The 70516-nt window shown below is 32.8% G+C and overlaps 8 protein-coding genes and 1 non-coding gene across 15 annotated transcripts in view; 4 read left to right on the forward strand and 5 right to left on the reverse strand.

Moving 5' to 3' along the window:
- Positions 1 to 11707: 11707 nt before the first annotated feature.
- On the reverse strand, positions 11708 to 16855 carry LOC7485299 (sister chromatid cohesion protein PDS5 homolog C). Of its 4 annotated transcripts, XR_008059594.1 has the most exons (12): positions 16644 to 16848; positions 15632 to 15835; positions 15258 to 15439; positions 14566 to 14692; positions 14319 to 14462; positions 14065 to 14241; positions 13790 to 13987; positions 13366 to 13605; positions 12464 to 13207; positions 12240 to 12383; positions 11841 to 12059; positions 11708 to 11800 (listed from the first exon to the last, which is right to left on the reverse strand). XR_008059594.1 is itself a non-coding variant. In XM_024604356.2 (11 exons), exons 1-11 carry the CDS (start codon positions 16743 to 16745, stop codon positions 11931 to 11933), a joined length of 2391 nt encoding a protein of 796 aa, XP_024460124.1. In that variant the 5' UTR covers positions 16746 to 16848; the 3' UTR covers positions 11708 to 11930. The 4 variants fall into 4 exon arrangements, 2 of the variants coding, with proteins under 2 accessions (XP_024460124.1, XP_024460128.1); XM_024604356.2 differs by having other exon boundaries at positions 11708 to 12059; XR_008059595.1 differs by lacking the exon at positions 11708 to 11800 and having other exon boundaries at positions 11910 to 12059; positions 12514 to 13207; positions 16644 to 16855.
- A 7336-nt stretch (positions 16856 to 24191) lies between these two features.
- LOC7485231 (NADP-dependent glyceraldehyde-3-phosphate dehydrogenase) lies at positions 24192 to 28985 on the reverse strand. 2 transcript variants are annotated; one of them, XM_002308355.4, is made up of 9 exons: positions 28707 to 28985; positions 28064 to 28257; positions 27834 to 27962; positions 26620 to 26739; positions 26190 to 26326; positions 25929 to 26084; positions 24969 to 25347; positions 24735 to 24851; positions 24192 to 24632 (listed from the first exon to the last, which is right to left on the reverse strand). In XM_002308355.4, exons 1-9 carry the CDS (start codon positions 28849 to 28851, stop codon positions 24519 to 24521), a joined length of 1491 nt encoding a protein of 496 aa, XP_002308391.4. In that variant the 5' UTR covers positions 28852 to 28985; the 3' UTR covers positions 24192 to 24518. The 2 variants fall into 2 exon arrangements, with proteins under 2 accessions (XP_002308391.4, XP_024458376.2); XM_024602608.2 differs by having other exon boundaries at positions 28064 to 28246; positions 28707 to 28849.
- Positions 28986 to 29723: 738 nt separating this feature from the next.
- Positions 29724 to 32182, reverse strand: LOC112327993 (uncharacterized). Its single transcript, XM_052453753.1, has 5 exons — positions 32008 to 32182; positions 31307 to 31569; positions 30909 to 31161; positions 30435 to 30825; positions 29724 to 30351 (listed from the first exon to the last, which is right to left on the reverse strand). Exons 1-5 carry the CDS (start codon positions 32180 to 32182, stop codon positions 29724 to 29726), a joined length of 1710 nt encoding a protein of 569 aa, XP_052309713.1.
- Positions 32183 to 38041: 5859 nt separating this feature from the next.
- LOC7485230 (uncharacterized) lies at positions 38042 to 40433 on the forward strand. Of its 2 annotated transcripts, none has more exons than XM_024604442.2 (2): positions 38042 to 39307; positions 39936 to 40433. In XM_024604442.2, exon 1 carries the CDS (start codon positions 38140 to 38142, stop codon positions 39265 to 39267), a length of 1128 nt encoding a protein of 375 aa, XP_024460210.2. In that variant the 5' UTR covers positions 38042 to 38139; the 3' UTR covers positions 39268 to 39307; positions 39936 to 40433. The 2 variants fall into 2 exon arrangements, with proteins under 2 accessions (XP_024460210.2, XP_024460209.2); XM_024604441.2 differs by having other exon boundaries at positions 39960 to 40433.
- Positions 40434 to 41409: 976 nt separating this feature from the next.
- Positions 41410 to 46935, forward strand: LOC7485229 (uncharacterized). The gene is made up of 3 exons (XM_024603395.2): positions 41410 to 41474; positions 43735 to 43756; positions 43888 to 46935. Exons 1-3 carry the CDS (start codon positions 41410 to 41412, stop codon positions 46933 to 46935), a joined length of 3135 nt encoding a protein of 1044 aa, XP_024459163.2.
- Positions 42965 to 43038, reverse strand: TRNAT-AGU (transfer RNA threonine (anticodon AGU)). Its single transcript has one exon. It is a non-coding gene; the product is annotated as a tRNA-Thr (tRNA).
- Positions 46936 to 52881: 5946 nt separating the features above from the next.
- On the forward strand, positions 52882 to 54155 carry LOC7455670 (probable CCR4-associated factor 1 homolog 7). The gene is made up of 2 exons (XM_002309295.4): positions 52882 to 53090; positions 53260 to 54155. Exon 2 carries the CDS (start codon positions 53267 to 53269, stop codon positions 54092 to 54094), a length of 828 nt encoding a protein of 275 aa, XP_002309331.2. The 5' UTR covers positions 52882 to 53090; positions 53260 to 53266; the 3' UTR covers positions 54095 to 54155.
- A 2494-nt stretch (positions 54156 to 56649) lies between these two features.
- Positions 56650 to 60488, reverse strand: LOC7485227 (uncharacterized). The gene is made up of 8 exons (XM_002308354.4): positions 60220 to 60488; positions 60016 to 60104; positions 59612 to 59675; positions 58413 to 58490; positions 58072 to 58148; positions 57890 to 57956; positions 57702 to 57809; positions 56650 to 56939 (listed from the first exon to the last, which is right to left on the reverse strand). The coding sequence occupies exons 1-8, from the start codon at positions 60289 to 60291 to the stop codon at positions 56910 to 56912; spliced, it is 585 nt and encodes a 194-aa protein (XP_002308390.1). The 5' UTR covers positions 60292 to 60488; the 3' UTR covers positions 56650 to 56909.
- Positions 60489 to 62997: 2509 nt separating this feature from the next.
- Positions 62998 to 70516, forward strand: part of LOC7485226 (FIP1[V]-like protein) — an 11661-nt gene continuing 4142 nt past the window's right edge. Inside the window, exons 1-7 of one of the 2 annotated variants that reach the window (XM_024604786.2) lie at positions 62998 to 63925; positions 65960 to 66201; positions 68068 to 68194; positions 68268 to 68336; positions 68464 to 68601; positions 69079 to 69180; positions 69290 to 69624. In XM_024604786.2, the coding sequence (XP_024460554.2) occupies positions 63152 to 63925; positions 65960 to 66201; positions 68068 to 68194; positions 68268 to 68336; positions 68464 to 68601; positions 69079 to 69180; positions 69290 to 69624 (1787 nt within the window). In that variant the 5' untranslated portion in view covers positions 62998 to 63151. Of the gene's footprint in view, positions 63926 to 64582; positions 64910 to 65959; positions 66202 to 68067; positions 68195 to 68267; positions 68337 to 68463; positions 68602 to 69078; positions 69181 to 69289; positions 69625 to 70516 lie in introns of those variants that run through there. The other variant, XM_024604787.2, reaches the window with a different exon arrangement.

Raw genomic sequence — 70516 nt, forward strand, 5'->3', positions numbered from 1 at the left:
CAGTTGTTGTGGGGCTAAAGATCATCTCAATCTTATATAATATTCCACATAATCATATATATATATATATCAGAGAATAAAACACTCGGAAAGTAAAAGATAAAGTTAAGAATATCATCGGACGGTTGGGAAATGATTAAACAAAATATATTATTATATAATATAATGAAATGAATTATACTAACTCGAGGGGACCTTCAGAGAAAGGAGCTTTGGATTCAAATGGACGGGTAATTAATAAGAAAATCATCTACAAACTTTGCTTTGGGCTCCACAAATTTGACTTGCGATAAACAATGAGCTCCTTCTGTGCAAGTTGCAACCAAGGAGTTAAAAAAGTGTTAAAAGATAATGTAATTTTAAAAAAAGTTGGGATCTGACAAGTTTTCGATAATTTTTTTAAAATAATAAGGGTTAGATAAATTGGGTACTTTAATAGTTGAAAACGAACCCATTTAATGATATGATAATACTGTAAATATATATGGAGTCACAATATTTTTAGCAGTGGAACCGCACCATGCCGGTGAATTTTATTTTTTGAGTTAAAAATAATATTTAGGTAAAACAAATATGTTTTTTTATTAAAAAAAATTGTGATTCAAGTTACAGGAACAACTGAGTTAAATAAGTTGATTTTATTTTAATCGGATAATAAAAAAAAATAATAGCAAATGTATTACATTAAAAAATGAAAATGGAAACGATAACGTGAGAAAAAAATATTTTTGTAAAAGGGAACAAACAATGTAGCTTGATTCTCAACCCATTAAATATGAAGGACAAAATCGGATAAATAAAAGGACAAAAAAAATCGGTGTAGGTCAATCCGAGCTAGCGTGACAAACCTGTAACTCGAGGAATAAGAGGTGACCCAACATCGATTAACTCGCAATTCAGGTCATGAGATCATGATAACCCAATAAAAAAGAAATCGTACAAAATCACAAAGCTGAAAAAGAAATTAAGTTAAACAAACGATATCAACCAGCGTTAATTTTTCAAATTCGTGACCCGGGGCATTAGACCAGAAGCACTCTATCTGAAAAAACCACGAAATTTAATTCTCAATCAATTAAATATTGAAGGATTAACTTGGAAAAAGAATATTAATTACACAAAAGGATCCCAAAAAAAAATAGCAATGAAAAGAATAGGATTCAAAATTGAAATGCAAAATAAATTTTATTTTTTATTGGATGGTGAAATTGAAAAGAAAAATTAATTGAACAAACGGACAAAAAAAACAATCAAACCACTGAGAATCAAAATTAAAATAAAAAATAAAAACAATTTTTTGTTAGAAGGGTGGAATTGAAAAGAACAATCAATTTAACAAAAAGTCAAAAAAAACAATAAAAAAAAATAAAGACTAAATTGGACAAAATAACATATCACAAATTAGAGTTGAACCATGTAATTGAAAATAATTTAAAATTTTACTAAAGAACCAAGATAAAACATTAGGAATCAAAAGAATAAGGATAAAAGTTAACATCCTCATAAATCGGAGGATAATTATGGATTCTTTCATGGGAAACATAATTTTTAAGATGAGGAGAGAGAAAAGTGGGAGGATAATAAAAAAAGACCATTGACATCACTTCGCTAACCCAACACCACCTCGCACTGCCTCAATAGAAAAAGGACGATGTGATGCTTCCAATAACATGACAAAAGTTGGTTTTTATTCACCCAATAGAAAAGTGGGAGGTATCACACTTGCCACCTGAAGAGTGTGGGTGCCTCTCACTTGCAATACATGCGCTAATCACTTTAATTTTTTAATATATTTTATATTTATTCAAAGACAGAATCTTACCCAATATGATTATTAAAAAAAAAAACTGTGAAAAGTGAAAGTATCTTTAGACTCCATCTTTAAAAATTTTGCATCTAAGGGTATTTTATTCCTTTCACTATAATTCTAAAACACAAAATGATCAACTTACCCCTAAACAATACGATAATGATCAAATAAGTCTTGTGCAATGACTGTTATTTCCTCAATAGCTAATTCAAGTTTTTTTAAAAAAAAATGATAGAAATTCATTAATCCATTGTTTAAATAAACAATAATTATAAGCAAGCATGAACAATATTTTTCCAACCCTATTAGTTTTTTTTATCTTTTTTCTTCTGTAAATAAGGAGAGCAAAAGGAATGGGTTTGGTTTAGACGAATTTGAACAAAATAAGCAGAGCATGATGGGCTTCAGAGTAGTAGGCTGGCTTGAATTTATAATATCGATCTCTAGCTAGGGGTCTGAATTAATGTTGCTTTCACAGGAAACTTTTATGGTTTTTAAACTCTACTTATCAATATTTATTTAAAATAAATATACACAAGCTAGTAAAATGAAAATCACATCTTATCCTTGTGAGATCACTTTTTTCAGAAATTATCTGAGGAAGGGATGGTCAAGATTGTCAGAAATCATGGTTAAATTAAATTAAATTTGAAAAATAGAAAACCCTAAAAACAGTTATAACTAAATTAACATTTATTAAACTAATAACTAATTATTAGTTCCCTTTTTTATAATCCATGTACGTGAACAAGGAAAAAAATGAATTTACTTTTCTATAGTTTTCAAAAAAGATAAACATAATACAATAGATATTTCTCTTGCCACCACAAACCCTACAATTTATTAGAGAGGAAAGGAAAGAAAATTTAAAAATTGGTTTAAAAAAGGATTTTTCTTTTTACTATAAAAAAGTTTGATGTGTGTTGAGTAACAAAAAATAAATTTTCTTTTTTTCTATATTTTTACTTTTTCAAAAAATAAATTTCCAATAAAAAATTGAAAAATGTGTTCATTTGTTGAAAAAAAAAACAAATATTTTTATCGGAAAAACTAAGAAATAAATTATGATTATAATTATTTTTCATAAAAAAAAAAAACCATAGTTTATAGTAGTCATCTTAGTATTTTAAATTTGTGATAATCTAATTGTAGAATATTAATTTTATTTCATTCAAATTAAAAATTATCATGAAAAGTTATATTTTTAACTAAAAAAAGGTCTTTATGTTAGATTTATAATAAAAATTATTTTGTAGATTGTGTCAATGATATTTGTTTCAAGTTGTTTCATATGATGAAAATGCAACTTGCTCGAACAAATATCTCTAAAAAATGACTAATTTTTATCAATACATCACATATCTTTTTTTTGGAATAAATCTTTATAGGCAATTGGAATAAGTATTTGCATAAATACATGAAAATTATGACCCTTCGTTTTTTACAATCTACATTCTCATAAATTCATTAATCTAGCTATGTTTGAAGTATACATCAAGAAATTGCAAACTTTTAAGCCATTTATAGACAAGAAACTTTGCATCCTTGTCTAAGGCAAAGACGACTTTAGGCTTTGTGACATTTAACTCATCATTAAGCAATTCTATATTTTAACAATCACAGTACAAAACTAGATTCATTCTAGTTTTCATGTTGTCCTTAGTTTTCCATTTTCAATCCATGATCGTGTTAAAAGTATTGTCAAAGACATTTTTCTCAATATGCATGACATTTAATAAAACAAATCTCAAAATATATTATGTTTTACCTAATTGTGGGTCACACCAAAATTAGAAAACTTTTACTTACCAAAAGTTCAATTGTGAAACTACTTTATACAATTCTTCACCCAACAGTATTGACGGTGCAATATTCCTTTCAAACCTTTCAAAAAGCTCTTTCCATTGTTTTTCTATCAATGACAAATTGGCAAGAACATCTAGAAGCAAAAAAAAAAAAAGCTTTATCACCATTAATTAAGGTAAAAGCCTTATTATTTTCCATATAGTATAGACAAGCTAATTTTCTATATGTGCTCCAACCCAAAACCATCTCATACAAGGGAAAATCATTTATAGCCCACATCAATGATGTCCATCTAAAATTTTTGATTCCTTGAGACATCATATGTCAAAGCTCTGACTTACTATAATTAATTCAACTCATTAATCAACGATTGAAGACAAACATTTATATTCCTACCTGGATTGTAAAGACCAAGAATAACCTTAGAAAATAAATGAATCCTGGCTCCATACATATCCCTGGGTAAGTTATAAAGTATTTATATGACCAGCCAATAAGAATATGGTACCACAAATTATCCAAATGGATTAAATTTATTTGTACACAAGCTAAGACATATATTTTACGGTTCCATTAAAAAATAAGGATGCACACTATTAAACTACTTCCAAGCTTCACCATCAGAAGGGTGCATCATGACTTCATTCATCATATCATTTAAATGATGTCATGTTATGTATTCAGCAATCTTTAGAGACATAACATTTGCATTCTAGGAGTGATTGGAAAGTATCTCAGTTTTTTATATGTGACTAATGTTTTTCCTTTACCACTATTGAATTTATACCGAGCATGCTAATATATTTTACACTTGGTAAAATTTGCATATTCTCATAGTACAACATGAAAAAGTTTAGACATATATCATTTTTTTGGTTTCTTAGACTAAGAGATTTCATCATACATTTTACAATATAAAAGTTATGTTTCACCTCATTTTTTTCCAGGTAACATGGTTTTAGCTCATTCAATAATGTTATCATAATCTACTTCATTAAGCCTATAATCTAACTTAATGGTAAACACTAATACAATGGACGATAACTTATTATGAGTTATGCAACCATCTCATAATGATTTATCAAAATATTTTTAAAGTTCAAAAAAACTAGTTGTATTATATTTGGTTCTTCATATAAAGGAATAAACCTTCACCTGATTAACCCTAATTCATTCTCATTGTATCTATAACTATACTCCTATAAAGATTATTATCATTATCAACAAACCTATATATGTTGATAGAACTAAAAGTTAAGTCAATCATCTTTTATAACATTGTTTAATGAGGAACATAGGGTTCATAACACCCCCTTTGTATAATTTTTATGCGGGCACATATGATAACCAATAGTAAAACACATAAGAATCATGAAAAATGTTTTTATCACAACATCGGGTGTACTTATACCCACTCAATAGCACTATCTATAATCATCCACATATATTTCCAAACCAAACAGTCATAGATACAATATTATAATAGAAGGACTTGAAATAGTAAAACATCACACTATTATATTTATAATGAAAAAAAAATGAATCCATCATCATTATTACAACTTCACCATAATAAAATAATAATCCTTAATAATTCAACAATTATATTTATCACATTCTCTCGAGAACTAACATGAATATCATAAAATATGGGAATCCTACAACTAAATGGAAATTGGTAAAAGTCCTTCAGCTAAATAGTTTATCATGTCAATTTAGTTTCGAGGAGCACATGAAAAACCTATCAAACTAAGCATACTAAGAATTCAGAATAAAAAATTATATCATCACATTACGACATTAACAAAACAAGCATATGTTAAATTAACTTTCACAATTTCCATAGACTTCATTTCTTTATATCCTTTATCATAAACATTTCCTCTATCAACAATTAGTAGTAGTATTGCACAAATCAGAACCTTTTTATTTCAACATCTAACACATAAGCCCATAATCTCTAAGCTAACTCATTCATATAAAATTAGACTCAAAATGATGATTTCCACACAAGAATACCAAAAGGTAAACTTAACAATAAAGTTCATCATTTCTAACCTTTCATGATCTTTCTTTATAAGTTCATTAATATAAACAACAATTAGTCATTTGTTTCACTTAGCTTCCATGCCAAAGATGAATGTCCAACACCTTCCTTATCTCGCTCAGGCAACTGACTAACAATAAAGTTCATCATTTCTAACCTTTCATGATCCTTCTTTATAAGTTCATTAAGATAAACAACAATTAGTCATTTGTTTCACTTAGCTTCCATGCTAAAGATGAATGTCCAACACCTTCCTTATCTCGATCAGGCAACTGACTATAAATTACCCATTACCCCTACGCATGTGGCTCGTACATTAATTTTATGATCAAGTTCTCATTTCTTCATGGCTGACTTGATGTTAACAATTTAAAGTGACCGACTCCTATGCATAAAAAAATGCATCCAACATGCCCTCCAAGGGACCTTGACCCTAGACCCACACATGTGGTTGGCTATCATGCACACAAACCATATGTACTTGTTTTCCCAATTCGACATTCTCAAGCTAAGTCCCACTAATATGGTTAGCTTTTCATACAACAATTTAAACATCATATAAATAACAACTTATTAATCAAAGCTCCACTCATGTGGTCAGTTTCATGCACATGACACTTGTCTAAAAATAATCACCACATCGAGACTTCATTAATCCTTATACAATGTACAAATCATTATCTTAATACTAAAAATAAAAAATTACATAAATTGTTTTAAATTAAAAGGGATGATTGACAAGCACCTACCTGTTTCTCTGTAACAACCCTAATTTTCTTGAACTGATATTAATTATAAGGACCTGAATTTTTTTTTATATTATTATTATTATTTCTATTAAAAATTCAGCAGAGTTTCCTCTATATTTTCAATATCAAGTTATCGACCCAACATATTTACAATTTGCTAGTAGTCTAAATATCATTTATCCCACCATCTGAGACTCCTATAATTTAATTATCACACCAACATTTATTTTCTTCAACATTCATTCAATAAAATTAAGTATTAACAAATTTTAAATTATAACTAAAAGTGAATCTAAAATTTAAATGGATTAACCTTCAAAATTATCACAATTTATATAATGCATACAAAAGACAAATTTCTTAATTACAACATTCATAATTAAATTCAATAGGTAAAAACGATTTGATTACAAAATTATATTACAACAAAATATAGTATTCTCAAGTTACATCGGTTTAATTTCTAATAAATCTACTTCTTTATTCGATGCTAGGAAGAACATGAAAATTAGTTATAATGACCGTTATCAGCTTTTTAATCAATAATCTCTTAGATAATGAAGATTAGTATCCAAGTGAATGGGCAATTAGGAATCACAATTTGGATATTGATGATGGAGAGAGAAAAAAAAAGGGGGGGTAGGCTAAAAGTAAACATAGTACGTTCACATAGTGTTGGGCATAAGGTTGTCATGTCGTAAAATAAGAGAATAATAGTAAATGATTTATTAATGAACTAAAATATATATATATATATATATATATATATATATATATATATATAATCACATTAGATATGGAAAGTAATGATAAATAATTATTGATTAAAAAGCTGATAACGGTCATTATAACTAATTTTCATGTTCTTCCTAACATCGAATAAAGAAGTAGATTTATTAGTATGCATATATTAGTTTCTTCAATTGCCCATTATAACCAGGTCATCAATCACATTCTCAAGGGAAGTAAATTTTCTTAATCGTCCACTAACTAGGGTACTAATCTCATTAACCAAAGAGTTAGTTTTTTTAAATCGCCCATTAAATAAGGCACTAATCCTATTACCAGGGAGTTATTTTTCTCAAATTGCCCATTAAATAGGGCAATAATCTCATTAACTAGAGAGTTAGTTTTCAAAATTTCTTTTTCTTTCCATTCACAACTCTAGACAAAGATTCAATAGAATAAAACCATTATTTAGAAACTAACTAATTTTTTCCTACAAGGTGTCGAACACCTACCTAATGTCTGTACACGTGAGCTGGTCCCCGCTGCTGATTAGGTCCCACAGCCTCTCTTGTACTAATAAAATCAACATATCATTGGATATTCATCCATCATATCACTCAATTCCTTTTTTTCATATAAATCTTGAATTCTTATTTACGTCGTACCAAGTATTCACATTATAGTCATATACGATGTACATTTCCTTTCTTTTAATCATTTCCATTTTTTTCTTCATCAAGTTAACCGGTTTCCTTTTCTATAATCAAAATAATTTTTCCTCTTGTTTCTTAATGACCAATATTTTTTAATTTTTTCTCTCTTTTCCTATTCATCAATATTCACCTAACCTAAAATCTTCATCAATCTTAATTAATTTTATAAAAATTTCCAATCACCTAATTTTTTTTCTCCCTTGGCGAAACTAAGCCAATATAAGGGGCATTTATCCTTTCAATTTATTTATTTATTTACATTAAACCATTACCTATTCTTAATTCATGCCAATAATCATTAACTAATCTCAATAACATTCATTCATTACATAATCAATACAATTTCATCCTCACAAAAGCATAACATTCACAATTTATTAACAAAAACTCAAATCCAATGCAATTAATCTATTTAAAGATATTTCTTGCCTTAAATGGATGATTTTTCAAGTGTTGGAAGCTTAGGAAATCAAGCCCCCTTCAATGCCCTTTTTTCCCTCTCTTTTTTTTCGAAACCCCAGCCCTTAATTTACTCTCCAAAGCTCACCCAAAACCCTTAATCTCCCCTTTTTAATTCCTTAGATGAGCTTTAAACACCCTAATATCTCTTCTTTTGGTTGAGTTTTGCAAGAATTTGGAAGAAAATATCATAATCCCCCCCTTTTCTCATGTAAATTGTCGGCTAGGTGGAGAAAGAATGGGTACTTATACCCTAATTTTCCATTAATTACACATTGACCCCTCATTTATATTTAATTCTTTTTTGTTCCACCTCATTTAACTCTAATTACTTTATGCTTTGTGACTTTTTCTTTTATCCAATTTTGCCTCTTCAATTATCTAATTTTATTTCATCTAACTTAATCCAATTTATTTCTCAACTAAAAATAAACTTATTTTATTTTTTTTTAGAAAAGATTTAGCCAGGTTTTCACATCCTCTTACTAGTCTTGACCCGCTAGTCTAGGGTCGCACAGCTGATGCCTCACATAAGGTCTTATATCAAATTTAGTCCTTAAATATTAGCAATTTACTTCTTAATATTTTAACAATTTGAATACTTATTACTCATTAATACTTATGCCCTTACATTATCACATATTAAGCTCTAGATTTCCAATACTTAACTTTTCAACATAAGAAATATTATCATGTAGGCTAATTTCATGCACACATATATTATGTTTTTTTCTTCACATAAAAATCACTCATCTTTTCCAAGATAATTAAGTTTTGGGATGCCTAAAATAACCCCCCTTGCCTCCTGTAATAGGGCTATCACAATAGCCCTATATTAGATTTTTTTTTTACCATTAAAAAGTTTTTAAAGTCTTTCTCAATCAAAGTTGCTTCTTAAGCCCTTGTTTTTAATAACTTAGGGTGCCAAGACAGCCATTAATTGATAAAATTTAAGCTATTATAACAGTCCTTATTAGGCTATATGTGTATACATTACTTCAGATTAAGTGTTTCAGTCATCATCATTAAGCACACTTATTATATTAAATTAAATCAAATAATTTTCATCTCCTTTAAACAAATCTAAATGAACAAAACAAAACAAAACAAAACACAAAACCAACTAAAATTAGACAATAACCAAAACGGTCTAGCCGTTTCTCAAAATGGCTAGTCCATTTCCAGAAGATTTTTTCTTCTTTCTTTCTCTAGCTAAAACCTTCATCCTTAAAATTCTTGAGTTTTCCTTTCAAAATCATTTCTTACTCATTCAAGTTACATACTTAACACACCAAATGATGAATTCTTAAAGGACATACACTCAAATACTACAAATCCCTCTTTCCCTTGCAAAACTCATTGTGGCCAAAACCCTTCATCTTCCTCCCTAAAGGTTTCTTCTCAATTCTTCCACAAGATTACCCTTAATTTTATTCCATAATCATAAAATTTTATTGTTTCTTATAGAAACATGAGTTTCTCCAATATTATTCAAAACCTTAGAATTAAAGAATTCAACTATTTTTCCATCTAGTTTTCATGCCTAAACTTAAGTTTATCACATCCTTGATGTTTGTACCACAATAATCATGCATAAATTCAAGCAAAGATTACACATAAAGTTTTCCCTAATGAGCCAAACCTAATTAGGGTTTCTACCCTTGAATTTTTCTTTAATTTGTTGTTTATTTCTTCTAAATACTTCTTATTACAATTTTATTTCATGAAATCTTTACCAAATCACTAAGGTTTTTTCAATTTACATGAACCCTAATTTTTTTAAAACAAATTGGGGCTTTTCTCTTTTTCTTCAAGTTTAAGAAAAATAAGAGAATAAGGATATCAAGACACCTTACCAATGAATCTTAAATATAAAGGATCACTTTCTTTATTTATTTCCCTTCTTCTCCAATTCTTCCTACTTTTCTTTAATTTCCTTGAATTCCTGCTTAAGTAATGTTTTTACTACTAATCTCTTTCTATGTTTCTCTCAATTTCCTTTTCTGATTTGTTCGCTCTTAGAATTAAAAAGTCACAAAAAGTTCTCCCTTCCCCTTCTCCCTTTTATTTAAGGTGACCGTTTCTCTCTTTACAAGAGAGGTCATTACTTTTTGTTATTCTATTATTATTATTTTAATTTTGTCTCTTATTTTTCTTAAATTCATTTTACTCCCCCATTTTAATTTCCATCTCTAACATTCGGCCCTAATCCTCTTTTCTTTAACCATTTCAGTCTTTCTTTCTTTTTTATTTTAGACCTTCTAAAAAAATACTATTTATATTGTATTATACTTCTTACAATAAAAGCATAGGGTTTTACAGAGTTCTTTGTGTGCAAATCAGCATAAGTATTTCTTGACAAACCCTTTTTAAATAGATGCATCATTACAATATCTTTATGGTGGAATTTATTGTTCTCATACTTCACACATGGACATCTAATTTCATTTGCACTAATATTCTTCATATTAAAAAGTACAAAATTAATAAAACTCGCAACTCTTTGAAGATAATCTTGCGTATACAACCATTCAAGTAAATCTCGATACATCTAAAAATAATTATTTATTCCTTATGAAATGTATATAGAATAATATTGATTTTATCAATTTCATAAAAAAATCAATTTTCCCAAAATTTCTAACTTAATAATATTTATAAAATGTTTTTGGTGCCCATTAAAATAACCCATTATATTTTTAATTATAACACATCTAAGTTACAAAATCAAATTCAATTTCATCAAATGAAATCAAAATCAGTTTCTTGTTATTATTAAAATGTGGACAACAAAACATTTTTTTTTCTTTTCCTTTTTCAGTGACCTTTTATCTTATCTCTCAATATACAAGGATCAAAGCACAAATAAAATACAATTTAGGACCTAAACATAAAAAATTTAAACAATAAAGATAAAATATAAATGTGAAATTTTAAAACATCAAGGATCAAAACTATAGTTTTCCGCATCTCTTCAACAGTAAAAATAAAACTTCTATTTTTTTAATTTTTATCCTTGTTCTTTTAATTTTTTTCTCAGCAATGAATTAATTTTATTTTATATAAAATTGGTCTTCAATTAACTGATAGAACACTCCTAAGAACCTCGAACACTCCTAAGAACCTCGCTTTTACAATAGAATGCAAATAAAAGCAGATAATAATATATAAATCGATACAAACATCAAGCAAGTGCAAGGATGAAATAGCAAAAAATACAAAAAGTAATGACAAAAAAAACACTGTAGTGCATAAAGTGTCATCTGGGTTCTGTTTTAGGTTTTTTTTTTTTTTTTGTAATTGTAATTTTAATGTAATGCTAATTTTGGCTAATGCCAAATGGTCTTCCAAAAAAGAAAAAAACGAATGGTAAAATGTTCGTATCTTTCAGACATAAAAAAGAAAAAAGAGATATATTAATATATGACAATAATAAATAAAAGTGAGTTTAAATAATAAGGCCCATGTTATCTCTCCCTACCAACACAGTACAGTTAGACACTATTTCATTTTGCTGCAGATCATGAAGTACAGTTAGACACTATTTCATTTTGCTGCAGATCATGAAGTACAGTTAGACACTATTTAATTTTGCTGCAGATCATGAACTGCAAGAGCTATATCGTAATTACCAACCCATCCTCCTCTTCATTTTGAGTTTTCTGCCTTTTTGTGCTCTTCACATTGGCTCCTCCTTGCAACCGAGTACTGTTCTTGACACCTTCACAATCCTTGCATTTCTTGATCTATATATCTCAGCAAGAAACAATTAAAACTTTGATTTTCTTTACATGGTAAATTGAAAAGAGAATGCAAGACGTAACTATAGTGACATTATTTTGAGCAATTATATAAAAGAGTTGTGGTTGGAATTGAATATTATGACTAGTTTTGACAAATCATTATTGCTTTTGCTGCCATATTACCTCATCAGGTTGCAGCTTGGCCAACACCTTTTGGATTGTATCGAATGACCTACTCTCATTCTTAGTATAATTGAGCACAGATGGATTTAGGTTTGTTGGAGGAGCTAGGACTTGCAACTTGCTGATCCGTTCCGTTGCCAGTGTCTAAGAAAAATTCAAAAGAAACATGTGAAATCCAAAAAATAACAATTACGCCTAACTTTTAGTCAATAATACCATTATACCTGCAACAATGGAACACATGCATTCAAGGACACGTAGAATTTGTTCTGACATGCCAACTTGCTTGCTGCTTTTTCTAGAGATATATGTAAATAGTCATATGCAGCCCGTCCCCAAGCATATGAGCCAAAATCATGTAGATTTTCCAGGAATTTGAGCGGCCACCAATATATATATTTGGAAGCGGATGGAAAGAAATATATATTGAACATGTATATAATGGATAGACGAAGGAAGTCCTCAGCTTCCCCTTTTCCATCGACACTCATCAGGTTTAGTTTTTGCAGAAGCAAACTTTCAGGTATCAAAAAGGAACTTTTGAGTTCTCCATCATCCTTTTCGTTACTGGCATCTGTTGACTTCTCTTTGATTCTTGCATTTCCATTCACTATTTCAAAGTACTTCCATATAATTTGAGTATCAATATGCCCTCCCAAAATATTCATGTCCACCCTTTTCCCTTCAAAGCTGAGTCCAATGCATTTCTCAATTTCTTTGCCACAGAACTTGAGTGACTGGCCTGCTACAATAAATGCATCCTTTTCAGAATCATAGCATTCAATAAGAGCTGCTGCCAGATTGCGATTAATGGGGCATCTAGGAATATCAAGGAAGGCAGAGAAGATTGAATTTTCAATTATGCTTCTCTTCTTCCCCTTTAAGTTTGAAAGAAACTCATGCATTTTCCGCTGACTGCACTTAGTGTCCATGGCTTGTTTTCCCTCAAACTTAAGTTCTCGTTTACCCTGCAAAAAGAAAAGGAAAAACTTTATTAAACAAGAATATCAGCAACAAAGAACTGCTCCAGTAAATCATGAGGCAAGAGAAATCACATTACAAAATACAATCAAGAGGCGAAGAAGGCAACATCAATTGGAATACTAAGCATCTGGTCTTTTCTTACCCTTTCTCTACTTCTCACACGCTCCCTTAGGAAATGTACACCTTCCTTTTGACTTTTCTTCTCTTTGAAAACCTTCTTTTTGGCCTTCTTGCCTTCCTCACTATGGTCCTCTTGAAAACCCTGCTCTTTACAACCTTCTTCTCTATTGATTTTCTCCTTTCTGTCTTCCTTGCTATTCTCCTCTCCAAAAACCTGCTTTTCGCTGCCTTCTTCTCCATCATTCTTCTCCTTCACAACTGGCTGTGAAGTAAATGCATTGTAAATCCAACTGGACTGTAAAACTCAAATGCCTTGCTTCACACTTATAAAGTAATTTAACAGAAAAATCACGCAGCCAGAAAAACTCTTCCCAGCAACTATGACAATGGTCACGTTACAAAATTTAGATTTCTAAGAAGCAAGGAAAAAATTGTGGAACGCTAACCTTCTGCTTCGTTTTGACCCCTTTTCTACTTCTCTTCTGTTTCATAAACTCCCTTAGGAAAATCTCACCTTCCTCTTTAAGTGTCTTCTCTTTGAAATCCTTTTCTTTGATCTTTCTGCTTTCCTCTCTATTCCCCTCTTTTTCAAAAACCTGATATCCACAGCCTTCTCCTCTATCACTGTTATCCTTCACAACTAGCTGCAAGGAGAATGTATGGTGAATCCTACTGATTAAAGTGATCCTATTTTCATGTGAAATGAGATAAATACAACAACCTCAGTATGACTTCCTGAATCCTGCAGCTTGCCCCTAATATGTGTCTGGCCACAATAATTTGCCTGAGGCACGTAGGGAGCATTTTCTTTGATCTTTCTGCTTTCCTCTCTATTCCCCTCTTCAAAAACCTGATATCCACAGCCTTCTCCTCTATCACTGTTATCCTTCACAACTAGCTGCAAGGAGAATGTATTGTGAATCCTACTGATTAAAGTGATCCTATTTTCATGTGAAATGAGATAAATACAACAACCTCAGTATGACTTCCTGAATCCTGCAGCTTGCCCCTAATATGTGTCTGGCCACAATAATTTGCCTGAGGCATGTAGGGAGCAAGCTTTGATCCACAATTTTCAAATATTCTCTCTCCAAGCTTTTGTGCAATAGGCAAAACATCCTGGTGAAAAAAGAAAAGAAAAAAATACCTAATCATTTAATAATAAAGCATCTATACGAGTTTGACAGGAAAAAAGAAAAAAAAAAGTTGATTATATATTCACCTGGTTTCTGTTTCTTATACAGTCCAAAAGGAGGTTGACAATCTCCAATGGGATCTCTTTAATTTCGTCCAAGATTATAATCATAATTAGCCCCATAGATGAATATACAATGTCAGGATGGTGTTCCCTAAAAAATGTGCACATTCAGTTCAACAATTATAATCCATGCTATGAAAAAGAAATGCATTATACACTTGTGAGTTACAATCTTTTCCATGAAACACTCAGATTTATTGGCATACTATCATACTTAAATAAAATCAAGCACATGCAACTGATACATTATTTCCCATGAAGGGGGAAAAACTCATTGATACTTTTGGAAATCTGCATATCTGCCTTTTTTGGTTCAGCAAGCATAGTACAACCGAAAGACGGACCAGAAGGTTTATAATAAAGGATACAATTCTTAAGTAACAGAAGCATGAAGAGTGACAAAAAAAAGCATTGCAATATGAATCATTGCCAACAAGCTATGCTTCATGAGTGGATTACTTAGTGTGTTCCAAAAACAGATGGAAAACAAAATAGCATTCAAGTCCTAATTATTTAAAACCAACTATATGTGACAAAATATAAAAGATCGAAGACCACCTGAACAAAAGCTGAAAAAGTAACAAAACTAATTTACTCGAGAATTAGCTGAGACAAGTTGACTGAAAAAGAAAAAATTTGCACTCGGTCAATCTCACCTTATATTTGTCAAAAAATGTTTAAACATCTCTATGATCAAGGAATAACATTGAAGATCCACCATCAAAACGCATGATCTGACATTTGCAAACTTTTCTAGAATCAAAACCCTTTTATGGTATGAAGGGCTTGAGGTGTCAGATATATTTTCAAATGAAGCTACAATCAGCTGTAAAATTTCCTGTAAAACAATCCAATGTTAGATAAAACACGTAAAAGCAAAGTACACATACACAAGACTATGAAAATTGAAAACACAGTCAGTTTAAAGTATCTTGGCGTATGCACAAGACTATGCAATTACAATCATGCACCAAATAAATTCTTAGTCCCTTTGGAAATAGAAACATGAGACACGTAAAGGGGTAGGTACCTTCATTTGTTCATCATCATATGAAAAAGTTTGTGCCGTTATTATTAAAATATGATTGAAGCATGATGCAACAGAAACTTTCACATCCACATCCGAATGATTCAAAAGTTCTTTGGCCATAAGTGCCTTCATTGCAAGCTCTACTGCCCTTTGCATTGATTTGGAAGGAGACTGATTCACTCTCTTTAAACAATCCTCAAGTTTCTAAGAAAAAGGAAAAGAAAACAAAAGGAAAATGAATGAGACAATGCATTTGCATCTGCATTTAAACAGAGAGAGACAAGAAGAATTGAGCTTAACAGATAGTAAATAGAGGGTAATAGATAAAACACTCCAACCGACATCTTCACCTCGGAGGTTGAGACATTTAACTTTTAAGTATTGTGTGACATTTCCCAGTACAAGTCGGATAATCAACAAGATTACTAGGAACCTCAGGTTGATCAAAATTATTGACAGTCAAATAACCAAAAGAAGTCCAAAACGTATTCTAGATTGCATTCAAACTGAATATTGGCATAACCACAGCAGGACAAACTTCAACCAATTCCATTTCAAGAACTTTATTTTACTTCAAGTTGGACTCAAAACCCAAAATTAAAGTGTACATGCAACATCAACCTCAGAACACCCTTGTAACTTTAAAAGAAATGCAGTGCAAAATTGGAAAAGAAAAGTTTATAATATCAACCAAACCAAAGCTTACAAGAAGATGCACCCGCACATTGAAGTCGAACCAAATTAATCTGATATAGTCACACCTAAGTTTCATTAAACAAACTAAAAAAAAAACACCTCCTAAAAAAGAGCAGACTCTAGCCGATTCAAGATAGTTGTAATTTATTTCCCACCCACATAACAAAATGTTGGCAGAAACAGAAAATTTAATTTAATAAAAAAGCTCAATTACTTAGAAAACAGAAACCCTAAAACACACCCTTTATTACTCCAAAAAAAAAATTACAGGAGAGAAAGAGTAAAGTGGAGAGATGATAAAAGGAAAAAAAATTACCTCAAGCAAAAGAAGGAGTTGTGAAACGGAAGATGGAGATGAAAGAAGTGCATATCCAGCCAACTTGATTTCATCTTCCAGCTCTTTTTCCTCTCTTTCCATTTCTCCTATCGCCTTTTCTGATTGCCTAGAAAAGGGTTACTAAAAGAAAACAAGAGAAGAAAGATAAAGAAACAGTGCCTGTAATAATAAAGCTTCTTTATAGTTTAAAAAAAACGTTGTACGGTGGCTTGTTAAGCGGATTATTTATAAAAAAAAATTGTTCGCGAAGAAGCACGTTGTGTTGTTGGAAAATCCATAACCCCCAACTCAATAACTCCGAACCCAATTCCATAATCTCTAACAATCCTAAATTTTAAAACCCTAAATTTTTACATTCAAACTTCGATTTCATAACCTCTAAACTTAAATCCATGAGTGTAATCCAAAACTCAAAATCAATATTTCAACATGGTGGTGAAAAAAGCAAAGGAAATAGGAGAAAGTCCAATAAAAAATCTAATTAATAATGTTGTTTTTATTTGTTAATTATAATTGTGATATTTTAACATTGATTTTTTTTTTTGTACTTATAAAGGTAATTTGTATAATATTTTTTTATTTATTAATTATAAAAATAATTAATTTTGTGGATAATAGAATAGAACAATGTGTCTTTTTTAACATATAAATATCTTATTTGAAATTATAAAAAACATGTTTGTGATTTTCACATGTTCATCTATAAATTAAAAAATTTTAATTCTGTTTATCCAAAAATAAATATGAAAATTCATAAAATATAAGATAGTATTAAAATCAACCTAATAATTGGCCAAAATAACTTTACAAAAGTAATAAAAAAAACTTCATAACTAAAGAAAATAACACAATATAAATGTTCTCTCAATATATGAGTCTATCTATATTTGTGATGACGAGTGGTTGGTCAGTTTTATCAAAAGCATGGCTTCCATTTGTCTGTATGGTCTTATCCTTTGAGACAACATCATCAAGATTTAATATCTTTCTTAACAACTCAAGTATAATGTGACATGTCTTGAGCCAAAAAGATACATAATAATAAGAAAGTTCATCATCATCTTCAAGATCATGAAGATCAACCATGATATGTTTCATATAACAACAAACCAATCTAATACTAAGCAAATACATTTATTAATTCATAAGTAAAACATTTTGGTTATCACATATTACATATAAAAAGTAACAAATACTTACAATATTTTGAATCCAACATACATGTGACTTATACTCTATCTTCTCGTGTGGAGGAATATAAGCTAAGTTTGGTGGAATGACTAAACGTGTTATATCCAAGTACTAATCTATATATTCCTCCTTGAAAATTACAAAATACACCCCTCTGAAGATTACATCTCTTTATACTTTCTACATTGATATGTACTGTAAATGGTGGATCATCCAATTATAATCAATGTGCCTACCTGAATGACTAATGACATGCAATTTATCACTGATATCTATGTCATATGGAATGTATTGCTAGAAGTTGAATTGTCCTATCATACAATTCGAACAATAAATCTCAACAAGCAAAAAATATGAGGGGGACCACTATTATTCATAAGTCATTGGTCATTATACATATAACATGAGCAACTAACATATCATCTTCTAAATAAGGATTCCACACAACTTATTTCAACATCAACAATGTAATTTATCCAAACATTATCCATCATAAAAAAAAATGCAATTAGTTCCTGAAATTTCTCAACATCAACAATGCAACTAATAGATAATCTTCTGGATAAGAATTCCACACAACACATTTCAACATTAACAATGCAATTTATTGTCATATTTTTAAATAATGCAATTTATCAATAATGCAATTTATCCTAACATTTTTAAATATAAACAATGCAATTCTCAATATTTTCCAACATCAATAATGCAATTTATCAATAATGCAATTTATCCTAATATTTTTAAATATAAACAATGCAGTTCTTAATATTTTCCAACATCAATAATGCAATTTATCCCAAACAATTTCCAACATCAACTAATTTTAACATCAACATTGCAATTTACTATAACATACTTGGTTAGACTAATATTTATATAACTCATTATGATAAAATAACAAAACATGTGTTGGATTATTTTCAAAGTACCTACTATCACACCATTTGTTAATAAAAAAACCAATGAACTTATTAAATAATGTTAAAATAAAAATTATTCTTAGTTTGAAGATTACATTAACAACATATTACTTGTATGCTAATGGAAGTCGCAACTCTACCTCCAAAACATGAACAAACATATCAGGTTTCGACTTAATTCGGGGACACCCCAAGTGGAGATGCTCCTATGACCATAGTTATATGGGGGGAAACAATGATTAGTAATCAACTCAACTATTGCTCGAAAAATACAAATACAAAAAACCTTGTACATCGTTTAACTTGTAAAAATAGCAAACATCATCCAACTTGCTTTGTTTTTTCCAAGCTTACTTGACGCAGGTGCATATACAAATATAAAAGGATATCTAAGCCCCAACTATACAAGTGGAATGAAGTCGAAGTCATTCAACAATGGTAGGTATAATAATGGCACACACATTCCGTTGAGATCCGTGAAGAGTTTGTTATTAAATATATGAAGTATGTATACTCTAGCATACCTGTACAACAAAAAAAATAACTTAAAATCCATATTAGATCAATTAATATATTAATTGCACTATTAGTCCGTATTAAAATACCATCATAGGATCTTGTCATCAACATGAGCAAGTAATTTAGAGAAATTATCCTAAAGTCATCTCATACATAAAGTATTCCCCTTAAACATCTTAGGAGGGGGTGCTCATCTGAATGCACACTCGTATAAAGCAACCTTATTTTAAATACCCATAACAGTAAGTTCTCGACCATCTATAGGCAAGCCAGGTAGAAAAACAACATCCTATAATATAAGTGTCCTCTTACCTACTCGAAGATGGAATGTATGAGTCTCTCATCTCCATCTCTTAATAAATGCATTGAGCAAGTCATAATCCTTATTGATACGCTCTAAATGGGTAATGCAATAAAAACTCACTTGCATAATGAGTGGGATCACAAGATCTAGAAACGATATCAACTTATGGAATTAAAAATACATCTTACCTAAATCCTGCGAAACCAAAAAAATTATTAAATGTATTAACATGATTTATAGGATATATGGTGAATATTTTATTATAATTAGCATAATATTTTTATTTTTTTATGATATAAAAACAACTAATATTCTCATTCTATATGGCTTTTGATTGATGCAACTCCTATAATCTAGAAGGGTCAACCAAACCGAGATCCATGTATTGAGAAACTTTACATCTACATGCATATGAAAAAGCAACTCATGTACGTGGCATCCTAACCAAGTGACCAATAAAACAAATATTTTTTAACATCACCATAATAAAATACAAAATAAGATATGATACATAACATCACATTTGAAACAATAATAAATAAAAAAAGTAACATGATAACTTTGTAATAATTAGATGTATATGTTGTCTATATTCATATGTTATTTTATTATGCCCTGTTTGACTGCATATTCCATATCTATATTGGGAATGCCTTTTTTTTTTTTCATTTAGTTATACAACCCGATTGATTTTTCATCTAGAAGGGTCTAGGTAAACTCGATAACCAATATATTCACTCCAATTTAATTTGTAGGGTAAAGGATGGGATAAAGTCTTATATGTGTTTTTTTACATCTGAACATTATAATGCAAGTCAGCATACTAGGTAACAGTAAAATGATTTTCTACACAATATGCAAGAATGTGTAAATAAGGTCTATGAGAACTCTATTATTTACCACATGTGCATATTTCTTGAGCCAATTTAAATATTCATCATACTTTTTTTTTTGGACACCTGATTTATGAGAGGTGTGAACTTGAAAAATATCATTATCAATATTGAACAATACTATAATATGATTTAAATATCTAGGTATGTTGGCATCTAATTTCAGTTGAACAATTAAAGGCCATAATATCCCACGTATAATATAGTCATATGCATTCACTTTTCATGTAACAAAATACGCATTTGTCCAAAATAATGTCAATTAGACTAAAGCAAAAACAATAAAATTATATGCACCTTTCAAAACATGATTGAAAGATTCAGAAAGATTTGTTGTCATATTGTCATATCGATGACCCCTATTATAAGATAGTGTCTATCTTTCTTTTAGTTCATACTCCAATCATTCTTTCTATTTTAGATTATTACTGTCCATATTATCAAACCATGCATCAACATTATGCTTGGAAGCTTCATAATTGACCTGCAAAACTTGAACCCCTCAATTATCAAGTTGTTTATTATGAAGTCACTCAATAATTGTTCTAGGATTTAATTCTTGTATTGCCAACAACAATCTAGGTAACATTTCAAATGAGTCCTCATGTGTACCAAACATTTGCTCAAGAATCTTTTATTTTGCAACTCATGTCTTATAGTAAGAAATTTTAAACTTATAGTGCAATTTAATTTCTTTTTATATGCTCGCAACAATATAAGTACCTTTTATGATATCCCTCATACAAATACCATTGACATCCAAGTGCTTGAACACATTATAATTGAATAAATGATGAGTTTAAATGTTAAACTCGATATTAAGTAAATGTACAATGAGTGACTTAACAACATTTATTAAATCATCTTTAGTGTTGAAAGGTTGTCCAACTACCAAATCATCATTACCAATTGAATTTCTATGTTAAAGAGACCAATCATTGCAAACTATGTTATCAATTTCAGTATCATAATCAAATTCCAGAACAATAGACTCATTATCTCATCATTGTCATCTAATATTTTAATTAAACCTATAACACCCTCATCTTTATTATCATTAGGTTCAGAGGAATCATACCCATATTGATCATTGTATGCATTGTTAATCTGAAACCGATTTTACCCTTATCTTCATTCAAATTTTGATAGGTTGGCATGATTTTTTAGGAGATGAGAGAAAAAAGAGAGTGGAAGAAAGAAAAGGTTGTAAAGGCCTTACCTTCAATTCTCCTCTATCACACGCTAGATAATTGGAAAGATCTTGGTAAGCCATTTCAAATCAATCATGGATGGTTGTGTTATGCCATCAAAAGAGGTTGCACACGCTGTTAGATCATGACAACCTCTTACCACATGCTAGTGTGTGCATTGCACGCACCAACAAAGTTGTCATGCCTTTTTTTTCAACCCTTATATTTTTTGTTTCAATTTTGATACCTTAAATCTTAATTGTTATAGATCAATTTTGCAATAAAAATTTTGGTTTTATTGCTTATAAAAAATGAAAAATATAAGGACCAAAATTGATAATGAGACAAATTTGCAAAAAAAAATTTAATTTGTTCATCATACGCCTTTTTAAAAAAAACTTTCCTCTATAAATTTTTTGTTTTCATTTGTTGTTCCCTCAGTTTGAACTTTTATTTTTTTTTTCTTGAGAGATTAGAAAGAGAATCATTGAAAAATAATGAAGGAGAGAGAAATTGGTTAGTGACCTTAAATTTCATGAGAAAAAAAGTTAAATTTGGTGTTAATATATTTCTCTTGACAAGATAAGTGTTAATGAGCTTCCATATTTCCAAAAAAATTAGATTAAGGATGAGAAAGATTTTTTTAGTTTGATTTTGTGTTTTTTTTTTACTGATTTAGTTGTGTTTTGAGTTGAAAAATTAGTTTATTGAGATTCTAATGGTGTTTATTATATTTTTTATGTGAAAAATAGGTAGTTATCAACTAATTATATTATAACAAATGTGAAATTTATAAAGCTATATAAGTCCTTTATGTCATTTGTTCTTATAAAAAAAATAAAAAGTTAATCATTAATGAGATTTAAGGAGATAAGAAATTAGAGAAAAAAATTTAAATTGAAAATTTCAAATCAAGATTTCTTAAAATATTTTTTTTATTTAAATTAATTAAAAGCTCATGATGTAAGCTTTAATTTATAAGGTATATTGAATATATTTTTTTGAAGAAGTAAAACTAAAAAAAAAAAGAAATTATTTCGATGTTAGATCAATACTTATCAATAAAGCCTTTAAATTATTGAAAGTTTATGATAATATAATAGTATAATTATGTGTTTTTTATACACCCTTAATTCATTTCAATCAATATCAATTAACTAATAGGTATCAACTTACATTAAAGTCCTTCATTATCATTAAAATTTTTTTATCAAAGTCCTTTAAATATTATGATGATATATGGTTTGAATTATGTATCAGTTATATTTTCATTAGTTTTAATTGAGTCATTATTTAAAAAAATAACGAAATCAAGTGATATATTTTATATTATTGCTTCCAAAAATTAATCGTAATTTAAAATTTTAAATTGGATGTGCATCTAGAATTTTCATATTTATTTTAGAATATTGTTATTGAAGATTATTCAATAAGCTATTGTATAAATATTTAATTATGTTGAATAGATGTGTTTAGGTGGATAGATGAATGAAAATGTTTATGAATATATTTTTACTCGCATGTTTAATTAGATTCATCAATTTATGCAACAAATAATGATATAATTTATCTTATTATTTTTAAAAGTTGAGATCAATTCAAATTTAAATGGAATACGCATTGAGAATTTATATTTTCTTTTAATTACATTTATTTAATAAATCATTTGAATTAAAAAATAATCATGTTGAATCGGTATTTTAGATGGATAAATATGTGAAAATGTTTGCAACCAATATAATTACATTCAAGTATGAACAATATTATAAAAAGAAATCATAATAGAAACTAAATAAAAAGATCACACAAGCAAGTGCCTCCAACAAGTTATTTAATGAGATTTTTTGTATAATCGATCAATCCTAGTATTCCAAGGAATTGCAGAAATCTTTACCGGAAGAGAACCATTCAAGAAATAAGGGTTGTGCTTGCTGTTGTTAGATTGGCATCCCATGCATGTATGCATAGCGTGATTTTTTCTTGTGATTTTAACGATCAAGTAATATTCTCGAACCAGTTTATATCCACTCCATCTTTCTGGTTCGATCGAAGGCTTAGGCTAATCCTCAAGGTTGTAATGTGGCATTAAACAATGAGGAACAAGCTGGGAATCGTAATTCGGATGCTTTCATCTGCATCATGTGATTTATTAAAAATTCCTTGCAGCCGCAGTTCCTTTGCCTCTCTTTGCTTTTACTCTTCAGATTCTACTTCTAATGGAGGATCCTGAAGAAGAAGAAAAATGTCGAAAGGCTACGGCCAAACAAGAGGAAGACCAGGTGGAGAACAAAATGATCAACACAGGCATCTTCATTTGAGAGACGAGTAGCCTAACGGGCTCCCGAACAACAAACATTCTTCTCAATTCCAGGCAGCTTACAAGGCCAACCTTATGCGCTTGTTTCAGCTTAATTAGCAACTTGTGTTCATGTTCACAACAGAACACTGTTCCTCTCAATCGCTTCACAATGAGTTCAGAAATTAACAAGCTAGTGCAAACCAGTTCATATGCAATTGTCAACACTGCCATGCTTCAAATAAATATGATAGCAACAAATACAACTCTCATTCGTCTATTTATCAAGTCTCGTTGAAACATTTTCAGCGAAATCGGAAAGTAGGAGCACAGTGCTAGAGCCCACGTTTTACAACAGCCGCACAACGACTAGCAATCTGGCAGCACACAATTGTGCAGTTGATTTATGCATCTTTATTCCACATCATGCTCTTAGATATGAATTAGTAAGGATGTAGTAGAAAAAGATAACTCTTCCTCGAATATTACTAATCAGCTAAGGATGTCGTAGTGATTATTGGTTCCCTTGTAGATAACACTAACCCATGGTGTAAGAAGGGCTTGGTAAGTTGATAACTGTGGTCTTGACTTTGGTCATCATGTTAATGCTGTTGGTGATGCCTTGTGATCCAATACCACTATCCTTCAAACCCTGTCAACAATGCAGTTGTTAGTCCTCAGGGTAATGCCACGAAGCAAAATCTAAGTAATTAAGTAACATAATCTGTAGCATTTTCAGAAAATTTTGGTTCACCTGGAAAGGGAAATGATCTGGTCCACGAGCTGGTGCCGAGTTGATCTGAACTGTCCCAGTTTCCATTGCATCGCTGATCAACATGGCTCTGTTGATGTCCTTTGTAAACACGCAACCCTGTGAATCAGAAACAAGCATTGATATCAAATATGGAGAGGGTGGTGGAAGTTAATCCAATTGAGAGGCTTCAGCTTTAACTAAAACAGAAATGTTGTGAAGGAAGATGAGCTATACCTGGAGTCCGAAATTGCTAGCATTGCAATGGTGAATTCCTTCTTCCACAGAATTGATCCTTACTACTGGCAAAATTGGTCCAAATGGTTCTTCCCATGCAATCCTCATATCAGGCCTCACATTATCTAACAACAAGGGCCAGATGAGGTTACCCTCTCTCTTGTACTGCTGGCAGAAAGTTGCTCCTTTTTCTTTGGCGTCCATTACCAGTCCTTCGATGAAATTGGCCGATGACTCTGTGACTACAGGGGTGATATCACAGTCATTCTCTGGTGGCCCAACTCTTAATTTTGCAACTCTTGCTTTCACCTTTTCAACCAGAGCATCAGCAACGGATTCCATCACCAAGACAACCTTAATTGCAGTGCATCTTTGACCGCTGTTATATATGTGGCAGAAAAGATATACACATTGTATTAATAACAAAACAAGGATGGAGACAGAAACAGATAGATTACTTAAGATGGCCTACTAAAGTGTGGTTTGAGTTGTGTTAAATATATCTAGATCACATGTAAATCAACATGTCATATAATAAGATGTCTATGTAATGTGTTCATAGCAAAATTAAGGAAATGATTTCATTGGCCAGAGTCCAGAAACTGGCTTCAAATATAGTGAAATTCTAGCCACCGTTATTGCATTGTGTTCCTTCAAAAAATTGGCAGTGAAGTTATCTCAACGAATTCTCACCAGCATCTTTGATATGCTTCCAGTTTATCCTCGTTAAAGAAAATAATTAGCATGATTTATCTGTATCTATCTATCTCTAGCCAGCCTATTGACACAGAAATTTCCTCATCAAATGTAGATAGAAGATATTTTCACTATATTGAAGAAGTGTAACACATCGACACACACATCCATTTTTGGCTTTACGAAACAAAATGACAATATCTACATTTTCATCATCCCCATGCTATATGCAACCTTAATGAGATTTATAGAAAATTCTCATGCCTGTAAGAAAAGCCTCCTTTTATTATGTTTGCTGCTACCAAATCTAGGTCAGCATCTTCAAGCACTATGCAGGCATCTTTTCCTCCCAATTCCATCTGAAGAGGGATCATGCCTGCCTTCTTTGAAATTGCAATGCCCGTGTCTCCACCAGTGAAGCTGAGGAAAAATAATGCAACTTGGGATTTACACACCACGTTATGCATCAAACAAGTACAAGGAAGGAGCTAATGAAGTTTCAGAAGAAGATAAATGAAAGATTACCTTATACAGTTCACACCAGGATGCATAGTAAGAAAGTCACCAATCTCAGACCCTTTCCCGGTGACACAGCTGATTAGGCCTTTGGGAAAACCAGCCAAGTGAAAACAGTGTACCATATGCAGGCAAGAGACAGCACCCTGAAAGAAAACTCAAAGGTGAGACTAAGAGGATCAACCCTTCCTCTATGATTAAAATAAGAGAAAATATTAGATGCATATTTGCTTTACTTTTCCGGTGTTTGAAAAGATTTTATGTTTTATGTCCTTATGTAAAACCCTCTAAAAAAGCAGGTCCTCCAAATGCATACAATTGAATCATTATTTTTAGGCACAACCTCAAGTCAACCAACATAAGGATCCTTAAATTTTCGATACAATGCCCATTGATGGAAAACATTATAATGAGTAAGATAAAGGAGACATTCATGTACCTGAGTTGGAGGCTTGAGCACGAGGGAGTTTCCAGCAATCAATGCAGGACCAATCTTTGAGACAGCTAAGTTGACAGGATAGTTAAAGGGTGGAATGGCTAGAACCACTCCGAGGGGAATCTGTGATTTTAGTGTTATCGAATTAGCTAACCAATATAAGTTTGAAGACAATTATACTGGTGAAAGTTATGAAAAGACATCTTTCACGCATATACTCTTCAGGAAAAAAGTTTCTTACTGGTCATGAAAAGAAAGTTGGATTGCTATATATGGATCCGGAATGGGGCATCATACATTGGTTATAACACATCCAACAGCAATGAATTTAAAAATATTGATACCATCTGGTTCCCTGTCCTTCGTGTATCTCATTTAACTATGCCGTGGAAAGTTATTTTAAGAATTCTAATTATTATCTACTATTTTCATTCATTTCCATGAAAAATGATTGAATGGATGGAGAGTGAACTACAACAGTCAACAGCTGCCCCCTTCACCTTCAGCCTATCATGATGCCATTGGTTAATCTATATCGAAGTAGAATCTGAAGAAGTTTATTAGGCCTGTAGAATAGGATAATCGATAGAACCTTAAGAGTCGATAAAGCTAGTGGTGACAGATAAATCAATAATGACAGAGTAATAAAATGAAAAAAGACACAGAAAACTAGCATTAGCAGCAAGAGAACAAAGACAAACAGTATTTTAGTGAAGAAAAAAACAATGAGAACCATATCTGTTACAACTTTTAGAATACAGATCCAAACTATTGGCTTTTAGTTAATTTCTCCCACCCATTATCTCTTTAATGTAACAGTAGCAGACAAATGACACCAATATCTATCTAAACGAACTCCCTAACTGTGGCTACTCCCAAATACATATGGATTGATCCATCAGGTTCTAATTCCGGTGAGTAATGTTGTGTTCATGCAGATATTCTTACATCATAATCATTTATGACAATTTCTGTTCCTAATTACACTTGAACTCTTCTTCACCTTATAAGATTTTAATCAAAATGTTAGTTATGTTGACATCATCAAACAAACTTTTCCCCTGCATTTTCTGTTCACCAATGATATAAATACTATTAAAAGATATGGGAGTCAACTTTCTTTTACCTTTTCTTGGTCCTTATACTCATCCTCACAAGTCATAATCATAAATTATACAGGTAGTAAGAAAAGAAGATATGTGAGCTGAGAATTATACCTTAGAAGTCAGGCAGTACTTGGTTCTGTCATTCCCAGGAAAACTGTCAGAGACCAAGAATTTTCCCTCTCCTAGAATTCTAACCCCTTCTTCAGCAGTGTAGGAAATAAGATCTCCTGACCTCACAACCTTCAACGAATCAAATAAGAAAATCAGATAAATCATTCCCTTCTATCATTAATTTGCATGGTCAAGTTCAAATGTGAAAATGGAGAAAACTAATTATATACCTCAGTTACTGAATCTTTAGCTGGTTTTGCAATTTCTTTTATCAAGCACTCAGCAATTGGGGCTTTGTGCTCTTTCAGGATAGCAGCTGCCTTGTGAAGAAGCTCTGCTCTCTTCCATAGTGGAGTTTTAGCCCATGCTTTTTGTGCGCTCTTGGCTGATTCCATCACTTTGTTAACCTCTTCCTGTGTACAAGCTGTTTCAGAACCATAACAAATTTTATACGTAAACTAAATTTTTCAGGTGGATCAGAAAGAGAAAAAAAAAATGCAGTTCTCCCCTCTCCCCATCATTTCAAACTATGCCAAAAGAAAAATCAACGGTCCCAAGATCAAATTTCCTAATTCTTAACTATACATCTCTTGCTTGAACAAGTTTCTTACATATATAAAATTGATTTTTTTTTCATACTCTCAGTTCATAAATAGAGGTAATTGCATGAATATAAAACATGCTTCATCATTAAGGAATCTCTCTATCCCCAAATAATTATTAGGCATAACTACGGTGGAGTAGTGTCATTCATGCACATTCTTTCAAGCTCTAAGGAATTACTCCTGGGAACATTTCTCAAAAAAAGAACTGATCATGCATGCTGTCCAAAGAACAGCGATATGGGAGTGATCTAAATCTAATCAACTATACCTTGAACCTTGTACTGAGTCTTTCTTGTAGTTGGGTTGACAATAGATACAGTTTTGCCAGAAGAAGACTTCTTCCATTCTCCATCAGAGTAGTACTTGTACAAATCACCATCCAATATTTCAGAAAACATTCCAGTCCCAGCCATAATTGTTTGCTCCAACAACCAAAACAACAAAACAAAAATTGAAAGTATAGTAGCTGGTAACTAAGCCAGCTCCAGTCTCTTCCTTAGCAGAAAGAGCGATGAAGGTAAGAGAGTGATGAATGTGTGGCCTGGTTTTGATGGTGTATATATAAGAAGGGCAGCCACGTTTTGGCATGGCAGCTAGTCGATACAAAAGAGGTTGATTAGATGGTTCAAAGAGTGCCATGTGGGCATTTAATTTCCAACTTTGTCATTACTTCTGTTTTCAGTGTTGAAAATTTTTATCTGCGAAGAAAATTAATAAAAAATTTCTTACTTGTCGTATGGATGCCCTCAAAATTAATAAAAAAAAATTTATTTATTATTATTTGCAAGGAAAATGTCTTTATCACGAAAACCATAACACGAACATATCAAAAAGAAAAATTCAAAGTCGTTTTTGCAATAGATTGAGTTGGTTAGTAGTTACGCAACATGGCATAATCCAAACCTAGCTATGTCACCGCGGGTTGAATAAAAAAAATTGAGTTAAAACACATAATGTTCATGTGATATAATCATGTTTTAAAGAAAAAAAATATAATGTTGAATGAAAAAAAAAATAATGAAAAAAATCTAAGAAAATAATGATAACTCATGTTAATTCATTAAGCTCGTGACCCAATTTATTTGTGTAGAAGCAATAAATTTTAAAAACTTTAAAACTCAATCTTCAACTAATAAAATGTTGAAGGATGAAATTGAAAGAAAAAAATTCAAACATACAAAACAATAAAAAATGACCTCTCAAAATCAGGTAGCTTTAACATCAGCGCTGATGTAACATCCCTCTTTAGCTTTTCGAATGCACGTTGGCATCCATCAGACCAATCTCACTTCCAATTCTTCTTCAACAAATCAGAAAGAGGGGCGGCTACTTTGCAATGACCCTTAGTAAATCGACGATAGTAGTTTGCCAATCCCAAAAAGGATTGTAAATCAAACGCCGTCATAGGGGCTGCCCATTCCAATATGGCTTGTATCTTTTTCGGATTCATCCTCACTTGGTCCATACTTACCATATGTCCTAGGAACATAATTTCAGCACTTGCGAACTCATATTTTTCCTTATTGACAAATAACTCATGCTCCCTTAGTCGAGATAGAAACTTAGATAGATGCACCACATGATCATCTATGATTCTACTAAACACTACAATATCATCTAAATACACGACAACAAAGTCATCCAGAAACTTATATAGCACATCGTTCATCAAGTTACAAAACGTAGCTGGAGCATTGGTTAAGCCAAATGGCATAACAAAAAATGCATATGATTCATACCTTGTCACACAAGTCATCTTGTGCTCATCCCTCTCGGCAGTTCTAACTTGCCAATAATCAGACTTCAAATCCAGTTTCGTGAAGATAGAAGCCCCACTCAGCTGTCCATCAAGTCCTGCACCAGCGGCACCATTTACTTGTTCTTTATCGTCACCTTGTTTAGTGCATGATAATCTACACACATTCGAAGACTACCATCAACCTTCTTTTGAAACAGGACAGGAGCACCGTATGGAGCTTTAGACGGCCGAAAAAACCCGGTGTCTATCAATTCCTTTAGTTGTCTTCTCAATTCATCAAAATCTCTAGGAGACATATGATATAGGGGTTGCGACGGTAGTGTCACCCCAAGCACAAGGTCAATTCGGTGATCAACAACCCTTCTTGATGGAAGCTTCTTCGGCAAATCAGGTGGTATAACATCTTCATATTCCTTTAATACTCTAGAAATGACATTCGATGCTTGCATACTATGTCCAGAATCCTCACCTATTGCTATTGCCAGAAATACTTCACTGCCCTTTTTAAAGGCTTTGATGATCGCGATGGCCAAAATCATGTTGTTACTATCCTTCTTGCTTTCAGCCACCAAAGTCTTATAATAAGGAACAAAAATAGGGCATGTTTCACTAGCAATTAAAATCCCTCCTAAATACAACATCAACATAATCTTAGCCTTTTTCAAGAAATCTAGGCCAAGAATCACATCAAAATCATTAAGGGGTCATAACCAATAAAAGCATACTTCCCTTGCCACTTTTCCAATGTTAGGGGTACACCATAAGTAGTTCTCATTATCCATCGTGCCTTTGCATTCACTGTCTTTATTGTTGTCTGACTATTACTCAATTGCAGACCTAACTGTGCCACCAACTTGTCAGCAACAAAGGTGTTCATAACACCGGAATCTAACATGGCAATAATTTCCTTGTCATTCACTCTAATTTTTACATACATTAAAGTATCCACAACACCTAACTGTCCCTATTACAAAGCATCCAAACACATCAAATCAATGTCGGTAAGGATAAATTCATCCACCGAATCCTCAAATTCTGCAACCAAACAGTTCAACACATGTATTGGGTTTGATGTGTGTGATTGTCTTTTCATGTTCACTGTCGTTGACCAAAATGGCATTTAATTTTTCTCTTTTTGGACATTCCCTAGCATAATGCGGCCCTCCACATATGAAACATTCAGCATTCAGTTTGGTTTCTTTCCTCGACACATCTGCTTGCTTGGCTTTACTCTTGTCAATCAAAAGCTTGAATCTACCCCTACCAAGCTTATTTTTCTTACTTTTTCCAACCTTCTTATCCCTGGTTTTAAATCTCAAAGGGACAAGAATAGTCTCATCTCGTGTCATTGTCTTAAAATCAACCAAACTATCTGCAACAACAATATCAGAAGACAAGTCTTTAACTTTCTACCTTTGCAATTCAGCTTGAGCCCAAGGTTACAAACCTGACATAAATTTGAATGACCTATCTTCTTCAAATATGTTCTTTATGTCCAAGATCAAAGAACTAAATTCTTTGATGTAATCCCTCAACGATCGGTCCTGCTTTAGCATATTCAAATCCTTTCTCGTTAGCCAAGATAAGTTGTTCGATAAGAATTATTCCTTCAGTTCTTGTTTTAAATGATCCAAAGTCTCAATCTTAGAATGCCTTATGTTTAGATCTTCTTTGATCTAAGTTCTCCACCACAACTTCACATCACCTGACAAGTACATTGTTGTGATGTTCACTTGTTCGTCAGCCCCAATTTTCACCACATTGAAGTATTGTTCCATACCCTAAAGGAAATTTTCCAATTCCTTCGAACTTCTTGTACCACCAAATGACTTTGGCTCTGGCAGTTTTGATTTGGACGAGCCACCACCCCCAGGGACGTTTACTACTGCCTTCTTCAGAATAGCAATCTCATCCTCAAGAACTTGCATTTTACGACTTACATCAGCTGCAAGATCCACATACTGCCTAACAGCCCTTTCTATCATTTCTACTACGTACGCAAGCCTTTCATTTATAGATTGGTCTTTGTTTTCAGCCATAGGACCCAGAACAATTTTTAGTTGAGTGAGGCTCTCTTGAATTATCTACATACCTGATGGCATTAATCCTCAAGCCAATAATTTTCTCAAACAGAACGGACCGTGCTCTAATACCACTTGACACGAGGATAAATTTCTCAACACAATCTTACTCCCAACTTAGCAACTAGTCCCACACTAGACTTAACCCACCTCACAATTTCAACTCGTGTTTAGCCTATATACTAAGGTGTTCCGCACACTTAAAACACTTTCCCCAAAGTCTTTCAAGTAATAAAGCAACAACACAAGTATCAGAAATCAAAATCATAAATATAATTTATAGGAAAAGGCTCTCAACCTTTATTAATACCAAAACAAAGGATACACAAAACTATTTATGTGTGCCATGCATAATTCTCCTATTTGCTACATAATTTTGGCCTTTTTTTATTACAAAAAAAAAAAACAGAAGTTACATAGAAAACTGCCCCCTAAACAGGTCTATCCAAATTGGACAGTTTGGCTAAAAATAGTAACTACAAAAAATTATCTTCAACTACCCACCACTCATGTTGTAACTTCTCTTGGTTTGTCACCTCATGGACCATCAAGTCAATCAGCTAAACCTTTTCTGCCAGCCTAGTTGTATTTCTGCACATCTAGGACAACCCTCTATCCAAGTTTGAAGTTGTGTTGAACATGCACCCGATGTTCGCACACACCCGTTATGTATTGCTGTTGAATCTAGCTCTACCTACACATGCTGCCACTACCTATGCATATTGCCGAGATCCCAGCAGTGTTCTCGCTGGCACGCCTTCGCGCATCAATTCAACAAAAGAGTTAAAATGTTAAAAAATAAAAAATAAAAAATTTTATTAAAGGATAAAATTAAAAACAAATGAGAAGTTTACAAAAGAGGCAAGAAGAAAAATGAAGAAAAAAAATCGGGACCAAATTTAAAAAAAAAAATTATTAAAGGATAAAATTGAAAACAAATCAAAAACTCACAAAAGAGCCAAGGATAAAAATTATAAATCAAAAGAATGGAGATTGATACTCAAATATCCCCAACTAAAAAGACTACCTTGAAATTTTAAATGACAAACGTGAATTTCGAGGGAAGGGAGAGGAAAGAAGAAGAAAAAAATAGTTGTTGAAGCCAAACTCGACGGCCTTTGACCACACATGTCACCTATCTAAGGAGGCGACACAAAGATAATTCAAACACTGCTGCGGAAGGCGATGTTTGACCACTAAAGAGCTCCGCACGCGTTGCCCCAAGAGCGCGAGGGCTATCCACACGACAATAATTTTTTTAATAATTTTTGTATATACTAAATTATACAATTGCCTTTAAGCCAACCCTATAATTTAAAAAATACATGAGTACAAATACAAAAAAGCTCTTGAATGTAAGGCATAGAAAATCATCTCTCAATGGCGTGTGAGTCATTTAATTGTTCATTAAAAACAAAAAAAAAAGATAAAAACAACTCTTAACGTTATCTTTAAAAGAAATGAGTCTACTGTACAAGAGTTTTTTCATTGTATATTATTAAACAAAAAAAAATAATTGCCCCCTTTTAAATTTTAGAATGAGAAATAAATCCTAAATTACTCCCAATAAATTAGTTTTTTAAGGGCAAAATAGATATTTCACAAAAAAATAAAAAGGCCACCTATTCCCATCCTTTTCATTTTGGTTCGCTCCTTTCAATATCATCTTTCCCCAGCAAATTAGTCTAAATTAGCCTACAATTGATGAGATATTGATCAATGGTAAATTTTGCTGTAAATAAACAAATCGTGCGGAATTTCCATCTCCATATCATTACAGATCTTCACAAATTGTTAACTTCTTTACTTTTATATATTAATGTGTTCCTTTAAGACAGGATGGTGCTGCAGATGACTTTCTATCATTAAATTAAAAAAACAAATTCTCCTAAAAAAGTTATTGTTGACTCATATTACTATTTATTATAATAATGTAATTATAAAATTATCAGTGAAAAAAAATGAATTAGGTTTTGAATAAGATAATCTTTTAACCATAATATAATATTTTTTACAAATTATACAGAGTTAGATTGGCAATTTCATCTTTTTTGTATAGTAAAAAAAATTAATTTAACCATAAAATAAAATAATCTAATTACTACTACTTAGGGATATTTTTGTATTTTTAATTTTTTTTGAAATAGTATAATTATTTTGATGTTTTTAAAGACAAAACTAATAAAACTATCACTTAATGGTTTTTTTTATTATTTTACATTGGTTTTATTATAAGTTTCGATGGTACATTGTTGTAAATTAAATTTATTAAATATAATTATATTAAATATAAATAAAAAAAGAACATATAAATATTTCATCTTCATGTTTGGTTCTTAACCTTCTAATTATTATTTTTTTAATTTTAAATAAGCTATGAAATTAGATACATTTTAAACCGAGTCGGTTTTTATAACTATATCCGTAACTTAAGCACTCCATTAGGAAACAAAACATCAATTCTAGATGCTTTTTCTTTTTTTTTTAATAAGAAAGCTGATCTTACTATGCTTCTAGAAAAAAAAGAATAGCTTCAGTTTAGCAAAAATAGCTGCTGCATGGTTTCCTTGATCCAAGATATTTTGTTGTTTTTTTCTTTTAGAAAGTGAAAGTGAAACTATATTTTTGAAATTGGAAAGAAAAAGGGCGTGAAACAAAGACCGTAGCTTGAGTCCAGACCAGAAAAGGAAGGTTAGTTGAAGCCTGCATGGGGGTTGATAGAAGAAGACGCTGTCTTCACTGGTTGGAAGGGTGGCAGATGGCTGTCATCTCTTATTAAATTAAAAGGATGGTTGGGACTTGGGAGGGTGGTAGATGGCCGTCATCTCTTCTTGGAAGGGTGGTAGATGGCCAATATATTTTGAAACATAGAAATTTGAAAATTAACTGGAGGACTATTTTGTATTCCTCCACCAGGCCTGCCTCGGGAAACAAAAGCAATGTCATATCTTTGTCCCATTCCTTAAACGTCGAGGACGGACAGTTGAGAGGCTGCCTGTCCCCGCCCCAGCTACCATAAAGATGGAATTATTTGTGAGGTTACATGTCAGTCTGTTTAGGACGTGCTACTTGTTGTGGTTGTAATTTTAAAAAATTATTTTATAAAAAATATTTTTAGTTGAGGTTAATTTGAAAAAATATATGTTTGGTTAAAACTGTAGTTGAAATTAAGGTTAAATAAAAAATAATTTAATGTGTTTGGTTAAAAAATGATTTTCAAACTGAGGTTATAAAATAATTAAAAAAGACATATATTAATATTGATAGTTTTTCATTGAAATATTATCGATTTAACTACTGTTATTACATCATAAAATAAATAATATTTTATATAAAATAATTTTTATTGTTCCATTAAACTATCTATAATTTTATCACATACAAAATCCATCCAACAAGAACTATATTTTTTATTGTTTTATAAGCATAAATTTAATAAATATTATTATTATTAAAAAACATGATATATTTAAACATCAAGCTTTTAAAATACAACAATTTTAAATATTATATTTAAAAACATTTTTTAAAACACAATAACTTAAAATATCTGTTTTGAAAGTGTGAAATCAATTATAATGGAAGATATTTTTTTTATCCCATCAGTGAGAGCTAGTCGAAACCTGCAAAAAAATAAAAAAACTCAGCATAAAGATTTGATATTATTTTTCTTCCTTGCCTCTATTATTTTTAGATGGGTTCTATCAATAGCTTAGGGGGTTGTGACCAAGAGGAGCAACTAGCGAAAAGGAGGAGGTCGGCGTGCAGGAGCTACTGAAGGAGATTCTGTCGCAGCTTGGACAGATCGGGTTTGGTTGAAGGTGGAGTTGGTTCTACTATTACATACGTAGTGGCTGTTGTTGCTGACCACAGTGAAGAGGGGAGGAGTTGTTGGCTGTCGGCTGGAGGATGGGAGCTTTTTGTGTTGTTGATGGTGAGGAGTTGCTTGCCGTGAGTTGAAGGGAAGGACTTGGTGTTGACAGTGGATATGTTCTCCACTGTTCACTTTGCAAAGTGAAGAGTGAAGAGTGAGACGTAAAAATACAGAACGTTGGATGAGAAGCATGAAAAAATTGCTATTTTGGATCATCAGCATTTTAAAAAACATTAATGAAATAATATAAAATAATTTTTTTAAAAAAATAACATAGTTTATAGGCGTTATAATTTAAAAATATGATATTTATAGCTTATTGTTATTTAAAATAGTAGTTTTTTTATAAATAAAAAAATATAAAATGGGCAAGAAAGAGGAGAGAGGAGAGAGAAAAAAAACTCGAATGCACATTAAAATTTTAATTATGACACCACTAGTACCATAAGAGAGATCTCAACTAGATTAATCCAACAATACAAAAAAAGATTATCAACGATGACCCGAATGGATCATACTTGTCACCCAAAGATTGTGGGTGGCTCACCTGACTTTGATGACAAGTGTTGTCTATTTGGTCATCGTTGGTGATCTTTCTTAATATTATTGTAGAAGTTGTTATTTTGAATAATGACAAGTTATAAGTGTCGTGTTTCTTAATCGTGACATGTACAAAAAAAATATTATTTCATCAAAAATTTTTATATTTATGCTAATCTGTTAATATTTTTAATTTATTGTGCTAATTTTTTTTAAAAAAAATTCTTTTATCTTTATGAAATTTTTACAGCAATTATGCTCTTTTTTTTCTGTCTTTTTGGACATGGAAGCATACTTTATAACCAATTGCTGCAGCCATGTAAATTTGGTATAATATCAACAGGGGAAAAAATATCATATTCAAATTAACATTGCCACAACAATGTGATCATTCGATTTTGTACTGTACGAAAATATACTCTGCTTGCAGAATTTGAAATCTAGGCATCTACCCTTTATAATTCCAAGCATTTATCTCACGAAATTAGGAAACCATGTGAATCTCTATATATACGTATGAAAACTATTTTCTAGCTCTAATGAGAGGAATCATTGAATAAATTTTAGAAGGAAATCAAAGTTTAAAATAAAAAGAAAAATATTAAAAATAAAATGAGGAATGCGTGTAAAGTGCGGAAAACATCTTAAAAAATTAAAATAATAATAATAATAATTCCCACTATTATAAACTTTCATGAGCCAATATGAACCATTAATTAAACCGGAATGTTTTAGCCATAAATTTATATTTTTTAGCTAAAAAAATTATTTAGACTTGCATAAAAAACCTAAGAGAAAGACTGTTAAAGTTCTAATATTAATGGGCTGGATTAGACAAAACATGGACCGACAAAAATAATTCTTCATGAATTAAATAATTATAAACTCATAATTAAACAAAATCGAGAGAATGTTACCCATAATTAATCGGTGTTGTTCATATCTACTTAAAAAACCTCTAAAAATCCTATGTTCTAAAAATTTTTATAGGTAAAATGCAATAAAACCATATAAACAAGAAAATATTTCAATTTCTTCGAATAAATTCTCAAGTTTTTATTTATTGATCAGATGTTTCAAAAGTCAAGGGAATCAAGCAGTCCATAGCAAGGGATTGGCCCAATTTAAGATCATGGAGTGCTTTGGAGAAGGATAAAAAGAAGCTAGAAAGCCCATTGAGAACAAACCAAATAAGTCCAGTAACTACTCAGACAAGAAAACCGTAGGCCCAATGAACTGCAGCCCGTCAAATCTAACCTGGAAGACAGCAGTTTTGTAAACGACATGTCATTAAGTTGCTCGACGACAATCTTGTCGGTGACTCCGATTGTCCTATAAAATCCCCGTTTGACCTTTCTCTCGATCAAATCTCACTCGCTCTCTTCCCAAAATCATCAAAATAAAAACCCTAGAAATCCCAAAATCCTTGGTCACCTCATCTCCCAAAATGCACACAAAAAGCCATCAAATTTTCATCCAATCCCAAAATCCCCAATTCAAAACCCAAACCCTAACTCTGGACCCAACTCAAACCCTAACCCTCCACAATCTCAAGCTCTCTCTTTTACCCAACAACCAAAACCCCTCTTCTTTCTACTTCACCCTTAATGGAAAACCTTTGAAAGACTCCTCCGTTTTACCAAATCCCCAAATCACCCCCCTCTCCACGCTAATTTTACAAACCCGGCTCTCTGGCGGCGGTGGCGATGGCGGTGCCACGGGGGCAGAGTCCAGGGACTGCTATCTCAACATGTATGCTGAAAAAAAGCCTGATAAAGTAGATCCACATGAGCAACGCCTATCGAAATGGCTTAATTGCTCACTTTCAAATGAGCCCTTGATGCAACCTTGCGTAATTGATCGCCTCGGTAATATGTTTAATAAGGAAGCTTTAGTTGAGGCTTTGATTGGTAAAAAATTGCCTAAAGAGTTTGGTTATATAAAAGGTTTGAAAGATATGATTAACATACAGTTAGAGGTGGTTCCAGGTGAGGGGTTGGGTAATGCCCGATTTCAATGTCCAGTAACGGGGTTAGAGTTTAATGGGAAGTATAAGTTTTTTTCTTTAAAGAAGTGTGGACATGTTTTGAGTGCTAAGGCATTGAAGGAGGTGAAGTCGTCAGCATGTTTGGTTTGTTATAAGGAGTTTGAGGAGTGTGATAAGATTGTGATAAATGGGAGTGAGGAAGAGGTGGAGGTTTTAAGGGAGAGAATGGAAGGGGATAGATTGAAGGTGAAGGTGAAGGAGAAGAAAAGGAAGGTGAAGAATGGGGAAGTGGAGGATAATGGGGAGGAGTTTGCAGGTCATGGCGTGGTGACTTCGCGGTTGAGTGGTCAAAAGCATGGGATTGTTGATGTTAAGGGAGTGGATAAGGTGGCTGGGAAAGTGAAAGGAAATGGGAAGGTTGAGAATGTGAAAGGGGTTAGTAATGGTGGTTCGAAGCGGTTTATGGCGGCAGATATGGTACCAGCTAATGCCACTAAGGAGGTATATGCATCCATATTTACTTCATCACAGAAGAAAAAATTCAAGGAGACATATAGTTGCAGATCCCTTCCGCTTGGTAGGAACTAGCTGTTGAATGTGTATGAGGGCATAGGGCCTCCTTTATGAGGTGATTCTTTGTTCTTCCTAATTAATTGGCTTACAGTTCATTGTTGTGAACATGAAGTATTGATATGTTGACTGGTATTTTCTTGTATTTACCTTGATTGTTTGATTTTAAATCAAACTTGCTCTGTACATTGTGTTTTTCATTATAATATGTTACATATCACAAGTGTTGTTGGCAGATTTCTGTTCATGGTTTGTAGTTTATTGATGATCCGGATGTATTAAGTTCAATAGTGATACCGTTACTGGGCTGAAATTTACTAAGGTTATTGGTGCAACCTGGACAAAAGGTTGGTTAATAGACTATTGATATGTTGGGACTAATATACCCTTGTATTCACTTGATTGCATGCCCCCAAATCAAAATTTCTATGCATGTTCTATTTTTTATCATTAAGTGTTGCACTACCTGTTTTTACAAGTGCTGTTGGTAGATCCCAAGCTATTATGATTTCATTAGTTCTTTTTATTTCTGAGTTCAGAGAGCCAAAATCAGTTACATAGATTCAGATGGGAGCAACGATAGAAAGTTGGATTAATAAAACATTTACCAAGTCAACATTAAAACATTGAGCAAGAGTTCTGTAATTTTTATCTTACTTTGCCTTTATAATTATGTTTAATAATAGTGAACTCTTTTGTTTGAGATGAAGAGCATCAAGTCAATAGACAAATAAGGGCAATCGAAGAGAATGGATCCCATTGAACCTCCATCTTGCTTGGCCTTGATCCCATGACTGAGATCACCCTTGACTGATCTACTGCCATTGGAAAGTTAGCTGCCTATATGCCTATGTACAAAACAACTGGAACCGCTCCTTATCAGTCGCTCCTCGGTGTCTTTGTTCGTTCTTTGTTCTTGCAGTGTGCTACCTTTTCTTCTTGATCAGCCAGGATTATAAAATAATTTTGTTAAATTAACTTTGGCAAAAATATATTAATTTAAAGTGCCAGTTTCTTAAAACTGGATGATAAATTTGAGCTTCACTTTTTCAACATGTAGTTATTTGGGAAGAGTTATTCAATGTTTCCCACATACACCTTCTTTATTCTGACATTCATGTGGGGTTCGTGGATTGCTTTTATAATTGGGCTTTACTTGAATGTGAGAATATTGTTTGTGCCCAGTTGTCTTTATGTGTGCTCTTATGCTGGCATCCTAAACTTCCCCCATAAAATAGCCTGCTTTCGTTGGAAATTCATCCAAATCATGGTTGCTTAGGCCTACACCTCTGAGCTACTGGTTGTGCCTTCCTTTCCTGTAGTTCAAATATTTTGCAAGCTTTCATTTCTGTCTCTTTTAGGGTTTAGTTTTGCACAAAACTTGGAGTTTATTCTGATCAGGTTTGAGGGTTTTGTAAATTCTAAGGGAGGTAAAAGCTTTGTGGAGATGTATAATTTTTTTGCCAATGATTTGGCATGTGTGGTGTGAGAGGAACTCTAGAATATTTCAGGACAAGCAGCTGGCATTTTTTTCTGGCTTCTTATGGTGTTTTGCCACAGCTGTTTTTAGAGATGTCTCTTGAGCAGATGCGCTAAGCGATTGAAAAGCTCTGTAGCTTTGTATCCTTCCTTCTTCAATAAAATTTCAGCCCCTCCCATAAAATTAAAGGTCAAAGATCAGTTTCTTATGGGGGAGATGATGCCTTTGGGAGAGTAAGTTATGGTTTGTAACGTATTGAGTATCTGGGATAAGTTCGGTAGTGATAACTTTGATAGGCTGAAGTCTGCCAAGGATGGGTATGGCAAAGCTTTTTAGGCTGGTGCAGACTAGTTTGGGAGGACTTGATTGAGGGAATTTACCATTTGTTAATTGAGGATACGAATTGTTCTTTTGTTTCTAGTTTCAATAATTTTCTGTTTTCTAGCCCATGGATCACCTGCCAAATTAGTCTTTGTTGGTGGTCACAGGATGATATTAACATTCTGACATTATAAAAACTGTATGATTTGGAAGATGTCTGGTTAACTGTAGTTTAAATGAAATGCCTCAAGGCAAACTTAGTGGGTGTTTGTTTACGCGGTAGCTTCTGCTTTTAAAGCTCACCGCGTAAACATTACGTTTGGTAACATAAAAACTCACCTGCTTTTCATGTGGGACCCATGGACATTTTTGGTGAAACACCGTTTCGTGAGAAGCAGCTGGGAGCTGCTTCTCACGTCTGCAGGTGAATATAATTCACCTGGGTGTCCAGCTAAATATAAGTCACCGTGGCACTGTTCACGTGAACAGTGCCAGGTGCTTTAAAAAAATTATTTTAAAAAAAATATATTTTACTCGAAAAACTAGTGTTTAATATTATTTAGTAACACTACATAAATTAAAAGAGAGATCAATTGATGACGTAACATTTACAGAATTTGATCGCAAGCCCAATTATGTTCTTGCCGGGTCCGATCCAGTTAAAAAAATTCAGTTTTTATTTTTATTTGTAATTGTGTTTTTTTCAAAAAATTAGAAGGAGATCGTTTGATGATGTAACAAAAAATTCAGTTTTTGTTGTTGCGCACTTAAGAAACCATGGAAAATATAGTTCTTGTTGGATATATTTCGTACGTGATGAAATTGCACATAGTTTAATGGAATAATAAAAAATATTTGATATCAATATTATTTATTTCATAATGTAATAACAGTAGTTAAATCTACAATATTTAAATTAAAAACCATCAATATTAATATATATTATTTTATAACCTCAATTTAAAAAGTATTCTTTTAACCAAACACATTAAACTATTTTTTCTTCAACCTCAATTTCAACCACAGTTTTAACCAAACACCTATTTTTTCAAACCAACCTCAACTAAAAGTACTTTTTATAAAACAATTTTTTTCAAACCACAACCACAACAGCTACCGCAATACCAAACACACTCTTAAAAAGAAAAGAAACATGAAGTGACAGCACAGCTATCTGTGTGGATGGATTACGAACCTATTATTAGTACAGTATGGTAACCAGATAGTTCTAGATTTTTTAACCTCAAGTAGTTAATTGCTTGGACGCCCTAGTTCCTTTTCCCCCCAACTATGTTAATATTATGTAGTTTTAAGTTTTAACATATTTCTAGTCGAAACCTTCTTAGGATTCATCTGCCACATGAAGAAATTATGGTTGTGAGTTCACTCTCTTCGTGTGTTTTTGTCTTGCATTGAATTTCGTTTTATGTTGAGAGTGACCTTGTGTGAACACTTGATGCCTTTTAGCGAGGAAGGAGAGTATGACCCAAGCACACTTGAACCTCTTCATTCGAGATCATAACCCAGCAACTTATTGTAATTAGGGAGAGAAAGCTGTGCCACAAATGGGATTTGCTGCAGTTTTTGAAATCTGCTAACTTTGGTCAAATTTGATTAGTGTCATATTTATTTGATGGATGACATTCGAATAATAAATAATAAGTTTTACTAATTTAGTCGCTTGAAGTTGTAGAAAAAAAACCATTTGCAGTCCCCCTTCGCTCAGTTTATAGGCATCTGACGAGAATTTCAGCTGCTTGTGTTCTCTCCCAAATTGTCCTCCATGCATCCGCAAAGTCCATTCGAGAGGTAGCTTCATCATTACCCATTAGTAGAATTGCAAGGTTGAGATAAATTAAAACATGTTTCACATTAAAATAGAAAAAATAAAGGGTGAAGAAAGGCAGCGGTTCCTGCTTTCATTGAGAGTCGAACTCAAGACCTCCCGCTTACTAAACGGGTGCTCTAACCAACTGAGCTATGAAAGCTTGCATGCATCCATTTCTCTGTTGGAAATAGAAATCAAAGGATATCATTGGGTAATAATTTCACTCACCGTTCCCTGTTTTCAAATATGATTTTGGAGTTGGGAATCTATTCTCAAAAACATATTGCAATGTAATTTTAGTTATCCATAATTAATGGACCATATTGTTATTATTATTAAATCTAATTTATCATTAATTTTAGATACAAATATGGTGCAAACCGATTTATATTAATAACTTTGACTACATTTTTAGGAGCCGTTTGTTTTTCAAAGATTTACAAAAATTTATTTAAAATTATTTTTTTATATTTTTAAATAATTTAAATGTGATAATATAAAAAATAATTTTTAAAAAATAAATAAAAAATATTATTTTGAATCAGTGAATCAGAAACACATTATTAAGTGTGATATTTCTTTCCAGGCAAAATCATCTGCAATGCTAATAATTATGCTTGATCATTAACTGCAAAGGATCCTGAGTCCCTTGTAACAAAAGATTCCACAACATATCCACTTAACCTCTCCGCTTTCATGGGGCAATTTGGCTCTGCATCCCAATGCTTTCTTTAAGGCTGTTTTTCTGGAAGAAGATAAAAATATTTGCAAGCCATTTTGTAAAGTCAACCATTGCTACTGGCTACAACCGGTTGCTTTATCTTTTGACTTCCTCAACCATTTCCAAATTCTGCAGTTTAAGATCAAGTGAAGCTGAGGTTTTTTTGTGATTTTCGTTTCTTTTTTCTTGGGATTTTGTTATTTACTTTCGTATGATTTCTAGATCGGTCATGGTTGCTATTTAATTTATCTGCAACTGGATTTCTGCTGTGTTTTCTTTTCTTTTTAGATGAAGATCCAGAATTTGCTTTTGTTTCTTTTGGCCCTGTTAGAGTTTTTCATGATCGCTAGCTTCGCACTTCCTGATGATGACGTGTACCGTATATTGAGTGATCCTGCGGTTACTTTCACTTACAGCAGATTATCTGAAGTTGAAAAGCAGTGCCGCTCTCTCCTGTCGTCAGCTTCTGAACTGAAAACTGATGAAGATACAAAGTTTAGACTTATGGGAGGGCTCGCTTTCAGCAACGGAGATTGGGAGCAGAAAACTGGTGGGGTACCATTGATGCCATTTTTTGACAGTGGCTTGCCAACCAGCTCTACTTCTCTCCCCACTGCCTTGAATTTGGTGTCTTTTGAAGTCAAAGACGTTAGCCAGGTCCAGCATTTTCAAAACACGGTTAGTGTTGGAGGATATTTGGTAATCGGCATATCCAGAGAGAGCTCGTTTGTTCTTGGTTATAACCCAGCGCCAAATTTCATTAGACCTGGTACATCTGCCCTTACATTTGCCTTTGAGGGGCTTTATACCGAGAATGAACAGAATGGAGGGGAACGCAACTTGTGTTTGCTGGGAAAGTCAACAGTCACTAGCGGCATCGGGATTAATGTTCCTTCAGATTTCGCGAATCGCTTTGGTCTAGAAACTGATCAAATCTCACTTGTCCTTCGCTATCCTATGACCTTCAATCTGCGAAATAGAGAAATCCATGGAGAAATGCGTAGCTTAAATGAAAAGGCGAGTCCTAAGTACTTTGATACAGTATACATAACCTCTCAGTTGGGCCATCAATCGATGTATCAATTTAGCTCAACGGTGCAGGCGTCGCCAACTTGTGAGCCATATCCATATTTTCATGATGAGGTGATGGAAGATGGAGTCCAAAAGTTTAGTTGGTCAAAGTTCTGTACTATTCTCGGTCAGGTTTCGTGGGAAGCTCTCAGTGTTTTTCCAGATTATAAACTTGGTGGAAGTTATGTAGAGGACAGAAAATTGACATCCGTCTTATTTGGGAACGACATTGGTGACATGAATTTGAGTTACAAACATATTAAGCTCATATTGCAACATGTCCAATGCAGTCAAGCAACTTCAAATGACAGTCATGGTGCAGAAGTTTCAGCGGTGCTGAGAGTAATTCCTGCAGAAATGTATCCAAATTTAGCACGAACATTGACCGGTCTTTCAGGCTTGGTTTTCAATGCTGAGGGGAGGTGGAATCCTTCAAGCGGGAAACTTTGCATGCTTGCTTGTCGTACTGGAGATGATTCAGAACTCAAAAGATGCACTTTACGGATATCACTCTATTTTCCTCGAGCATTGTCGATCAAGCAGAGGAGTTTAGTGTTCGGAAGCATATCTAACATAAGAGATGGAGTAAGCTCAAACTATCATCTTCTTTTTGATTTAGTGATGCAACCTTCATATTTGAGGAACCCAGTCTATTCGTATTTGTCATACAATTACTCAAAGCTTAGTCCGGCTAGCTCCTTTAAAAAGCGAGCTCAGCGTTTCACTACCCTCAGCCATTCTCTGTCGAGGTATCCCGCTCTAAAAGGAGCAGAATCACGAGCTCAGCTTGATTCGCTCTCCGATGAGCTCCTCGTTGATGGCTGTATTGCCCCTGATCTACCTGATGGTCTTGGTACACGTATCTCCATTCGTATGGAGGTACTTTCGCTAGGTCCACTAATTGGACACTTCCACGAAGATGGTTCAAAGGAGGTTGCAGTCAATACAACAGCTAATGTCACCTTCACCAACAGACAGCTTCTGAATGTCTCAACACATCTTGTTTTCAGAGAATTGAAAGAAGAAACTCGGGAATTTACCATGATATCTTACAGGAATATCTCACAGGTGTTCTTGGAAGGTATATATGATCCAGTTATTGGTGAGATGCATCTTATTGGCTGCAGAAAGGTTGCAATCGGAGGCACTGGTGTAGAAAGGGGCCTAGATTGTTTGATTGAAGTTGAAATTCAGTATCCCTCTGAAAACATGGAACATACCAAAATCACCATCACCAGCCAAAGGGGTCGAGATGATCCCCTATGTTTTGGCCCTGTTAGCTTGCTGACTAACAAAACTCCTTGTCAAGACCACTCACTCTATCGAATGGGTCAAGATGACCCCTTATATTTTGGCCCTGTAAGCTTGCCTCGTTATGAAAACCATACATTGACTGTGGCCTATCGAAGAAATTTTGAAGGGATTCTTCGAATTCTGTTGCTTAGTGGGGTAATTGCAATGACATGGATCCAACTCCATTATATGAAGAAACAAACAAATGTTATTCCTTATGTGTCTCTTGTCATGCTTGCTCTTCAGGTTCTTGGTTATAGCCTTCCATTGCTCAGTGGTGCTGAAATTCTCTTCATATCTTCGTCTTATGATCTTGATTGGTATGGGCTGTTGCCAAAAGTCCTCGACTATGCTGGAAGATTTCTTGTTTTGGTTTCTTTGCTACTCACTTCAAGGATTTTCCTGATGGTGTACAAATATCAGAACAAACCACTTTGTACTTCCAAGATGAAACATTTTTGGGTTCCTCACAATAAACTGGTCCTTCTAAGTACTTCGGCTGTACACACAGGTGTTCTTATATGGCTATCTGTATATGGGCATCGAGACATGCTGTTTCATCCTGAAAATGGTAGCTATAAAACAGGAGCTATTCATGTGCAACAAATTTGGATGAGAATCCTAAAAGATTTTGCAGGAGTTGTTCAAGATTTCTTTCTACTTCCTCAGATCATCAGCAACTTCTTGTTGCAGACAAATGTTAAATCACTGCACAAAGCACACTACATTGGGCTTACCTTGATTAGGCTTGTTCTGCATCTTTACGACTATATCAGCAATCCTTTTCTAGACTCCGAATTCCAAGATTCAGAATTTGCGAGCCCGGAGAGTACTTCTGAGTTTAGAAAGTCTGCGGTTGTAATAATAATGGTTGTGCTAGCAGTAATAGTCCACATCCAGCAGAATTGGAAGAAGCTAAGCCAGTGGTTGGAATTAAGAAAGTTGTCCGATAAGTTAGACGAAGAAGTCTGAGATATAATTACTCCAGAATTGTAATCTTGTTGATTATCATGTTTCCTGCTCAACAGGCATGTTTATGATTATGCAGAACTACATGAGTCATGGATGTAAAATTCCTTTGAGGCATGTCCTTTGAAATTACAGCAAATAAAAACAGAACAGTGATGCACTGTTTACTCCCACAAATAACATTAGGGATGACACTGTTCATTCTACAAAGTTATATTGGCGTAGTTTTCTGTGTCAAAGTATTTTTTTTTTTTTTTGTATACTCTTAACATGTGCATAGGATCGATGATTTTTTGGTATTATATTAAAAATTAATTGTGAAATATAATTTTCAATTGTAATTAAAAAAAATTAAAAGAATAAGAATAAAAAAACAAAAAAAATAAAACAGAGCTGAATGTTGAAAAGGTACATAAAACTACATTTTAGTCCATGAATTCTTAGTTTATGCTATAGTTGGTCCTTGATGTTTATAAACTTAATGTTCTAGTCCTGAACTTTTTTTGTTAGTTTCTCATCCCTAAATGTCGAGAGAGAACAGAGAAAGTCATCGAAAAAATAAAAAAAAAAGGAGGTCGATCAAGCATATTCTAGTCATGAAAAAAGACCAATATTTGTATCAATCCGTTCGTTATGGAGAGAAGAGTTACATGGAGCTGGCTTGGATTCTTTGTCTTGTCAAAAAAAGTAAATCAGAGCTAAAAAAGGTTTTTTTATTGTCTAATTTGGGGGTTTAAGGTTTTTTTATTGTCTAATTTGGGGGTTTTCGACTAATTAAATAAAGTTTTTGGGTTAGAGGGTGTTTAATACGGTCCATATCATATATTTTTAGATGTTGTCAAGTCAAAAAGATTGAAGAAAAATTGGTTTTGGGATCCCAAAACTTGAACCATGATTTTCCATCCATCGTAGGTGACCGAAATTTACAATAGAAAGCAACGTGTCGTTTGCCTATTTGGAAAACATGTCATCTGATCTTTTATAATAAAAAAAACTAGAAAGGATGAGAAATAAAAGCTAACATGCATGCTCTAGCATTCCAAACCCAAGATCATGGCTTTTTATTTTGGGCTAGGCACAACTTGTTCTTGCAAACCTAGGAGCACCTAATCTTTTTTTAAACAAACCTTAACCTTTTTTATTTTAATTTTAGAATAAAATTATCTTTCAAAAAATTTATTGAAATGATAATAATAATAATAAAAAACTAAAAATGAAATGGAAGTTATTATACCCTCACTATTCATTGGAATAGTGAATTGATAAAATTGTCATTGACCTAAGAAAAACTTTGAACTAGCTATTAGAGGCAAGGTGTTATTTTCACCATGATACAATTATTTTTAACAATTTAAGCAGGGTTAGATTAATCATTTTATTTTTTTCACTTTAAAGACAAAATTAACATAACTCTCTCACAAATATTTTTTGTCCTTTTACATTGGTTTTATTGTTAACTTAAAGGTTACTCAGGATATTACTGTAATTGATCATATATTAAATACAGCGAATGGATAGCCTCTACGCCCTTTGGTAGATATGTGTGGAGTCATTCGGCCACCAAACATTGTCTTCCACGATGACGTTTGAAAGGTCTTGATGCCTCTTACCTAATGAGACGACACGTGCAACGAACGCGTCTCTAGTTTGGCATCTCAACCATTTTTTTTTCTTTTTTTTTTCTCTTTCTGCTCATCGAATCTAGTGCTATCCTCTTCAAAAATCCAAACCAACCCCTGTGATTTATTTATCCTTCACATTTGGTCCTTATCCTTTTGATTACTATTTTTTTATTTTCAATAATCTATAAAATTACAAATATTTCTCAATTTCACCCCTACCATTTTTAATCTATAAATAATCTATCAAATCACAAATGTTTTTCAATTGCACCCCTACTATTTTTTTTAATCTTTCAAATTTGATCTTCTTTCTTTCAATTGTTATTTGTTTTGTTTGGGATCATTTTTTAGATTTTTATTTTTTATAATTTCATCATCCTTAGGTTTTTTTCTATTAAATTTGCTCTCTATTTTTTTTTTGTTGCTATCTTTTTTGTTTTGACAAGTTTTTTATATTGATAAATTTTTTCACGATTTCATCCTTTAAAATTAAATTGGTTGACAATTAAACTTTTTGATTGAATTTGGGTCCAAGATTTTATGGATTGCGAGTTTTAAATATTAGATCAGATTTAAAAAGTTTACCTATGTTTGCTTGGGTTTTTTTTTAACTCATGTTTTTTTTATCATTATTTTAGAGTTTTGCTTTGTTATTTTTTATGATTTGCCTTTAATGGGGTTAGTCTCAAGTTCATGATCAGAGTCACCGGTTTCAAAGGTTAACACGAGTTTACTTTTGTTTTTTTAAAATTGATTTATTTCAATTTTGTTCTTCAACATTTGGTTTATTATTAATTTGTCTTCGTACTTTTTTTTCATTTCTTTTATATTGGTTTATCTCGATCATGTGCTCGTGGTCATAGGGTTAACCCAAGTTGACTTCTATTTTTTTATGTTGCTTTTTTTTAATTAAATTTCTTTTTTCGATTTCTTCCTTCTACATTAGGTTGTTCGATAATTGTGTTTCATGATTTTATTTAATTTGCTTTTGAAAGAGGTTAACTTGGTATCACAACTAAGTCAGAGATTTTGAGTCTTGACCCAGGTAGGCTCGGATCAGGTTTTCTCAACCTTTTTTTAATTATTTTTTTTTCTTAATTTTGTTCCTTTAGCATTTTATTTTTCAAAGAATGAACTTTTTTTTTTCATTTTTCTTTATTTAAAGTTATCATGTTCTCATTTGATTTACTAGTAATTGGTCTTTGAAGTTTTTTTCCTTTTTCTTTGTATGAGATTATCCCAATGGTATACTAATGGTTATGGAGTTTGCGAGTTAACCTTGTTTAACTAAGGTTTTTTTTTTTTCAATTTTGTCTTTCAATATTGAGTTGTTTGATAATCTAGATGGGCTTAGGTCGGGTTCTTTCATTGTCATTTTTTTTATCAATTTATTTATTGTTGTATTTTTTTATTCATATTATTTAAATTATAAATTGAATCAATGTCTCGGGTCTCAATTTTTCTTCATAGCATTCTTTTTTTATGTTGAAAAGTTTTTGGCTAACCCACACACCACAAATCTAGTTTAAATAACCATTTAGTTATGCAATAGTTTTCCAGAGCATTAGAACTTTTTATGGTAAGATCAATAATGAGTTTATGATCAATTATGTATTACTCTAATATACATCATTTTTTTTAAAATTTTGATCATTAATATTCACAAAGAATAGAATATCTATTTTTATATAATTTTTTCTAAATATGTTATTATTAGATTTATTTATATAAAAATGATCTATTCATGATTTTTTAAAACTTCATTTCACAATTATAATGATTTTTATTTAAAAAGCAATGCTTCTAATAAAAAAAAATATTTTCATAAAAAAACATGAATAAGAAAATGAAGTTTTTTATTTAAAATTATTGTTTTCTTTTTAATTCAAATCATTAGAATATTTAGGAATGTTTGTTTTAATTGCCTTTAGTTTTATTTGATAAATCATATTGTTCATATTGGGAGTCGAACTCAAGAGCTCCCCCTTGCCAAACGGGTGGTCTATGAAAACATATTCTCCTGCGGTTTATTATACCTTTTAAATATAAAACTCAAAAGCTTTTAGCTGTCATGGTGGACAACACTGGAGCGATACCTTTTTTAATTTTTATTTTAATATTTGAATTTTGCTCTTTTTTCAATTCCATCCTTTCATGTGATGTTAAGAACAAAGATTAGAATAAAAAAATTAAAAAAAAAAACATTAATAGAGCTTTTTTCTTTTTTCTTTTTCTTTTTTTTTCCATGAAAAACATCATTTTCATTCCAATAGTCTTTATTTAGTCATTTTTTGTCCCATTAGTTTAAGAATTTTTTGCATAGGTTCTTTATTTACTTATATTTTACTCTTTGAGTTTTGAGAAATGAGAAATAAAGTAGCTTGAACATTAAAATAAAAATAAAGTGATTAGTTGACTCTATTCTATCAACAAAAAGAGCCGGTCTTGTGACAAGTTCCTCTAAAGTCTTCCACATCACTTGGAAAAAGTAGATGATGATTAAAAATAATTTTTTATTCTATTTAAGTTTGTGTTTTTTATTTATCATTTTTTATTTGGTTCATTTTTTATCCAAAAAAAAGTCCAAATTTATTTTTTTAAAAAAACCAAAACTAGTTTTAGGACAAAACCGATTTTGCTTGGTTTTTTGATTTGGCTCAATTTTTTTTTTTATTTTTTTGGTTTGGGTTCGATTCGGTTCAGTTTTTTCAGTTTTAGGCTTATAAAACCAAAACCAAAACCAAACCGGCCGGTTTTTTCAAAATTTTAATCGGTTTTTTTCACGGTTCGGTTTTTTCAGTTTTTTTTTTTTGTTTTCTCGATTTTTTTCTCCCTCCTAATTTTTTATATTGATTTAAAATTTAAAAAAAAAATTATTGTGCATATCTCTTCCATTTTTTTTTAATATAAACTACAAAAAAATTAAAAAGAGCGCAAATGGCGAGGAGCTTGACAAAGCTCCCAAGAACATTAGAAAGACTGATGGTGGGGGTAAGCTATCGTCCACTCAATCAATCATCCTTGACCCCAATAAAATATTGTGACTCTCTTAATTTCACATCTTTTTTAAGCCAGAAGAAGGATCAAAACTTTAGATCACTTTTAAATTCGAAAGATTGAAGGAGATAGAGATAGATATTGAAGACAAAAACCCATGTTTGGTATTGTAGGCGTTGTTCTGGGGGTGTCAAAAGGGAGAGATTGTTAAGAATGGCGCATCAAGCCTGCCACTACTCTTCAAGGCAATTGAATTAAAGACTTCATTCTTTGGCATATTGAAAGACAGAGAAATATTGAGAAAGAGAAGCACAAGCATGGTCAAATTAAGCGGTGAAGAATCAGGTGCGACAGGGACCGCCACCGCCACCTCCTCCTCCTCCTCAAGGTCTCAAGCTTACCATCGTCTGATCAATCTGCCTACAAAACTCAAATTGCAATCGTCTTCTTGTTCTCAAAAAGAGATGAGTAGAGAGAGATGTGCGAATAAGAAAAAGGGATTTTGGTTTTTCCATCTCTATCAACCAGAGAGAAAGGAAATTGAATTGAAGCTGTAAAAGGGCTACTAGGTGTGTTTTAATTAATAAAAGAAAACTCTAGTTGTTTTGAGAAGAGGAGAAGAAAGATAGATATGGTGGCCGTGTATAAAACCCAAAAAATTAGAAAAATGGCGAGAAAAAAGCAGCTCTTTCTTCTTTTTATTATTATTATTATTTAAAATAAAATTTTTTATTTTTTAAAATTTATTTTTGATATCAGCATTTTAAAACAATTAATAAAAAATAATTTAAAAATAAAAAATAAAAAAAATAAAAATATTTTAAAATATATTTTTAAAATACAAAAACAAAAATGTTATTAATAATAGAAAAATATACAAAAGTTTTTTTTAAAAAAAATAATTAACATCATGTCACTTATATTTTCTTAATAATTAAATGATTTGGATATTTAAAAATCAAACTATCTCATTATGATATTTACGAGGCATCGGTTTCTCAATCATTATTATAATAATGATTATGAAATGATTTGTGACACATTTTCTCTCTTTCAAATTTAATTATTGCTACATATCTGCTTTTAATTTATATTTTTATGATAAAGTTATATAACTTTTCAATTTAGAAATAATAAAGTCATACTACTTGTAATGAATATTAAATATATTTTTTTTTATTTAAAATATTTCTTATATGAAAATATAACGTTTATCCCATGGTTAAAAAAATGTAGAAATAGCTTAATCCGAATATTTGTTTTTTCTTAAAAAGAAAAAAAGAAAAAGAAAAGAAAGAAAGAAAAATCCTGCCTATATATACACACAGACGAGTAACTACTCTCGCAGTCTCAAGTCTCTTTCCATGTCTCTCTGATCCATATCGCAGCGCTTGGAGCATGCTGCCACCCAGCATGTAAGCAGCCAAGCAAAGGGAAGAGCCTTCAGCATTAAAAATTAAAAAAAAAATAGAACCCTATAACTCATTGACAAAACCCTCTGTTTCCCCTCTCCAAGAACATCGTCTTTCATCTCTCAAGGTAACATCTCTTTCTTCAAGTTTAGGGTTCTTAACTTTTGGGTTTCGTTTCTTTGTTTCATTATTTATAGAATTGGGTTTTGTTGTATTTAATTTCCTTTTTGTTAATAATGGGTTCTTTTTCTTGTTTCATATATTGAATCGGGTTCTTGTTTCCTTTTTCTTTTCAGGGTTTGTATGGCCTTGAACTCTAAAATGTCGGTTGTGCATAACAAAGATTTGGTTGTTATCAGGGACGTATGGAAATATAATCTTGAAAAAGAATTCAAATTGATCCTCAATATTGTTGATGATTTCCCATACATTGCAATGGACACTGAGTTTCCTGGCATTGTTTTACGCCCGGTGGGGAGTGTCAAGACTGGCTCTGATTACAACTATCAAACCCTTAAGGCAAATGTTGATCTTTTGAAGTTAATTCAACTGGGCCTTACATTATCTGATGAAAAAGGGAACTTGCCAACCTGTGGAACTGATAAGTATTGTGTTTGGCAATTCAATTTTTGTGATTTTAACCCCAATGAAGATGTCTATGCTAATGATTCTATCGAGCTTTTATCCCAAAGTGGCATTGATTTTGTGAAGAATGCAGAAGTTGGTGCTGATGCTACGAGGTTTACTGAGTTGTTAATGACGTCTGGGATTGTTTTGAATGATGATGTTCATTGGGTTACATTTCATAGTGGGTATGATTTTGGGTACTTGCTTAAGATGCTTACTGGCAAGAAACTGCCTGATACACAAGTAGATTTTTTTAAGCTGATCAAGATATATTTCCCTGTGCTTTATGATATTAAGCATTTGATGAAGTTTTGTAATGGTCTTCACGGTGGGTTGAACAAGCTGGCTGAGCAGTTGGGTGTGAAGAGGATTGGTATTTCTCACCAAGCAGGTTCTGATAGTTTGCTTACTAGTAGCACTTTTATGAAATTGAAGGAGATTTTCTTTAGTGGCTCCCCTGAGAGATATGCTGGTGTTTTGTATGGTCTTGGTGTTGAGAATTGACAGGCTTAATACTTGTTACCAAAAGAAAAATATGAAATAAAATCATTTTTGTTAATCTGCACATATGTTCTTGATTTTCTTTGTTTTGCATGTTTCCTTTTCTGCTCATTTATCGTTCAGTGATGGTATTACCATTCCATATCAGTCTTTGTAGTGATGAGATGATAGGTTCTGTAACTTTGAGGGGCTCATGTTTGGAGGAGGATATATTGATATTCTAAGTGTCCCTCTCTCTGGGACTGGGATTCTTGCATGGAGTCTCTCCCAACCGCTTTTCCATATCTCCTGGGAGTTTTTCAGTATAATGTGGCATTTTAACTCTGATAACAAATGAAGCAGTCAGACCTTTCAATTCTGGACACATTCTAGTTGCTTGATTCTGCTCCAAGTAAGTTCTGATGTTGCGTCCTGTTATTCTTGAACCTTTATCAATCTTATCTTGCTATTTATTGAAGACATTCTTGCATCAATTGTGGCTTACCATCTTTTGCCCCCACTTCATATGCTGATTGAATTCCTGGAAAATTTATGGTGACACTAGACATATGATATGATGTGCTAAGTAGGAGGGAGTATTAGGTAGCGACAGACCTGGTCAAATTGTTTTGAATTGTTGATTGGTCATGTCTATTTGGTATTTCGCTGACTTTCCTTTTGTGTTCTGTAATGGTCTTGCAAGAATTGGGTACTTTTTTCTGCCATGGAGGTGAGGACGGTAGTTCTTGATCTAAAGAAGAAGAGGTAACAGGCAATGAGGGTAACAAAATAAACTAAAACGGAACGGTAAAATCCACAGCGCCAGTTATTCTGGCTCTAGACCTGGTGGCACTGTAGATTGTAATAGTTAAGTTACGATTTTCCCCCTCGTAACAAAACAAAAATTGGCCTCACGGGGGTAATAGGGTCTTTTAGTTTTTTAAACAAGAAAATACAAAATTACTCTTGAAGCCAAAAAAATATAGAGCTGGCGCATAGAAGCTTTAACTTTTGATCAGAGTTATTTTTCCATGGTTTTTGTTTTTAGGTGGGCTAAAGGAAAGATTTGTATTTTAATATATAATAAATATTATTTAAAAATTGGTATATTATTGTTTTCAATTTGATATTATTTTTTGTTTGTTAAAGTTATTTTTATTTTTTATTTCATTTTTCAATTTAAAATTTATAGTTGACCTTTTGTTTTTTTTATTCTTTTAATTGTTATTTTTTGTTATGGGTCTTTTTGAATAATTAATTTTTATTTTATTTTATCCTTCAACGTTTGATTTGTTAGGAATTAAGTTTCTAAGTTTTTTCATGTATAGTACTTTCGGTCTAATAACCCGAGTTACAAGTTTGAGAAGTTAATATGAGTTGATATTTTTTATTTTATTTTATCATTCGACATTATTTAAAAAAAAAATAGATTTGTAGTTTTCTCAATCTCTTTTTTATCGGGCTATTCTGATCTCATTACTTGGTATAATGGTTAGCCTAGGTTGACTCGCCCTTTGTTACCAAGTTATATATCTATCATCCTAATTTGAGTTGACTTTGACTGAATTTGTTTTTTTTTTTATCCAATTTCATCATTTCAAAAGTTTTTTTTTCAAGTTATAATAATCATTTAAAAAATAATAATTTATTTATTATCATTGTTTGTTTTTTTATCATTTAATTAAAAAAAATAAATTTATTAAACTCAATCTAACTATAACCCAAGTAATTATTTATACACACACACACCAATATACTTTATCTAATGAGTTTATTTTGAAAAACAAAACCATGTGAATCTCTATTGGAAAGGTCTGCCTGTGACAGTTCTAGAGGTATGGACACTAATTTAATTTAACTCGATGGATACAAACCTAAGTCAACCCAAATATAATCTAAAATTTTTATTTGTATTATATAAATACACATGTAAAACATTTATATTTTTAAAATTCAATAAAAAAAAATATATATATATATAATACACACATATAAATATTATTATTTTATTTTATTTTATTTTGAACACTAATTAATGTATAGATATACCTACATGATATTCCAAACCCGATAAAAATAAATGTTTGTACTTCTTATTGGATAAATAATAAATAAGATATAAACATGGAGAAATCCAACTCATAAATTGTTATTTTTATTTAGATGATCTAAAATAGCTCCCTATTAGAAGATCTAAAATTACCTCCAACATAACATAAAAGGAGACCGATATAGAAATCAAGAGTCTTCCATAGAAGGGCAGATGAAGAGTGTATCCTCTCTAACTCTATGAACCCCATTGCCATCTTCATTTGAGAGGATGAAAAGACTGCAGAGTTTAGTAAGTTCAACGCAATTTGTACTCGAAAGTGAAGTCCAAGGTGTTTGAAAATATAATAATAATTACTTTTTAAAATACATTTTGTTTAAAAATATATAAAAAATATATTTTTTTATTTTTAAAAAATTATTAAAACACCAAAAAAATTAAATTTAAAAAAATAAAAAATATATATTTATAAAAAAAAAACACTTATAAAATAAAAAAACAAAATGTCTATTCAGTCATGACTAAGATCTTATGTGCAGTGAAAAAAGGATATCGTTTACTTCACATCAACTGAAGTGGCAATAATTGCTTTTACAAGATCATTAAAATTTCCGTGCTTTGAAGAGAATACACAAAAATCAGACAGAAATTGAATAGAGTCACAAGTATAGCTGACAGGATTGCAGGTGAAAATCCTCGTTTGTTGACAAACCAGCTGAAAAGTTCACTATTCGTCACCATGTTGTTGCAGAAGACTGAAGGTTACATGATGAAATATTCGTACAGACATCAACCTAGTCTTGCTTCTCTTCTTAGTACCTGAAATAAAGAAAAGAGAAATGAGAAAAAAGCCGTGACCAGAATGAGGTGAGAAATATCGCAAGCATGGGTCCACCCTCCACTCAACAGAGCAATTTTTTTGAGACCACGAACAACAAGCTAAACTACACGCCAATCTTACAAGCAGTTACAAAAAAATATTGTGCTACGTCACCCAAAGACTTGGCAAGATAACGCAGAAAAGTAAAACTGAAACAAGTTGAAGCTTCAGGGTCCTTTTCAGAAGACAAGGAAAATATTATCCGGACAAGAATATGTAATAAAATGAGTGGCATTACTAGGTGATCTCTAATCAGATATGATCTAATCATCCAACTCAGCCTGCAAGGCTCATGCAGCTCTCAGATAAACCATAGTGGTCTTCACAAGGACAAAACAGATGGGCACAAAGATGTCGGCAACCAAAAAATGCAAGGGTGGAGCAACCAGTAAAGACAATGTCCCTATATAAGTACTTATTTTAAATTTCATTGATTGACCAAAATGGACAGTTCTACTGAACACCTAATGCATACCCTTGCAGTAGTAATATGCAAATGTTAATCCAGTTTCATAACAGGTTATCTGCAATCTTCCAAAAGCAGCAAACTAAAACTTCACATAACATGACAAGTATTCAAGACAGGGTATGAGAAAGAACATTGCAAGAACTGGAATAGAATAGGCAGAATTTAAAGCAAAATCAATCTTTGTTGATCCATTTGCCAAAGTGAATGGGAAAGGAAACAAAGTAATCCTTACCTCTTCAGCAAATTTTATCAAAATGGTCGTCCTAGGTCGTTGCTGGCCCTCCATAGGTACAAAATGAGCTGTTACTACAGCTGGAAAACCTGCACTATCCAAAACACCCTACAAAGGGAAAAGGGAGAAAAAAGCTCATAAGAGATTCCGCCCACCAAAAGGTCGTATGAATTAAATTTAGTACTTACCCTTACTATTCCAGCAACAAATGCCCCACAGTTAAATGTCCCCATGTCCTTTGGAATTGAAATGAATCTACAGCACAAAGACAGTTCAGCACCTAGATCATAACTTATAGCCTCAAATCCAGCTACTTGTGACAGCAATTGTCATATTATTGAACAAAAAAGGGCAATGATATAATTACTACCTGTTGACAAGGAGCTCCTTTTCGCTGATCATGTATTCATCTTCATGTTCAGTGCCTTTCTCAAGGGAGTCAGCTACCTAACATGATAGCAGGAAAGAGACTGGTAAGGTCCAACTTCGAATTTTTCATGAACCTATATTTCAACCATATGTATAGAAAAGGAAATGAAAAGGGTACACAAATAAAGGATTTGAGAAGACAAAAATGGGTAAAACATGCTGAATTGCAGATTAGAAATGGAAATAAAATAATAAAGAAAACACCTTGGTATGACTTTCCATTTTCACATAAAATGTAACTTACGGAGTCATTGAACTTTCAAATACTGCAAATAAACTTACCTTTCCAAATAACACTTTCCACACAGTGCTGTGCACAAAAGACAAAATACCCAACAATCGTGTTTCCCTTCTGTTGCCCTGTAGCATCAAAAGAACCATTGATATAGCACTTGTAGAAACCAAATGCAATGCAAAATAAAGTTCAATGAAGCAAACCTATTGGTCTATTTCCAGAGGGAAGCCAAATTATATTTGTCAAATCATACATAACGCAAGTTTACTCAATAGAATCCTCCTGAGGCAAGCTAGCCAGAGCTCTAGACAACTTAAATCACACCCCTTGTATAACCACAAACTAGTTGCCACAAGGGTGAGAGAGATAGGAGGGAAATGCAAAATGAGATCCTTAGAGAAATGCAAATAAACTACAGTGAATGACCACACCACACCATTGACTCACTGTATGGACAGTGCCTTTATAGCATTTGACTGAATATAAACATCTATGCATAAGCTCAAAGTTTAGCAAGTCACAGATTTCCCAGACAAAAACTAAAGGTTGATGATGTTAAGATAGCTAGCAAAGCAATTTTCTGGATTGATGTCATGATCTAGCTATAACATGTTAAAAGTTATTTTGTAAGTAAATCCATTCAGCATAAAATAAGGTATCAATTCTGTGGACAGCATGAAATTCTAAGTATCCAGTCAGCAAAATGTAGAGCCATTAAAGACATCAAATGTGGAGTGGAAGATCAAACTACTCTAATTTCAGTAATCTAAGCATGCTTTCATGCACTGAAAACGAGAATGGACTGTCACTCCTCTCCCAGCAATTCTAGCACAGGAACATTGATTAAGTAATTCATTATTCACAACTAACCCACAAACTGCAATTCATATCACATGCTACTCACACCCAATTCAAAACCCCAGTCATATACAATCATGGCCACAAACTCTGATCAGAGATACAGATGTATAATGCCTATATTCCTGCTGCCTCTGAAAGAAAAATAAAAAAAATCCAGATAACATAATCACTATATTGGGGGTGGGGTGATGATATAAATATATGTAATGCCCCTGCTGCTTACTGCCAAAGAAATAACTAAAAAGTTTCTAACCGAACTTGTCTACTTCTCATGTGTGTGATTGTTTCAGAGAACGTGTCTAAGAAATTGCATTAATATAGGCATGACCAACAAATTTTTAACTGTGACAGGAGTTCCAAGGAGAACCCTTAGCAATGTGAATACCTTGTCCCTATGACAAAGAAGTTCCAGAACTCGAGCCCCCACAGCATATCCTGCATCCTCTAGCCTGCTCCGTTTCTCACAAAGATTATTATAACAAGTGACAACACCCCGAATACTTGATATAAAAAAAAATTATTAATAGAAGGCCACGTACAACAGTTACGAAATTAAATTACAGGTGTCTAGAGTAAACACTTCTAATTACACTAGTTTCAACCATTCCTTCTTTTTTTCACTTCAAAAACCACACTAAAATTTATTAATTTATATACTAATATGAGATTAAAATAACTGTTTTTTTTCATCAAAATAATCAATTACACATTCTTAACTATATAAAATCGAGCAATTTGCGAGCATAATGGAATTGAAGTAAGAAAATATTGCAAAAACAAGATGTTCACCTTCGCTCTAATTCAGCAATGTTATCAACCTGTGTTTGATTATACTGGACAAGTTCCGAAAACAAAAATGCAAACGCACTCAAACTCACCTGCAAAAAACAAAATCCCTAACAATCAATTGAATGTTCAAGACTTCGAAACAAATGAAAACCACACCAATGTCTTGAGTAGGTTAGAGATCGAAAACTCGAACAAGAAGGTTACCTCTTGTTTGCCTTTGCTGAGAGGTTTTTCGAGGACGTTAGAGTATTGCTTGATCTTGCCTACTCCGATCATGTTTTTTTAGGGTTTGATTTTCTTTCTTTCTACGGGAAATTTTATATATATATATATATATATACACTATGGTCTGTTTGGACTTTGAAAGGTGAGAAATTACAGGAACATGGAGGAGTGGTAATTGGTTGTGCTCTGTTCTGACTTCTGTGTTGCTGCCCCGTTTCGGTTGTATTGAGCTAGCGGACCTCGGGTCTTTTATGGGTCTGGGCCTGTTGAGGTATTTGCATGACCACCATCAAATTTATTTCTATCTATCCACTGCCATTCACTTTAAGTGTAAACATTGTTCTTTGAACAGTGTTTTTACAGTTTTACCCCTCACATCAAAAATTTAACACTAGAAATTGGGGGTATTGAATTTTTTTTATAAAGTATATTATTCATTATCAAATTAAAAAAAAATCTTTTTCTATTTTAATTGCATAGTAAAACGACTAAATAATCAAAACAATTAAAACTATAGTCAAATGACACTTTGGTATTTTTACAATGGTTTTTACATAATTATAATGTCATAAGAAATTTGGTATTTGACTGGCATGAAAATTAAAACGCACAGCGAGATGATTAAAATACAATTAGAAACAAAAAAGAAATTAGCCTTAAGTGGCCATTTTTTCACAAAGATTTTTCATCATTATTTGGTCAATAAGTTGTCGGAGGGTTGGCCACACAAGAATATATATAGTGTTAGGGAGATTACTAACTCATTTAAAAGTGTCTTTATTATCATGATTATAAATAAGAAACAGAATTAACTAACAGTATTTATGACTTTTTAAATGTTTTTTTTTTTTACAAACGCTAATGTTTTTCTAAAATTCAGAATATTCAAGTAATATGGTATTTAATATCTGGATAGTGATTAATCAATGTGTTCAAGAACATAATTTTCTTCTTCTTATTTTGGGAAATACCAAACTAATGGTAAGAACCTAAGTACTTGCAAAAACAATCACATTCAAGAATATTTAAAGACCTTCCGATTATAAAGTCTTCGATGATAGTGGTTGATCAATGTGTTCAATAACATTATTTTCTTCTTCTTAGCTCGGGAAATACCAAATTAATGATAAAAACCTAACTACCTGCAAAAATAGTCCTAATCAAGAGCACTTAAAGATAATTTAATGATAATGTCAATAACTTTATGGAACAGATAATAAATGATTTAAAAAATCCTTAAATTCTAATAATAAATGTGTTTGTTCTTATATTTTAGTATGATCAATAATCTGAAGTATATAGAAGCTATTTAAAGTTGAAAAAGTTTTGACTCTCTTACCTGGATGGTTTATGGGGTATATATAACCCCTGAAGTTAGGGGTGAGCAATTTATCAAAAAACCGATTGAATTAAGAAAACCAGAAAAAAAATAACTGAAAAAACCGAACCGTGAAAAAAACCCGATTAAATCGATTAGAATTTTTAAAAAATTGATCGGTTCGATTCAGTTTCGGTTTTATAAGCCTGAAACCAAAAAAACCAAACTGAATCCAAATCGAAAAAAAACGAGCCAAACCGAAAAAACCGAGCCAAACCTGAAAAAACCAAGCCAAACCGAACCGAAACTGGTCGGTTTGAATTGGTTTCGATTTAAAAAAAATGGTTTGATTACTTTTTTTGATAAAAACCAAACCGAACCGAAAATGATCACTCCTACCTAAAGTCGTCTTTAAGAAAAAGGAAGAACTGAGAAGTCTTATTATTTTAATAGCATTAATGAGGGTAAAATACCTCTTATATATTATTAATGAGAGATAAATATCTATTACATATCATTAATGAATTGTTAAGTGTGGTAGACCCTTATTTTAATAGCATTAATGAGGGTAAAATACGTCTTATATATTATTAATGAGAGATAAATATATATTACATATCATTAATGAATTGTTAAATGTGGTAGACCATTAAGAAATTTATTGCACATCTATAGATGTAGGGAGATCATTACCTTTGATATGAACAATTCATGTAATTAATTTAAATATAGAGCTTTATATTCCTAGATTTTTAAGATCAATTAGACCTGTCATGTAGCCAAACTCAGATAAAAAAGATGACTTATCAGACGCATATTACTTTAGATTTAATTAATGGCTAAATCCAAGTGTATTGGATCTGATAACGTGACAGACCCACAATACATATGATTTTTATTGTCAAATATATAATGCACTGGACTCTTACAAGCTACAAAATATTGAATAAAAAATACCGATTCATCAATTCTCTTATTCCTTCCTTTCTCACATAAGCTTGATTTTTTTTTTAACAATATCAGACTAAGTAAATTGTATCTTTTTAATAGCTCAAACCAAATAAATTTTATATTTTTAAAATTATTCCAAATAAAAATTTTAATTATCAAAACAAATCAATTTAAAACAAACCCAAATCTAAACTATAGTTATTAACAGCTGATTATTTAAAACTTGAGTTGCAGGTGAGAAGTTAACTTAGAACAACTCAACTTTTAACTTTTTAAAAAATTAATTATTAATTTAATTTAATTTAAAATCTAGGTTATAAATTTATTCTATCAACTCAACTCAACTCAACTCTAACTTTTAAACAAAGATATCATGTTGAATACAAAAAAAGATTTTTCCAATAACTCGGCTTGATCAAAACTCTAATTGATCCATTAAGTGCCTGACCCAAACCAAATGAAGCTGCCGGGGCTCGTAACTACGACCCAAATCTACCGCCTCTCGCCATTCTCATTACTTCACAAATAAAACACGAAACAAACACGTCCCCCGAACGTCAAAACCCTTTGTCTCGCTAGCTTTCTTCTCTTTACTTCTCTCTGAAAAACCAAGAACTCTCTCTATCACTCTCTCTCTCTACGATGGAAGACGACGACGAATTTGGAGATCTCTACACTGACGTCTTACGTCCATTCTCTTCATCCTCATCCTCTACTCCGCAACCAACACAACCTCTCTCTGCACCGTCTTATCTCCACCGTCCGATCGATATCAACGACGCTGTCAAAGACGACGATGACGAGATCCTCCACGGCAATCCTCCTGATCCAACCAATCAAAACTCTATTCAAATTACCTCTTTTTCAGCTCCTCGAATTAGGGTTTTGGGAGATGCAGAATCGCCTATTAAAGCATCCATTGGCGACGACACAGAGGTCAGTTTTGATATCGAGGAGGTTAATACTGGGATTCTTGAAGATTCGGGCCCGATTATCCCTGGATTGACGGAAGATGATTCTAGAAAGATGGAAGCTTCTGCTGAGATCAGTGGCGGTGGTGGCGATTGGCAAGACGAGGAGGAGAGTGATAGCGAGGATGATTTGCAAATAGTGCTGAATGATAACACTCATCCTGGCGGGACCATGGGAATTGATAGAGAGATCGGTGATGATGACGATGATGACGAGGATGGGGACCCGCTTGTGATTGTCGCTGATGGAGATGGACCGAATCAAGCGATAGAGGAGCAGGATTGGGGTGGCGGTGAGGATGGGGTTGCGGCTGCAGGAGGTGGGGCAGAAGGCGAGAGGAAAGAAGGAGGAGAAGCGGTGGGGAAAGGAAATGCAGTGGTCGGACCGAAGATTGGGTATAGCAATCATGTTTATCATCATCATCCGTTTCATTCTCAGTTTAAGGTCAGTGTTGTAGTTGTTGATGTTCTATGTTGAGCTTTAAAAGAAAGAAAGAAAGAAAGAAAAGCAAGTCAGGGCTTTTGTAACTATTGTACATATGATATGAGTGGGTTTTATAGTTCCTTTTCTTATAAATGTATGATTACTTGAAAAAGTTGAATGAAAATTCTTAAATTTACTTGATTATGCTCATGAATTTTATGTGCTTTTTTCATCGTATTGCTTCTTCTAGATACATTATCTGGCTTCAAGGTTCAAAATTTCCTAAATACTGCAAGCCACCGAGGATTAATTGGTTTGCAAAATTTCATTCACCTCAATTGTTGATATTTCTCGAACGAGCTTTGGTGTCTGGGAAGCATATATTTGTGGAGAATTTTTTACTCAATTGTTAAACATGTTTCTCTTGGGTGAAACAGCCGTGGGATTTTAATAAAGTAACCACTTGGGTAGATTCCTAGTTGTTATGCAAATATGAAAATTTGAAAAGCTTTTCTAATTGTATGTACTTTTCCTTGGATTCTCCTGCAATGACATTATTGCTCGGGAACAGATGCAATGGACAACGATGCTAGCACCAAGATTACATCCTGTGGAATTTTTTGGCATGCCAACAAACTTTGGCATTGGTTCCTCTTAGATTTCGTGATTGTCATTTTACCTCCCCTGCTCAAGTTTAGCCTTTGATTGTGAAGGGCTCCTTTGCTCCACCATGTCAGAATGCCCTGCAGTCAGCATTTTTTCTCTGTGGGTCACAATAACAATCTTTGGCCTTTGCAATCATCAGTTTAAATAGGTGGATATTGTGAGGATGAAAATGACGATCAAGATATCTTTGTTGTTGATGCATGGGGAGCTGTTATAGCTAGGCATGTCTCTCCATGCTCAAATGTGTCAATTAAGTTCATGGTTGTTGTAATCTTTATCTGGGTTGACCTATTGCATTTGTATAATAGGGGTAATGCTGTGGTAGGAACAGCCGAGAAGGTAAATAATTGCTTGAAATGCTTGGTAAAATTTGCTCCATTTTCTTATGGCCAAGAAGATGTGCATGTAATTTTGCAAACAAATGGTCTGCAGCCTATTATTTATGTCTTGATAGTCCCCACAAAAATTTAAGTGAACATTTTCCCTGGTATATTAGAGGTAGTAAGTAGTATTATTTGATGCACCCTACAATGACATAGGATATGCTTATCTTTCTCCTGGTATTATTTGCTTCAGATAGCCATGAACTATACTGAGCTAAACTCATTTATTCCTCTTCATTCATTGAATTGTCCAACTCAAAATCTACAACTAGTTAATTCCATTGACATGTTACTTTTTGGAATTGGAATCCATATGTTTGAGATGCCTTTCCATTGAACCTTCATAATAATTTTTCTTTTGGTTGAAAACTTGTAATAGCCCCAGTGGTCAAATTGATATGTGGTTTCTCGCCTGGTCTTTTTGAAACTATCCTTACTGTCTTTGTTCTTATTGCTCACTTCCTCCTTGACGCCCAGCTGTAAAGTTCCTTTCCATACCTTGAGTTTCACCATCTTGCCTGTCTCTTTGTGCAATTTTGTTTTTCATTTTCTTGCCAAGGGAACACGTCATAGGGAAAATTATAACTTCTTTGTCGTTGCAGATTCTATCTTGGGCTTGAACTTCATATATTCTAAAGCTGAATAGGTTGACCTTTTCCCATGTTTTGATTTGGGCCAATTCTGTTGTTTGTTGCTAGCATGATGAAAAGTAGCCTTAATTTTGATATGATTTATGTTCCGAAATTGGAAGCTTAATTTTGATGAGCCATGCTTAACTTATGCCAGCTTGTAGTTTCTCCGTGCAAATAAGAATCATTGTTGCAAGTTAATTGTGTATGTAGAGTTCTCTTCACCTGCAATTGTTCGGTGCCACTGGCTTACTTTTGTTTTTAATTTGGTGCCAATGGCTTTTCATTTGTTTTTACTTTTTAATTTGATGGGCTTGCCTCTTATTTTCATTTCATTTCCCTGTCAACATTATGGCTTATTTTTTGTTGGAATGCAGTATGTAAGACCTGGTGCAGCACCGATGCCTGCAGCTACTAGTGTTGGTCCCGGAGGAACTCCAGGTCAAGTCCGTCCTCCTATGAACATGGGTGCTATGGCTGGTCGAGGTAGAGGTGACTGGCGACCAGTAGGAATAAAAGGTGCCCCTCAAAAGAACTTTCATCCAGGATTTGGGGGGTCTGCTTGGGGTGCAGGGAGGGGTTTTGGCAGTGGAATGGAATTCACGCTTCCTTCCCACAAGTAATTTTCACTTAAATTCATCAACTGGTTTTTTCTCTCACTGAGTTTCATTACATTATTTTGTTTTTATCAATTATCTTGCATTTAAGTTGTTTGTAAATTATTTACATCATTAGCTGGATTTTTACAATGTCACAGCTAGTTGTTTTGGTCAATGGTCCGTGTGACATTCTATAAAAGTTGTTGACACTGTGTGTCTGTGTGTGTTTGAGGCTCCAAGCATCTGAATTTGACTTAATCAAATATATTTGAATATGATGCTCACTGTCTCTCCGTTGAGTTGAAATTTAATTTCTAAACTATGCTGGGTGTTCAAGATCTCAGCTGTATATTCTTAGTGTTTCATGTTTTTCTTTCATCTTTGTTGTCTGCATCTTTCTCTCTCTTACCTGCATATGTGGATAACACATGCAATGCTACGGACCCATGGCCAAAAGAAAAGCGCTGAGCCAAGAAACTTTCTTGCTCTTAATCTTTTTGGGGGGTATCAATTCTTTCATATTCCCTCCCTCCCTCCCTTCCTCCCTCCCTCTCTCTGTGTTTGTGTGTGTGTGTGTGTGTGTGTTTAGAAATTCTCTTCTCTCTCTAATCATTATAGTAGGAGAATCATATATATGTGCTGTTGCTTCATTGTCTGTTACTATGTTTCATTGGGTGTTCTGGCTGACTTGCTATTTGCTAGAGAGGCTCAAAATCTCATGTTACAAGAGTAATGAATGACAAGTTCATCAACAATAGATCAAAGCCTTCCATCTTTACATGATTCCATGTTTGGTAATATTTAAGGTTACACCATCATTGATTTTCTTGAATCATCCTCATGCTATAGATTCTACCTTGGGTTTGGATTAGATGTATGTGTTCTTAAAGCCTTTGTAAAAGAGTACTTTAGATGATTTGATTTTAGAATCTTTTCCATTTCCTTAAGTTCATTAAATAAGGTGAGATGCAGCAAGCTCTAAGGCATTCCTGAATTAAATGAAAGTATGAGATAGATTTAGGGTTTTCATATGAGACCTGTCATGGGTGGCGGATGGGATCAGCCATCAAGGGGGGCTTCTCCATTTCAAAACAGCCTGTAGTTTTTCCTGCATGCTCTCTTCTGGATCAACTATGATCCTGATGATATTTCTCAAATATGGTGGAAATTGAACTTGAGATCCACCACCTTGCAGGAGACACAGAACCTGTTGAGATGGTACAAAATGCAGGTGCTGTTTCCATAGCCTAAAAGGCTGTTGACGTTGCCCTTCCTAAAAATTATATGAATAAAAGCAATATTTTTTTTTAGTATGGCTCCATTAAGGTTGCATATATGAGCCCTTTTCCTACATTTATGTGTTGTGTGGAATACCATTATCTGTGAAACATATTAATTTTACATCTGTACTTTGGTCAATCCATATTCAATAATTAGATAGATTTATAAATCAGATGCTTCTTGGAAATGGGAAATATGTACCCCACCCCTCTGAGACTTGACATCTTCTGATTGCCATCTGTGCATGTACTGTACCGTCTGACCTTCTACCTCAGCAAGCTGTTTGTTTGGTTTATAATCGCATAAACTCCTATATGGAATAATCACTACACAATCATCCTGCTCTTCAATCTTCACCTAATACACTGTTTAATCCCAGGCCTTGTCATGCTGATGTCTTTATCTAGTGAGTTGAAATTCACTATAGTTGTTAGGTGATACCCAAGATATACTTTTGTGTTTGCATGTCACATAAATCCTTTTGTTTGGTGTTTAATTTGTGAGTTGTCCATTTCAGTATGGGACTACCATGCATTGTCCAATTGAGCTATATGGTTTGTCCTGACTCCTGATGAATGATTATCAATCCTCAATATTATTTTCAGGACCATATTTGATTTTGACATTGATGGCTTTGAGGAAAAGCCATGGAAATATCCTGGCGTGGACATATCGGACTACTTCAACTTTGGTTTGAATGAGGAGAGCTGGAAAGATTATTGCAAACAGCTGGTGAATATTGTATTTTAAATTGTATTATCTATTAGATATATGAATATGTAAGAGGATCATTTCAATTGTGCAGGAACAATATCGACTGGAGACTACAATGCAAAGCAAAATTCGTGTTTATGAAAGTGGGCGGGCAGAGCAGGTAATTGTATGCTTAGGCATCATGCATGCTATGGTTTATGGATATTCATACAGTAAAATAAATCGTATATTTCAGTTTTTACTTGGTGAAGAGGAAAGTTTCTGATTTTCTATTGAATTCACTTTAGGAATACGATCCTGATTTGCCACCAGAACTAGCAGCGGCAACAGGTTTCCATGCTACAGCTGACAATTCAAATGCTGGAAAGTCAGACATTGGACAGAGTGATTTGGCTAAAGGATCTGCTCGTATGCGGCCACAAATAGTATGCTTTGACTTCCATTCTCTTCTACATATTTAGCATAAAATTGGACCATTATTTTTTCATAATCAGAGACAAAAATCCATGTCTTTTTGAGAAGGCTCTCTTGTATAATTCATCTACTGCCTGCAACTTCAACATATCCGTTCTTGTTGCATAGCCAGGAATGGCTCTTCCTTATTGTCCAAATCATTCAAACATGGTTTTCTATTTTTCCTAGTGGGACACTCTGTCTGTTAAGACTTAGGATTTTCACTAGGAGGTCTCAGATTCAAACCTTGGGAGTGATGGCTTGGAGTGTGGATTTAGGGATCGGAGGAGGGCTACTCTTATTGTGTAGTCCAAGGCCCATTGGCCTCCCAATGAACCAAAAAAAAGCGGTTTTCTATAAAAATGTTTTAAAGATGTGAGATTCTCTACATTTATCATTGGTTCCGTGTTGCTTTGAGGACTCAATGGTTTACTTTATTTGCTTTTTAGCCAACTGGAAGAGCAATACAAGTTGAAACTGGTTATGGTGAACGCATCCCCTCCATTGAAGGTCGAGCTCCTCGACTTCGTGATTCTGATGCCATCATAGAGGTAAATAAACATTTGTCTTTAATTGCACTGATATAGCCATATTCATTTGATTGATATCTGCGCAGTACATATGCAGTGTAGATTAACTAAAAGTTTATTTGATGAACAGATTGTCTGCCAGGGCTCTCTAGAAGATTCCCCCCCAAGAGATGGTGTCCAGGATGGAGCACACAATGATCCTCAAAAAGATGACTTTAAAGTGAGCGATGCATCTGAAGATGACATGGAACAGACAGAAAATGAATATGCTGGTGGTTTTCCACAGGCCTACAATGGTCGAAAGGGTGGGAGGAGAACACCTTACATGAATTCTGCCCACAACATGTCTGAGGGAGATGTTTTGCCCATCCATCCCAAAGCACCAGCTCCATACCACCAGACTGGTTCTAGGGGTCACCCTCCTTCCTACCCTGGTAGGGAATCTGGCACCCCTCATGAGGAAAGGTATGAAATAAGGCTTACCATAGTCAATTACGCTATTATGGCAATGCAGGACAGGTTCGAGGAATGTGCATTTGTTTGTTCTGTGATGGGCTAGGGTTGTTAAATTGGGAAATTTAGGGTTTCGGATTGATGCGGAATGTATAAATTGTTTGAAGGTTTTGCAAGTGGTTGACAACAATGAAGTTTGGTGACAAAATGTTGACAAATTGAAAAAAAACATGGAGAAGAATGAGTATGGTGGTTAAATGTTGAAGATTTAGGTTTTCTTTTGAGTGGTTTAATGGGTATTGAGTTGAGAAAGAGTTGGGGTAAAAAAGTGAAAATTAGGGCTGTGCTGGCATAATGGTTGATAGTGGCTACTGGAGGATACTTTGGGGGCTGTAGAATAATTATGGTAGTGGCAACATTTAGAGAAGAAGAATAAGTGTTCAAAACATAATGAGAGAATTCTTATAGAAATGCCTTTAACTAAACCAAATACTCTTGATACTTCCTGTGCCGCTGTATTCAATTTGGATAGAGCTAATATGCCAGCTCTTGATACTTCCTGTGCCGCTGTATTCAATTTGGATAGAGCTAATATGCCAGCATCTGCTTATTTTCTCTCTTTTTATGAATCTTTTTGTATTTCAGATATCAAGTGATAGGCATTTGACATTTGAAAGCATCTGAAAGAGATGATAATCTTGATGAGCACCTTACAGGAGGAGATTCTAGAGAATATACTTAGGATGCCATAAATAGTGGGTAGGGATGCACAACCCCCCCATCCGGAGGTTCTTATGTGTATATCAATTTTCACAAGAGTGAAATTTGGCCACCTTTCATATGCTTCACTGAAGCATGGTCGGAGGATTCTAAAAGATCATGAAAATAGTGAATTATAGATTAA

Source organism: Populus trichocarpa, chromosome 6 (assembly GCF_000002775.5).
Source record: "Populus trichocarpa isolate Nisqually-1 chromosome 6, P.trichocarpa_v4.1, whole genome shotgun sequence".
NCBI lineage: Eukaryota > Viridiplantae > Streptophyta > Magnoliopsida > Malpighiales > Salicaceae > Populus > Populus trichocarpa.

Excerpts from the sequence above, each read along its gene's own strand:
- LOC7485230 (XM_024604442.2), top strand. The coding sequence starts at position 38,140 with ATGCACACAAAAAGCCATCAAATTTTCATCCAATCCCAAAATCCCCAA.
- LOC112327993 (XM_052453753.1), bottom strand. The coding sequence starts at position 32,182 with ATGATAGAAAGGGCTGTTAGGCAGTATGTGGATCTTGCAGCTGATGTA. Across the intron at positions 31,570-32,007 it reads GTCATTTGGTGGTACAAGAA|ATAGTTTGGTTGATTTTAAG; the intron begins GTTCGAAGGAAT and ends TTGTTGTTGCAG. Across the intron at positions 31,162-31,306 it reads AAAAATTAAATGCCATTTTG|GGACAGTTAGGTGTTGTGGA; the intron begins GTCAACGACAGT and ends GCTTTGTAATAG.
- LOC7485227 (XM_002308354.4), bottom strand. The coding sequence starts at position 60,291 with ATGATCGGAGTAGGCAAGATCAAGCAATACTCTAACGTCCTCGAAAAA. Across the intron at positions 57,957-58,071 it reads AAGGAGCTCCTTGTCAACAG|ATTCATTTCAATTCCAAAGG; the intron begins GTAGTAATTATA and ends TTTGTGCTGTAG. Across the intron at positions 57,810-57,889 it reads TTGTTGCTGGAATAGTAAGG|GGTGTTTTGGATAGTGCAGG; the intron begins GTAAGTACTAAA and ends TTCCCTTTGTAG.
- LOC7485299 (XM_024604356.2), bottom strand. The coding sequence starts at position 16,745 with ATGGAAAGAGAGGAAAAAGAGCTGGAAGATGAAATCAAGTTGGCTGGA. Across the intron at positions 15,440-15,631 it reads ATGATGATGAACAAATGAAG|GAAATTTTACAGCTGATTGT; the intron begins GTACCTACCCCT and ends ATTGTTTTACAG. Across the intron at positions 14,463-14,565 it reads GTATAAGAAACAGAAACCAG|GATGTTTTGCCTATTGCACA; the intron begins GTGAATATATAA and ends TTTTTTCACCAG.
- LOC7455670 (XM_002309295.4), top strand. The coding sequence starts at position 53,267 with ATGGCCTTGAACTCTAAAATGTCGGTTGTGCATAACAAAGATTTGGTT.
- LOC7485229 (XM_024603395.2), top strand. The coding sequence starts at position 41,410 with ATGGACATTTTTGGTGAAACACCGTTTCGTGAGAAGCAGCTGGGAGCT. Across the intron at positions 41,475-43,734 it reads GCTGCTTCTCACGTCTGCAG|TTTAAGATCAAGTGAAGCTG; the intron begins GTGAATATAATT and ends CAAATTCTGCAG. Across the intron at positions 43,757-43,887 it reads TAAGATCAAGTGAAGCTGAG|ATGAAGATCCAGAATTTGCT; the intron begins GTTTTTTTGTGA and ends TTTTCTTTTTAG.
- LOC7485231 (XM_002308355.4), bottom strand. The coding sequence starts at position 28,851 with ATGGCTGGGACTGGAATGTTTTCTGAAATATTGGATGGTGATTTGTAC. Across the intron at positions 28,258-28,706 it reads GACTCAGTACAAGGTTCAAG|CTTGTACACAGGAAGAGGTT; the intron begins GTATAGTTGATT and ends GTTCTGAAACAG. Across the intron at positions 27,963-28,063 it reads CTAAAGATTCAGTAACTGAG|GTTGTGAGGTCAGGAGATCT; the intron begins GTATATAATTAG and ends GATTCGTTGAAG.